Source organism: Chanos chanos, chromosome 2 (genome assembly GCF_902362185.1).
Source record: "Chanos chanos chromosome 2, fChaCha1.1, whole genome shotgun sequence".
Classification (NCBI taxonomy): domain Eukaryota; kingdom Metazoa; phylum Chordata; class Actinopteri; order Gonorynchiformes; family Chanidae; genus Chanos; species Chanos chanos.
Genome location: NC_044496.1, coordinates 55,951,066 through 56,014,736, shown reverse-complemented (window position 1 = coordinate 56,014,736; position 63,671 = coordinate 55,951,066). Strand labels below are relative to the sequence as shown.

Genomic DNA, 63,671 nt, shown 5'->3' with positions numbered 1-63,671 from the left:
CTTTTCTTTCTTTTCTTTTCTTTTCTTTCTTTTTTTTTTTTTTTTTTTTACAAATTACATACCACTGTTCACAGTCTAACGCGGCGCGATTCCTACATTTCCAAACTCATCACGGTTATCGTGTTTGAGTGATCCATTTCAGCTCTATTTTGCGGAAGGATACATTTCTCTACCCTATACCCACACGGTTTCTCCCAACTGTGCTACGGCTCCGTGACGTCACGAATTTTGGCTCCACTCTGTCTGGCTTTTAAAAAGTCTACTGGACAGGCGGCCAATAGACAGTTAGTTACGCTGTGGTGGGAAGAAAAAGACACGAGGCCATTATTTGAATGTAGCTTTAGATTGTTTAAAATGTTTCGTATAAATCCGAAAGCAGTAATACTAATACACAAATTAGCACACACCTGGAGACGAAGTCTTCTTAAAATCAGAGAACATGTACTGTCTTTCATTTGATTCGGGAAAATTAGGTATTGTTATGCTAGGCCTACGGACCCAAGAGGAACCTAATAGCATCCGTTCTATGTTAGAGATGACCAGGAAAGCTCTTCGCTTGATTTACAAACATGCCAAGTTTCGACATGCTGGTTTCATTTCAAATTGTTTTCAAAGATTAAACAAATGAACTATTTATGTCCAACCAAATGAACTTAGCCTGTGTTAGTGTTATATCGTAAATGTAATTGTAAGTATTTTACACAGCTTCTAAAAAATACACAACTCCTTGACCACTTTTATCATTTTGTTCGTATGTGTTAACATATCACTTGTTTTCTTTCACATTGTTGATCTAACCACCCACACCATATGTTCAATCTGAGTGTGTTTTTGTTTTTATGTGTTTGTTTTGGGCTAAGCTGTATCACATACATCAAAAGTGGAACGGGACAACTGGATCAGCATTCTCCGCTATGATTTAATGCTTCGTGGGAGCAATTTGACAGCAGATGCAGATCTGTGTTTGATTAAATCAGCCTCAGAATATCAAAATTTAATCATTCCTCGAAACGAGACGTGTTCATTCTCCGTCAGAGTTTTAACTAATGGCTGTTGGAGAACATTGTCAGAACCCCTCTGCGGTATCATACCGCTGAATGTATCTCGGGATCACACGGATCTGTCAAATTAAGAGATGCTTTCGAAGACACTGCTGGAAGTTTTTTTTTGTTGTTGTTGTTGTTGTTCTAATTGTATATTTTTCCGAAGTGTTTTAATAATGATTTTACCTTCCAGGTTGTGTCTTGTGTGCATTGTGGGTTTTGCAGTTTAATAGATACCATCTGAAGCCTAATTTGGCCACAACGTTTTGCAAAACTTAGGTTTTCATTCAAATGGTTCCATAAATTTTCGATTTGGCAATTTTAGGAAAAAGTATTGGGAACTCTCTCTCTCTCTTTCTCTCTCTCTCTTACTTCTCACTCTCTACATTTCTTGGTATTAGCGGTATGATAACAGCTCTGTCCAGAGCTCTGTTTGTGTGTTAATCTTTGCCCATATTACTCTGTGTTTTAACTTTCTGATGGAGAGGCAAACACATGAGGTCAAAGTTGATCACTGGTATCTTGAACTATAGAAAGAATGAGTAAGTAAATAAGCAAGCATGACTTCTAGGCTAAGTATTAAATGTATATCCAGTATCTTAGATCTTTAATAAGCTATCCTACTGGCAAATTGTGGTGCTCAAATTGTTGTGAATGACTGTCCTTCTGTGTCAAGGCCAGTGTGGCCTTGCTTTCTGCATTCCACTTTATCTCAGATACAGCTATGAATTTATTAAGAAGACTGAGGTCAGGTTATTGTGCTTGTCACTGTACTATTATTTTCAAATTCTTCAAATTCTCATCATGCATTTACAGTCCAGACTTTTTGAAACACCATGTGTAGACTAGCATAAAAATGCTCTTATACAGTGCCTGCATAATTGTTCTGAACTAGTGCAGAACTCAGCAAAGAGCTGATCTTAAATATGTTTCAGTATGCTGTCTGACCATACATAATGGGATACTCAGAGGGGTTCAGAAATGTACCATACATTGGCTGAGTGTATATTTGAAATTTACCCTGTTATATCAGATTTACAGAAAAGTTTACAAGCAGAGATTTATAACCCAAACTAATTTTGCGATTCTGTGCTATACTAAGCCAATCTATGAGCATATATTGCCCTCTAGTGGTAGGATAAATGAAGGCGTTGAACAGTAAATCATTGCAATAATACCTATAATTTCACAGGTAATGAAAACGAATTTAATATATATATATATATATATATATATATATATATGCAGTTGTTTAAACAGATATTCTCATGTCAGATGGTTTTCTATCATACAATGTACATGGTACCAAGTGAATTGTGGGGGTGGGGGGTTTTTTGTTGTTGTTAATGGGATGTAATCTAAAAAATGACCACTAGGTGTCAGCCTCTGCTTTTATAGCTTGTTTGGCTTTGCATTCCCACAGAGAGAAGCCCGTGGTTTGGCAACAGAAAGGGCTGATTCTCAACAATATGTTCACGTACACCTGTTCAGACTCGTTTTGGAGGGCTGTGCCTGTCCTCTGTTCCACTTGTCTCATCGCTCTTCTTGTAAAAGTCTCAAAATCCCATAATTGAGACAGACTCATGGCAGGTCAGACAATGAGCCTTTCAAAGACATCGGTTGAGGCATCCCTACAGGAAATCTTATCATGGGGAGAACACTGGAAAGGTCACTCTTATCAGGCCTCTGGGACTACAAAAGTGTGTGTGTGGGGTTTTTTTTTTTTGGTCCTTTTGGCCTTAAATAAGGACCTCTGCATTTACAATTAGTTTTTCAGTCGTCTGCATGATGAAGTCAGGGTTCAACTGAATGGATCATAAGTAAGAATTGAGATGTGTTGTCTACATTAAGCCATTACAGTGGGTTAAGCAGTTATACTGAGTTCTTCTTTTGGCAAACGGATCTATTCAGAACTGCCCACTGATGATTTCATTACTGAATGTGACCTAAATGCCATTATTGTCATTTCACTGTCTTTCTTCATTAGTGCTTCATGAGGAATTACAATATTATACAAATGTATATATAACCTTCTTCACTGACACTCAGCTATTCTAATAATACTTTTTGCATTAGACACTGTCTGCCTGTTCTCTTAGCTGTCTGTTGTCAGAGTTGGAATGTGTTTATGGTTATAAGCTCATATAATTAATGATATTGTTGTGAAGCATTTTTTTTTGGTTGTCTCGGTAACTGACTTTGTCAGTGACTGTTCCAAAGATCCCAGCTTTCATGATTTACAAGTGTTACAGATAGTAGTTGCCATGGATACAGAATCTGTTTTCTCTCTGGGTGTTCCACTGGTCATATTAGCAGACCGTTGGGGGTCAAGCCCACACAGCGACAGACCAGAGCAAAGGTCAACAGATGGAGCTCAGGTCTTTTTTGGGGTGTGAAGGTTGTCCATTTCGAGACACCTGCTTCTGTCTATAAGATAAAGAGAGAGAGAGACTTTGTCTCCTGTCAGACTTGCTTTCTTTCACCCTTTTACCTCACAGTTTGATACAACTGCGCCGGACTCCTCTGGATCCTGTTACTGTAAATTCCACAGTGAATGAGACGTTATGTAAGAGAAGCTTTGGGAAGATAGAACGGTTGAAGGAGTTTGTGAAATAAGGAATTCATAGCTGAAGATCTGCACAAGCGCCTAATGAAACTGCACAATAGTAGAACTATTGGACGACGTCTTATTTTCAGTGTAAGCATTGTAAAGTAGTGATTTATTAAGGCAATATTCACGCTGCCAATCTTCAAACAAGAGTAAAATCAGGGGACAGGGGTCTGCTTGTGTTAACTTCCGTTGGACAGGGCTCCTTTAAGAGAGAGAGAGAGAGAGAGAGAAAAAAAAGTAAAGAAAAGACATGGTTAGCCCTACTGGAATGGTGGTGAAATCTGACTCATGAGATGTCTAACAGTGCTTTTCAGAGCACTTTTTTGAATAGTCGTGCACAGACTCCGCCGGCTGTTCTGAGTGTGCAAAGTGCAGGTATTTTAGTACTAACCACCGCTAAAATGATGAGACAGCGCACGTCCTTGATGTCCTTGTTTTTCTTTGACTCTAGTAACAACCTGACAACCATTCATTTTAGCCCAATTTGTTCACAATAAACGTTGATTATAATGATTGGTGGAGCAGACAACAATGGAATGGAATAACTTTGTTAACTCTGAGATCAGAAAACACTTCTCTGTTTATTCAGTCTGCTTTGCAAAAAAGACACAAGCTCAAGAGAAAAAAAAATCCATGAAAAGCTTCACTGGCAGAGCCCACAGTGCAACCCGCAATCTTAAATCTAACAAGAAATATAATCGCACCGGGGACATAATTGCATCAGGCTTCTGACTAAATATGTTTGATGGATTTTAACTGGAGTCTGTTATCGTTTAGTGGCGTGCTTCGAAAATATTTGCAGAAAGTGGAATTCCCTCTGGCAACAGAGATCAGAGTGGAGGATGCTCCCCCCACACACACAACCCCCCCCCCCCCCCCCCACCTCCACCCCCCCTCCACACACACACACACACACACACACACACACACACGCCTCACCGGCATTAGCGGCCGGTTTGTGTATACTGTATTTGGTAGTGTTTAGAGTTTGTCAGTGTCGGTTTGGCAGCTTTTGCTGCTCAATAGCTAGCTCTCCTTAAAGCAGGAGCCTTTTGCCCCCTACTGGCTGTGACTCAGTGTGCCAGTGTCTAGCCAAAAGTGAGCAATGCTACTGGAATGTTTCATTTGCTGCTCGGGACAGTTTTGTGCCATGGCTGTTCCTCCTCACAGAGAAAAAAAAAAATGTGGTATTACCCTAAGGGAGTCAGAGTGAAAGTTTCCACCCTTAACTTGTGTTACGTTAACAAGTCTGTCAGGCTTGTTCAGATAAAATGTGAGATTTACAATGAGGATGTTCTGTCTCATGAATTGCTTTGAGGGGAAAAAAAAAAACCCTTTCTTGGACAGAGCTCCAGAAATGAATTACGACAGTTATTATTGCCTTCCATTTAGACGGCTTTGATATGTTTAGTTTAGCAGTCATCTGCATTGTGAAGTCAGAGCATAAAACTGTAAAACTCACTGAGGACTAATTTGAATTGATTGATGACCTGTCCTGCGTTGTCCGTGTGAGAGCTTTGCCATGACAATGGATTTTAAAAATTGCATTTAATGCCTCTTTTGGCAAGTATGACTGTATTATGTTTAGACAAATAGAAACAGAGTAATTTTTCAGGCCTATGCCAACTGTGGCAAAGTGATGATTTCATTACTGAATATGAACTGCAGAACGAATAGGATTGTCCGTCTAAGCTCTTTGTCAAAAACGAAACAGATTTTGATTCAAGGTTTTCAGTTATTAGAAATGACAGCACATTATTTTTAATTGTTTGAGACACAGACAGAGACACACTTTCCTACTGCTGAAGAAAACCTCAGATGCAAAGCAAATCAGAACTCTCTGGCTACAAAATGAACATTTTATTTTGAAATGTGCTGATGCTGTGCTTTGGTTTGACAGTATGGAACTGTTTGTGACTTGTATTCTGAAAACCTTTCATTAACATAAGACAGAGGGCACTTGGAGGACTCGATCAACTTGATCTGCATTGGTATGTGCACAATTAGCAATTTTGTTCCAGCTTAAACCATGCAAACATGCTACAGGTATATCAAAAATAGTTAAACATTTTTCAAAATCCACTTTGGATCTCAATGCAGACATACAGTAAGTTGAGAAACAAAAGACATATATGTGCATATTAAAACTTATTCATGAAGCTACTTATCTAATTCCTCTCCATGATTTATCATACGATTCTTACATCAAAAAACAAAAAAAACCAAAAACAAAAAACCAAAAACTAATGAAAACAAAACAACGCATTGGTTTACACTCAGCTCTTGAACTTTGGCATTTAAAAACAATCATACAGTCTTTAATTGTTAAAATATTTATTTTACCCATCCTTATCTGTTATTTATTTCTTTGGAACTTTGCTTTAATTTTAGACACCGACGAATTCCCTCTGTGTGAATACACTTCAGAAACATTAACATTTGCCATCCAACCTCGGAGATTGACTTTTGGTGCTTTCCTCTTTCACCACAGTTTATTGGAGACGTTTCACTGTCCTGCTTGACCGACTTCTCAAGACTTTCTCAAAGAGTTCCTCTAAACATGGGGAAAAAAAACATCACATGGCATTTTCCAGTTACAAAATCACATATTCTATTTATATTCGGTCTTGACTCTTTGTACAGGACATGGCTGGTTTTAATATGGTTGAGTACAGAGTCAAGGCACACGGATGAACAGTGAAAAATCAGGCAGAAAAGTATTACAAATCAACTGAAAAATGTCTGTACATAATGTGATTTTTTAATATATTTATACAGGATAGTTTAATAATTAAAGATTTTTACCGTTTTTCATAACCTGAGGGCTGGCCTGTGATGACAGAAGAGAGAACAATACATTACTTCATTTGTTCTGTGTTTCATGTTATAATGATATTTCTAAAAAAAACAGAAAATCTTTTTTGAATGGAAAAAAAAAGAGAACTTACCCTCATAGCAGACATGCGCCTCACCCCACCTTCAGGTTGGTCGCTCACGGTCTTGGGAGCTGAAAGAGATTACACCAGGGACAGCATTACAACTGGAGCTATTCACAGTTTTGGAAAGGACGACTTACACTCATAACGGAATAGTTCAGAGGCAAAGAGAGACACCCTTACGTAGCGGCTGTATAATTGAGCCAACAGCATGGACAACTCCATTAGTAGCCATCAGATCTGCCTCGATTGCTGGGACCCTGTTGATGTACATGGTGTAGTTACGCTGAAGAGAAAGAGAGTGCTATCATTTAGGAATCCATACAACACACCTTTACTCAGAGACACACTCACAGTCACTAATAACAGCGTACATACAAATAACCCTGGTAAACGAAAATCTTGTGAGATTCAGTGCGCTGTAAAAAGGGAAAAGTTATGGCGGATAAAAGTGCTCCTGCCTTAATCCCAAAAGGGAAAATATTCTCACTTCAAGATTACCAGAGGAAAGGAAAGACCGCAGACCACCTTAGGCGACTTCTTTTGCTCGTTTATAAGACAAACACAGCCGTGAAGAGATCCTGTTCCTTGGCAGAGGGCAGTGTAACTGGTACTCACCATACCCAGCTCCAGCTTGTCTCCCTGGAGAGTCTTGACTCTGGTATGTGAGGTCACTCCTCCGCTGACCAGGAACTCCTCGCCGATGTGATACTTCAGGACACCGGCCAGCTGCTGGGGGTCTCCTACGCAGAACGAAAGAAAAAAAACGCTGATGCTTTTGGCAGGATTTCCACCAAGATATCGCTCGACCTAAAACGTGATCCAAACATGTCGGGAGGGGGAGAAAATAAAACGGAAGCGGGGGTAACGGGGGATGTTACTCATGAGTCTGCTGCGTTCGGCTGCAGGCATGGCGCTGAAGGCTTCGTTGGTAGGCGCGAAGATGGTGTAGGCCCCTTGCTTATTCAACAGCTCCGTCATTCCGGCTGTCTGAATAGCCCCCACCAACGTGCTGAGGGCCAAAAAGAAGTTTGACAATGCAGATCATTAAAGGAGCATGCTCGTGACACACACACACACACACACACACACACACACACACACACACACACAAAAAAAAGACCTGACATCGTGACTGACAGCACCAGACTCCGCCCAGTCAATCTTAAATTGGAACATGTTAATCTGTGATTAAATAAAGTGTGAAAGAAAAGTGTCAAGCAGTCTTTGAATGTGGGTGGCAAATAACACAGCTGTGTATTCTCTTACAGCTCTTTACTTCACTGTTAAACCCATTAGACTTTTTTGGGAGTGTGTGTGGGGGGGGCTTTTTTTCCTCCTTTTCCTCAGAGTATTTATGGAGCCTTCAAAGTCCTTCAAAGAAATCTACTGAATGCAAACCAGAGTATTTCAACTCAGGCAACACCTGTGAAACATCAGCATTTGAACACCATGGTTATTTCATAACCTTACACTAGCTTTTGAACATGGGGTTTTTTCGTAACGTGACGCTCAATTTCATCTAAAAAAGAAAAAAGAAAAAAGAAAAAAACAACACCTCCTGCCGCCCCTGAGAACTAATTCAGATCTTTCCAGCAGACTGCATTTGCAAAGGATTATGGTCTCCTCACCTGAAACGATAGTCTGCCTTCAGAACATCCATTACCGTACCCATTGGAGGACTCAACACTTTATCAATAGTGAACATGGTTGCGAAACGGCCAGTCTTGTCATGGGCAGCAATGCAAGCGTTCTCAATGCACAGGTTCTGTAAGACAATAGCCCACAAGGTATACGGTTAGAGAGTGAGTGGTTTGCTATTCCTATCAGACATGCCTCTTCTTTTTTTTCTTTTTTCTTTGAGCCCTCCATTTCTCATAAGACGGATGGTGTAGAAGTGGTCTGGGAAAAAAGTTAGGGGGTGCGTTCCGGTGGCCTGTGAAGCCCATTACAAAGCCGAAACATGAGACCACGAGAAACTACGGATACCCCTACCAGCACCAGAATGAACATGGTGGGCAATGTAAGATGTAAAAGAGAGGATGAGAGTTACTGGAAGGACTGGACTATGCTTCTTGGCATGGTAGCCATCTATGTCTATCAGCACATTCATGGACACACACATACATATATACACACATAAATAAATACATATATACATACAAACATACATCCATACAAACATACTTGTGATAAAATGGAAGTTACAGCTGAAATTAAAAAAAACCAAAATGTGCAGCGCATGTCTAGTTTGATAAGATGCTGGGTATTTCATCATTGTTTCCTGTTTACATTGTACTCTATCTCTTTTAAAAGACTCACATTTCTGTACACAAAAACTCTGAGCTTCAAACCACCAAAGGTCTCCAGCTCTTGACCATGGTAAAGGCTCTTGGAGGAAAGTTTTTCCTTAAGAATGTGATTCTTCAGCAGATCCTTCAGGTCAGCTGTCATGACTGGGACGCCATCTGTGCATAAAAAAGAATCGTACAGTTCCAGTAAGTTGACTGCAGAGGAAGCAACATTGCCAAAAATGGGGTTTTTTTTTAAAAATTGTCCCAACCAAAAGTGAGGACTTTGCTAAGCCCATTACCTTTAAAAGCTTCATTCTGGGGAGCCAAGAGAGTGACAGCCTCCGAACCAGAAAGGTGAGCAGAAAGACCAGCCTCGGTAAAGAGTTTTGTTGCTGTCGTCAGAGCAGATCCCTCAGCGAGCTCCAGAAGGGTCTTAGCTTCAAGAGAAGCAAAACATATTAGACTGTTGTAGATGACATGGAATAATGAGAATAAGAATAAGAACAAAGATTCACTGAAGTGATTTGTTTGCTCCTAACAGCAAAGGGTGTGAGAATTTAGAAAGCAGGTACCTGAGTCTGGGATGAGAACCTCATTAATGTAGTGAATGACTCCATTGGTCCCAAGCTGGTCTTTGGATTTAATGATGGCTTTACCATTGAGAGTCATCTCATCTCCTTCACAACCCACCTCCAGCACAGTGCCTTGCAAAGTCTCCAGTGGAGTGCCAGACACAATGGACTCGGAGCAGTGCATGTTCTTCAGGATATGGTAGTTCAGCAGATCTTAGGAGATGAAAGATGAAAATGAATAAATAAATTACAATATTGCATATGACAAATGGACAATACTAATATCACTGAACTACTTTTGAAGTGCTTACCTTTAAGAGCAACGGGATCTCCCAAGATCCTGTTCAGAGTGTCTGGGGGGATCTTCTCAAAGGCCTCATTGGTTGGCGCAAAGATCGTGTAAGAACCTTCACTCTCCAGAAGGTTGGTTAGTCCAGCAGCTGCGATGGCAGTCTATAAATAAAAATGGATAAGTTCTTGTTATTACATTAAATCTATTCAAAGGTTCCTAATTCTGAATTGTGGCTCCATCCAAAGATTCTTCCTATCTTAACCAAAGGGAGTTTTTTAGCCTTGAAAAAGACAACAGGCTGACTAATGTCAGACACAGGCTGGCACGGTAGAGCTTACACGCAGAGTATCCAGATCATCGTCGGTGTCGATGAAGTTGTGGACGGTGTTGGTGATGGCCGTGATGACTCTGTCAACAACATGTACAATTCCATTGGTAGCGTGCTGGTCCGTCTTGACAAGGCGGGCACAGTTTACAGTTACAATCTAAAAAAAAAACAAAACAGAAACATAAAAACTTGAGAAAGAACCCAATTCAGAATATGCTTTTTTCTCCATGAGAGGCAAGAAAACAAGAAAATTCTGGTTGGACAACATGAAAGATGTATCGTTGATCTTCCATTTGTACTAGCCAAGCTACAAATAAGTATTCTAACCAGCACAGCTTTCAAAAGCTGGTGAAAAAAACCATAGCCTCATTTTTTGTGTTTTGTTGTTGAGAAATATGGATAAATCTGTCTAATTTACCGAAGTAAGACAATGGGGAAAATGTGGTTAGACTAAAACAAAAGATTTTAAACGATATCGTGAAACTTACAGTAACATTAGCTAAGCCACAAGTAAGTATGTTAACCACCATAGATCACAAAGAGTACTGAAAAACCACAGCAGACCCAGTTTCTTTCCTTTAGTTACTGGGAAATGTGAATAAATCGGATAAATAAATAAAACCAATGATGCTTACCCCGTTGGGGTAATGGTGAATATGGACGTCAAAGTCTTGGTACATGGAGGGGTAAGAGGAACCGTGCTTGAGGTCATCGGAGGTCAGGCGTCTGTTGACCATGTGGTAATGCAATGCGTTGAGAAGTTCAATGTTCACGTTGCTCACCAGGGCATCCAGGATTTCCTGCAGATTACGCATTATAACAATGGTTATCAAATCAAACAGATACTGCTAAGTAAAGCACCACATCCGTAAGCATGTCTGTTATCTGAGCACCAGTGTAATTTACCGTGGGAAGGGCAGCCCAAGCCTCATTACTGGGAGCAAAAAAGGTGAAGCTGCCAGGGCCTTCAATCTCCTCCTGAAGGTTAGCCCGCTCAGAGTACATCTTAGTGGTAGTGGCTCCGACCACACCCAAAGTGTTATAGATGTTAACCAAGGGCAGAGCTACAAAGAACAGGCAGAATGATCATTACTTATTTTCATATGCTCAAACCCAACAAATGTCCTTCAGAACACACTGTACTGGGCATTTTGTACCATGCACGGCACATGGTATGTTCCTACATAGTAATTACAGGAATAATGTGAATTATGATCACTGGACCATGACGACAGTTCATCAAGTTCACGGAAATGCAAACACACACTGAAAAACTTTTTTTTAAAACTTTTTTTCTTTTTTGAAATAAAGTTTCTCTTACCTGCTGGACAGCCCTTCTCTCCAACAACCTTTTCATAGCCTGGGCAGCACTCATAGCTGACAACTCTGTAAAAAAAAAAGTTTAAAGTCCCTGAGTTTATTGATGGCATAGGAACCACTGTTGACAGTACTGAGTGACCAGCACAGAACACAAACATAGGGTACATCTCCATTCTGTTCTTTTCAGATATTTCCATAATAAATCTGCTTCAGGCCTCAGCTGGTCTTGAAAGATGATAAAAGCCCATTTCCTTGGAGGGCAGAAAAATCCACAGAAACAGAACAGGCCTGGAGTTCTGAGGAAACTCCAGAGGAGAGACTATGGGACCACTACTGAAAAATTTGACTCTTGCCAACACAAACAAGAGAGAAACCTCCGAGGAAAGGTGTACTTTCAATGACCATTGAACATAAATTTCAGGCAGAGAAATAAAATAATCTCTTTTTCCGCAATGAGTTCAATCTTTACAAATGTTACCACATCAGTCTGTCCGTATCCCGGCCATTCAGCCACAAAATGTAGCCTCAAGGAACCATGGGATTGGTATGAATATATTTCCCTGGTTTGCAGACAGCTGGATGTTATGGAGAGATCCTGAGGATTAAAGGATAATCATGCCACATTATTCCGCAAGAGAGACAATAATATTAATAATTATAACGACTCTCTGATTTGGAGTGCAAGCGAATTTTCATTTCTTCCTGGGGAAGAAAAACTAGCTGTGTAGTCCCCCCCCCCCCCTCCTTCCTTTTTTAAATATGTTTTTGTTGTTGGTATTGTCACATATCTGCGACGAAAATGTAGAAAATCAAGATTAAGATTTACTATCTCATCAAACTGTCAAAAAACACTTGAAAAAGTGCCTAGGATAAGTCCCCTTCCAATCCTAGTTTTTGATTACTAATATCAAACCCAGTCTACCTGATTATTGAATAACTTAAATTATTTAAAACTCATGCAAGTCTATTTTCCACATCATGTCCTTTAATGTTCAGAGCATTAGAACAAAAATTATGTAGAATTTCTTTCAAAAGTTACATATTACTTTGTGTGGGCTATAACTAATCCATAATAATATGTGAGAAAAAGACAGAAAATCTGAGGTTAAGAGGTGAAGGCCAAACAAAGAGGACAATCATGACATTCATCATGAGGTAGCCTTGTAAAAGAAGAGAACTGGAAACCAGACTGAACTGATTATCAAAACAGATGGTAACTCAACTCCTATTTGTCTTCTGCCAGCATAAACAAAGATGGTAGCCATGGATTTCTGACAAAATAAACAGCTATGCTGCATACGTGAAGTGACGTGTACGCTTCATTTCCAAGTGGCATAACAAGCTGTCCTCCAGAAGTTCTTCTGAAGAAGCTTTTGACTCAGATGTTCACTCTATGCACTAAATAGATTTATGGGCCACAGAGTGTTTTTCTTTTTAAAAGTATCACCATTTGACAATGGAGTGGATGTCAGAGTTAATGATACAATTCCCAAGGCTAAGTTCAAATAGTCACTTAAGAGCTTCGGAAGCAAAACCAAATAAATGTCAGTGTTCACTTAAACAAGCTGGTTTGGATTTCCTCTGAATGAATGTCAGTATCCTTGAAGAAACCCACAAACATGAGCTTGGGTGACAAAGTCATCTTTCTGGAATTATCCCATGATGCAATGCCTCATCTGCAAGCACTCATTTTCCACACACACACACACACGCACACATGCACACACACGCACACACGCACACACACACACACACACACGCAAAGAAAAGAAGAAATGACTAATGCAACACATTTCTGAAATTAAAGAAAGAAAGAGAGTATGATGAGGGTTTACAGAGGGGTGGGGGTTGGGGTTGGGGTTGGGGTGGGGTGGTGGTGGTAGGGGGGGGGGGGGGTCACCAGTAAAGTGAAGCCTTATTGGTGTCCCCTCAAGTGACCTGGAAACACGCTGTTCCACCGCACTGACCATTATGAGCAGACAGCACAAAGATGGGCATTGTTCTCTAACCCCCCCACCCCACCCCTCCACCCACCCACCCTCCCACCCTCCGACTAGACATTTCTAACCCCCCTTGGAGGTTGTCTGTAAATCAAGTCAAATTCAAGCTGAATTAAGCATAACACTTTGTTTTCATAAGCCAGGTTGTGTCCATTTGGTACAGGTCACTTCATACTTTTTTTTTTTCTTTTTTCCTATTGCATGGAACTCACTGTGGAAAAGTCTTCAGTAACATATGAGTGATTTGCATGTGTTTGGGGATATTAGAACCTCAGCAGGATCCATTAAAGCCATCATTTCCTTCAAAAACATCCAAACACCCATAGCAACTCCGACTTCCTCTTTTACTTTCATGAGATTTGCAGGGAAAGAAACGCTCTTGAGTGAAGACGAAAATGAAAAAAAAAACAAGTCCTCCTCCTCTGTCTTGGACATGTACTATCCTCCCACAGTGCTAATATGCCTCTGTTACTTCAAAACCGGTAACACCGACATTCAGATAGCTCTGTACGCATCTTCTCTACGCGTTCCCCTCTTCACGTTTGCTTTTGTGACCCCAGTGATATAGATGTTTCTGGAATGTTAAACCCAGTAACGAATAACACTTTTCTCCCTGTGGGGACGTTAAAGTGGATGTCAGTCAAAACCAGGCTGCTGTGGTGGAGGTTGTCAATGCATTCTAAGCCTGTCTAGAGAGTCCCTGTGGAACTGCGAAGGCCTTTAAGGCAGGACCAAATAATCTGGGTTCCTGGCTTCCCGCTCAGGAGTCTCTCCGATGGTTAAACAATATAACCCCACAGCACCTTAAGGCTGCCATTAGCAAACACATGGTAGCCATTATTAATGTGGGTTCTCCTTTAGTCTGCTCTTCTCCGACAAACACGTGTTCAGTCAGATATCCGGCTATTGGTATATACAAAGATTTAAAAAGAAAAAGGAATATTAGTATTTTAGCAGTGGTATACAACACATGACATTTCAAAACTGGATTTACAACTGGAACAATCATTTAAACAAACTGTTTCTGTAATGAGAGCACAAAGGAAATCCAGTGAGTCAGTAAGGCGTTTATAGATGTTTGGATTGTGAAAAAAAGAGAGAGAGAGAGAGAGAGAGAGAGAGAGAGAAGAAGAGGAAGAAGAAGGAGAAGGAGAAGGAGAACAAGAAGAAATTGAAAGACTATGAGCCAAGTAGATGTTTTCAATAAATGACGACTATCTATTGAAGCAAGATGTTGTTAAAGCGCTTGAGAATTTTATCTTCGAGGAATAATAATGTTTTAAAATGCAGATCAGATATGGGTCTCTCGGTGGGCTCTCTGGCGAATACACCTGCAAACTATTAATCGCTATTGTTCAATATACTGTAAAGAGAAATCAAAGACACCAGATTACTGTCCTGGGGGTAGTCCACAAGGCAGGATCTCTCAATTAGCCAGATAACGTGGGCCAGAACTGCAGACAGTCCAATAAGAGAATTCCCTAGCTGTTCTACGATTGGTTGGTTTTCACTTTTGGTTTGACTTGCTCAAATTTCTGACTAACTGAAAAAAAACCTGATGTGTAGTCTGTTTTAGCCATAGATGACTCATCTTTAATCCTAATCTTCAAATAGTCTCGTGTATCTGTATTTAGTACAGTCTCAAAATTCAGTGAGGCAGATATTTACTTTTGCAAAGCATATTTGAAGAATAAGTAAATATATAACAGAAGATCAACAAATGTCTCCTCTTTAGGTTTTGAAATTACAGCACTGACATAATTAAAATGATAATAGTTCTATAAAACACGAAACTGCTGGGAAAAATTAAGTAGCTGAGGTGGAGCACTTGTTATGACAAAACTGGCCTCTTTTGAGTTCTGTAAACAGCATACCACATTTTGTGCAAACCTCAAAGTGTTTAACTCATCAACGAGATACTTCTCCAGGATTTTTTTTTTAAGTTTTCATAAGGAAAAAAAACTCATTACTGCAGCTCAGTACCCTACAGGGTATTAGTAAGCGGCATCCCCCGTGAAGAAGAGACAGTTATTTTCAAGACAATTTCTCTATATCAGCTAACTAACCTGCTGTGAGAAGTGATGTTATCAAAGCATGTTAATAATAGTCTTTCTCCACCATAATATTGAAAACAGACCTCTGCCAAAAGTCACTTTTTACAGGAACGAGCAATTATGGTCAGCTACCGTGCTTTTAAACCTGACATTTAGAAATCGTTTAGCTGTGTTCGATGTTATTTTCAAACGTTTACTTCCACCACATACAAGGAGTAGTTTTCTGTTAAAAAAAAAAATTACTAATTCGCAACGATCAGGTACAATACTTAGCTGGCAAAAACTAATAATACATCAAGCAGTAATACTTTCGAGTTCCCCAAAAGCAGCCAGGTCCCACAGCTAACTTGGATATCCTGTGAGCGTTTTCTTACTAGGAGGCATCGGAAAATAAACTGCACTTTACTGAAAAAGGAAATTCCTTATTTACTTGAGACTGCTACAGTGCTTCAGCCTGATTGGGTATACGATTCCGGTCTGCAGCCAGCAGACCTGAATAAAGAAAAGCTGAATTCGTTTTTTTGTTTTTTTTTTTTTGTTTTTTTTTTCAGTGGAATTCTGTCGTGATGTGTGTGCAAGTAAGTGATGTCAGAGGAAACCTAATCCAAAGAACAGGAGAAATATTTTAATACAGTAATAGAGTAATTAACCCTACACAGAACGAAACGTTGACAATGACATCTATCAAGCTGACAAAAGCTGGCGATATTAACACTTAAACGGACTTTAAATGTGTTACTGAACATTTCAATATTTGGAATATGTAAGTTTTAACTCACGTTGGTCGACCGCATATTTTGCGGTGATACCATTGCTTGCAGTTGGTGAAGTACTTCTTGTCAGTACCTTGGATCATCTGCATAGCGCAGACATTGGGGCTAGAGTGGAGAAATCACGGTTAACAAACTTTTTATATGTGTCTACACAAATAAGACAAACCGCTAACTGACATTATGCCACTGCGGAAAGTTATGCAGAAATAAAGGAACAGGCTACTTTATAAATACACAGCTACAGTCTTCAGCAATAACTTGTCCCAATCCGAACAATTGAGAACATACGACAAATTGCATCACATTGCATGCAGCATTGGTAACACAAATCATTTGATCTGTGCTTGTACTTTACTGATTGAAACACTGCGCGAATAAGATAAAAGATGCACTCCACAGTAATCGATGCTTATTAACTTTCAATATCTATTCATCAGTATCATTGACCTTACCCATGTGGTCGTCCTCTTATTCTGCTATGCTGAAGAACTGACTGGTAAGGAGATTTTGCAGCAAAAACTGCCGCAATTAAAGTGATAGCTAATGCCAGCAAAGTTAAGTGCTTCATTTTGATCTTTTCCCGTAAACTACTCCGGCTCTCTTTCACGCTCCACTCAAGATCATCCGAAGTCTTCCCTGGAATAAATACTTAGACTCCTTTCTTCAGGGAGGGGCTTGAAACTTTCTGCTATATGACGTTCTCGTGCGGAATATTTGGACAGCCGTCAGTCCTTGTCCAAGCGCAGCGACATTTTTTATTAAGTACTTTAATAATATCCGTCTAATCCATTTAACATGTCTCATAATCTTTATTTTAAGACAAAAATTGAAATATTAGGGAATATGATACTTCATCCACCCATTCTTGAAGGAGGGACAATGCCATATCACTCTCTTTAAAATTCTGTGTTTTAGGCAGCGGTGAATGTAGAGTGCTTTAGTTCAGAGGCAGGAATGTTATTATAACTGGTGCCCAACCGCCCTCAGTGACGCTCATAAGGATAACACACGGACTAACTAAATGGTTTTATAAGGAGTTGCTCTTAGGATTGATTTTAATCTATGTAGCCTCCACGGGGTAATATATAATTGACTGCGGCCTCTGGCACAGTGTGGTACCTTGCCCCAAACAGCATGTTATTGTTGTGTCCTAGAAACACGATTGTTGGAGTTTTGGGTTGTTGTTATCCAGCCCCTTGGTGCATAGGTGTATCTTAAGTGTCTGAGATCCCAACAGCAGTGAAGGTCATTGAGTCAGCAGTGAATGGTTTGCCCACTCTGAAAAACTCAGCATCCGTCCACCTGATGAAGTTCTGACATGCTGTGTTTTCAGTTTTCGTTTAAAAAACATTGTGGACACAAACAGTGAGATATCATGTCATATGTCTGTGAACAGAGTGTTCTTGCAGGACTGAGAGGGTTAAAGTGTGCATCTCCTGTGGAATGCATTTAAGGTGAGGTGTGTATTATCATGTAGGCTTGAATGGGCTTGAGGACCCAAGAATTTAACCTTTCAGTTCAGGTCCTGGTGTCTTAATTAGTGAATAACTCCGTAAATGGCTTTAAATAACAAGGATCCCAGGGGTCAAATCACATCCCTGAAGCCTGTTTCTCAGCTAAGAGAATGAAACCTTGAAAAGGACAACCCTACTGTTAATAATCTGTAAACAAGTCCATTACTTTCTCTCAAGGAAAATGTAGTCCTTACGTAACATTCATTTCTCAACAAAATTTAATTCCTGCCAAAGAAGTCAATGCTTCTGCTTTCATATTCAACTGAAGGACACATTTCTCAATATTAACATATTGCATATTGTTCTGAGCATCTTGCAATGTCTCTTTTGGTCTTAAGGGCACAAAAAATATATATATTTTAGCTCTGTATGGTAGCAAGATCATGAATAAATAAACAGATGTCAGGGAGAACGGTTTGCAGCTGTGGTGTATAGCATGTTTTAGCTACAGTCAACTTGTCTCTCAATTTCTAATCCAAACAATTCATACTGGTCAAAATATGTTCCATCGCAACGGTAGAAAATATTCATTTCTTCCTCGTACAACTGTAATCATCAACAACTCAATAAGCTGATGACACATTTGTGAAAATTTGTAAAAACTCCATTACCCAAGAGTCTACCAATGTTTGTAATGTATTTTTATGGCCTCCAGAATATTTGGCACGCTCTCCTTAAACCTTGCTCTTTTTAAGGATCTGTTGCTGCATAGCATATCTGTGTAACTATGGAGCTGTCATAGTAACAATGACTGAAAATTTAAAACGTTAATAAGCTTAGAATAAAGCTTAAATCCCAAACTCATACATTTTCATAGGCATTTGTAGACAAGGCTAGCTTTGGTAGCTAGTCGCGGTTACGACAATCTAGCGATGCGTGATAATATTCTTATCTAATGAGACTGAACAAATACCAGATCACGTACTGAATTTGTTCCAGAGTAATGTTCTTGAATTAACTATGTAGAGTCCTGTGCAGAAGAAACGCATACTGCCGAATAAATGGGTTGTAAAATGTCAGAATGAATTGAAAAAGCATTTTTTTTATTTTAGATGACTCACTGTACAGCGTAACTATCACATTATGCAGCAAAAGAAGGAAACTGTTCTCTTCTTGACCTCAGTACAGAACTCTGTGCCAGACTGTAGTCATAGACTTGGAACACCAACATTCTCTCAGTCAAAGGCCTCCTTTTATTGTCAGAACATCTGGAACTCCTACATAATTAAGTTCGGTCATATTAAAATAGTTATCTAGTGTCAAGTTTGGTGAAAGTATGTATGTGTGTATTGCACATGCATTTAATACTGGCCACTGGTTTAAAAAAAAAAGAAAAAGAAAAAAAAAACCCTTAAGCCACATACATAAAGGATGGAATGTCTCCTTTATGTTTTCATGTCACCAGCTGAGATGTGAGATTACTTTAACAGATCCATAACTCCTTCACCTCCCTCCCCAACCTCCCGTTCTCCCTTTCCCACCTCCACTCCATTCTGCTCCACAGCAATTGCATAAAGAGGTCCTTGTTGTCCGGATCCGTGCGTGGAGAGCATTCAAACAAAATATCCACTTTTGGTTTTTAACAAATTGTAATTACGATGTTTGTAACATTATGTCATAGTATGGTTTTAGAAGAAACATCATTCGAAAGATTCAAGTAAAAGTTGCACTGGAATTAAATATGAACAGTTTTCTAACTATGAAACCTTATAACACTATACTTTATGTGTCTCTTTCAATCACTTCTAGATCTAACATATGCCAAAGACTAAAATAATAAGTATTAAATGATTTATCATCAAAATGCCATGCTTGGTTTTTAGAACATCTCTCTGGTCTGTGTTTCATTACACAGCAAAGACGTCTGGTTTCAAAGCCTGTCAGATATGAGGAATTGGAGAAAGAAGCATTGCTTGAAGTTTCTCTCAGACACGGTCTGTGTTTCAATGCCACCTAGGATACTGTTACACAGTGAGGGCTTCTTACTTTCAACGGAACCCACCAAGCCACACCAGTGGGAACTCATATCTACGCTACTGCCTGTACAGTCTTGCGCAAAGACATCATATCTGTTCATTAAATTGTTATTTTAGTCTACTGTCAGGTATTTATCTCCAGAGCGGGTCTTGCCAAAGCAACCAGAAGACGGATTGAGATGGAAAATGAGAGATTGGAACTACACATTTAGTTAAACAAGGTTTTTTTTTTCTTCTTCTTCTTCTTCTTCGGGAATAATTTCCACAGAGCCCGACCCAGTGTCAGGTTTGGGGGGGGGGGGGGGGGGGGGGGGGGGGGGGGGGGGGGGGGCTATAAATCTGCAGTAACAGCAGCTAAAAGCCTTGCTTGTTCCCCTCTACGCTGCCATAATGGACCATTGGCCGTATGGTATTTTGTTGCTGTTTGCTTCTTCTGTGACAGTGAAGTTCAGAAGACACTGCGCAGAAATGGCAGCCATGTCTATTTTAAAGTTTTAGCTTTTTCTTTTACCCTTTCTGTAAAGTTCATCAAAGTCTCATGGCGTTCCTTCGGTAGCTGATGCACATGCTACGGTTCCATGCTGCATAACATGTTGACATATGAGTATGAGGACCAGGGACTTGATGAAGCTCTAATTATCCCCTAACCCCTGCCTGGATCTCTGGAGAAACCATAAAAAAAGCCCAGTAGGGATACAGGATGCTGTATGTTGTGGTAGACTACAGAGATAGACATATCTGCCACGTCAACAACAATAACATACATTAATGCACACGTGGTCACAACATTCCTTCCATCTCTTTCTGAGGTCCCCGCTGAACTCTGAAACTTACCAGAGGGATTTAAGACCGTGGCAGTTAGAACTGTGTTTCTCAGATAATAATCAAAGAGTATCTTTCTCGCTCCCTTCTGTCAAAGGCTTAAATTAAGCCTTCCCATATGAAAATATTTAAGGTTTAATACCTTACTTCCACATGGTGTGTATAAACTTTGGCCATTTTTTTTTCACGGCAGGCAAGATATGGGTAAGAAGGTAGGCTTAGCAAAACACCATGAGTCACCAGATTGAATTCTTTTTGAAGGTCACTCTCGAAGGTCAAAACAGTATTTAGCCAAAGACTGTTGCTGTGCCCCAGAGGAAAACTAAACATATGTTTTAAGTACTTTAACACCCATGAGTCCAATTGCTTTACTATATCTTTACTCAAAACAAGCATGCAACAGCATGAAGACATACAAAAACGACAAGAATTCCTTTCCCCCTTAGATCCAGATCCAGAACACATCATTTCAAATAATAATGAAAAAAAAAAAAGTAATTTTATACCTGGTTTGTTTTATGATGTTATGGTTCATCTACCTTTGAACAATTTTGGAATAAGTTTAGAGTGAGATCCTTTTCACAGACATGGCAGCTTCTAATTCTAAAACAACAGACGTCAAGATCGCAGTCAACGCCAGAGCAATTGCAGCCTTGGTCACAAATAATCACAAAAGCAAAGAGCAAAATAAATCAATTTTAAACAGGCAAATTTTTATTGAAAATGTTTTTGGGGTTTTTTTTTCGTATTTTTCTATTGTCAGTCCAACTGTGAGTGATTCTTTCATATTCCCAGTTATTTAGAGGGCTGGGTAAATATTATGAGTGGAGTTGGGCCAGTTTCATAAAATATCCGCAATCCAGTAAGGTTAAGGGAAAGATTCATTTAATATTATAGGGTGATTATTAATCGTTCTCCTACTGTGTGTGTGACTACATGCATACCAAAGAGGTTCCAGTTTTCACAAGGAAAAAATAAATAAAAGTGAACAACATAAATGAAATATAAGATTTACTCCCCACAAACTGAAACAAGCCATAGAATTGACAATATCATCTAATTGGCAAAGCTGTCTTTTGTATTTACTATTGAGAGTTAAAGATGAAATATGGCATGTTACCTTGTCGAGGTCTGTTTCTTCTATTACTTTTTATGGCCATGTCCAACAGGAGCTGCTATGGGGCCTTGTGTTTAATGTTTAACTCTGGTCCAGCCAGGGAAGCACACATTCCTCTGCACCAGGTCCTCCTACCGCCAGGACACAGTGACAGTTCCTTTGAGTATTTATGCATATCAACACCTCATAATTATGTGTAAAAGCCCATAAACATTATAATGTGATTCTGTTTTCATTAAAGAAAGATTTTTTTTTTGTTTTATCTTTGTGTGCCTTTCCCCCTTACAGCTACTCAGAAATATCAACCAATTTAGATCACATAATGTAGGCCTGCCTCTATTTCTTTCTTTATTTTTTCTTTCTCTCTTTCTTTCTTATAACCTCCCTTGATTGCCCTTGCAAATTAGGAAGCTGGCGTTTCAGTTTGTATTCAAACATCCTCTGTCACATGTGGGCTTTTCCATATCAAGCCACAAGGTTCAAGGAATGGGTTACCTTCAGGGGAAACAATTAAGTGTGTTTTTTCCATTTTCCTCAGGAGCACCAGAGGTCTCCTCACTGTCTGGCATTACTTCCTGCTTCCATGTTCAGGTTAACTGCAGTTAGAAAACAATTTGCGTTTCCAGGGATACAGCATTAGTTCTAGACAAAATAAAACCTACGGAACCACGCCTCATTCGTTTGCTTTAGTTACAATACACAACATGATTAAGAACTCTGTTTCCAGAGCCAAAATACTTAGAAAGATGAACTTATTTCTGTAAGAGGCCCAGTAATGTTCATTATTAGGCCATAAGTTGGCTGTTTGAACAGTTGTAAAACAGGTGGCTTTGTTTACAAGAGTAAATTCATGTGGTTGTTGAATAAGTTGAGCGGAATCCTTCAGATAAACAACCACGGAACATTCCTCCTGTCCTGAAGCTCAAGTGAATCTCCTGGAGCCGTTGAAAAAATGGACATTACGCATAAAACCGGACGTCGGTTAATCCAACACAGTGGCCTTGTTGTTATTTCCTCGCATTTTTTCATCCAATAGCTGATTCCTCTTACTGTCTGTGTTTATTCAAGACCTTAGCGTTTGGAATTTGTGTGAGAGAGTTGCCTCATCCATTACGACTGCGAACAGTGTCCAAGAACATATTTTTGGGTGAGTTCAGCATCATCACTGCTGCATCATATACAGATAATCATAATTAATACAACTACTGCTATTACTACTGCTACTGCTATTACTACATCCGCTAAGAAGAAAAAGAGGAAGAAGAAGAAGAAGAAGGAGAAGAAAAAGAGGAAGAAGGAGAAGAAAAAGAAGAAGGAGAAGAGGAAGAAGAATTGAAGAAGAAGAAGAAGAAGAAGAAGAAGAAGAAGAAGTAGAAGAAGAAGAAGAAGAAGGTTCCCTGAGTCTACCATGATCATTTTCACTAAGTCAGTTTGCTGTATGGATCTTGAATAAATGGAACTGATGGGAATGCCTTTGTGAAATGGTGGAAAGGGGCGGTTCCAATGGTGATGCTTTGTCACTGACATCAGATCTGGTTACTAGGGCAGATGTCTCAAGGTCAAAGAGGTCAACAAGCCTGAAGAGATGCATTATGAGGTCTATTATTCTAAGTTTCCAATATAACATCCCTGTGGTAACTGCATGGCAAAGTTCAAAGTGTCCCACTATATTTCACTGGACAGAGACAGAGCCGCCATTCAGTGCTTCTCGCTATTGAAGACATTCGCGGCGAAGACCTCATCATAGTCGTAGCGTCACAAACTGGTGGTGACGCAGATTTGTATATCCTTCATGCATATCCGTCTTATGCATGTCCCGCGGTGACTTTTGCTAGCATGTACCTCCTCTCAATGGTGAAATCTTTTGTTAGTCCACTGCACACATTTTAAAGAAGGAGAATGAGAAAGCAGCAGGCAGCCAGGCAGGAAAGCTAAGGCAGGCAAGGCATGCTTTTATGCTCCTCACACATGGTTAGGAGAGACTGGGGTTGTGTCAAGATGACATTCCAATGTGGCGTATGCCCACTCTAGGGTAACACAACACAGACAACTGTCTGCATAGAAGATGACATCAGTTGCAGCAACCAGGAGATTGTGAATGAAAAAAAAAAACAAAACAAAACAACTGCCTTAGGAGAAGGAGATGGAAATCATAAAACACTGTGTCAGCAGATGGAAATCATTATTTATATTTTCTATGATAGCATATGTAGCACAACACCCCAATCGTAGATAGGATTAAGTGTTGATTAGTTGTTTTACTTGTTTTTTTAAAAAAAACAATAGATGTATTGGCAATGAACATTTTACAAGACACTTTCAGTATAAATTCACAAGACACATGGAGTAAAGAGAACATTTTTTAAGATGTTTTATTTCATAACTGTTCTTACATTAAAACTGTGACAGTAAACATGGAATAATGTCACCTTTGTTAAAATACATACTGAAGTTTAACATACTTTAATACAGCTTGAAATCATCTGTGTTTTGTCTGCACTTTCTGACTGTAATACAACTACTAAAGGACTTTTTTTCAACTCCTGTCAAGCCTAAAGAGATGTTTCACAAAATATCACAGGTGGGTGAGTTCTAAAGATCGATATGGGTCCTCTTAAGGGTCCTCGAAACTGGCTTTTTCCACTTTTAGAGGATTTCATCTCTGTTACTATTATGTAGTAACAGCATCTGCAACAGTCTGTGCTGACATGCAAAGTTGCTTTATTCATGAAACTCTCGAGAATAAACTTTGATCTTTCTTTAATACAAATAAGCCATTTGCTCCTCATTGAAATTTTCCATAAACAATGGAAAAACAACAACAACAACAACAACAACAACAACAACAATATTCCCTAGGTTTTGCCTGAGACATTTTCACAATGCCATATTATTGTAATTTCACTTCTGTGCAAGCCTCCCGCTCAAATCGATATGTCACAGCACAAACTAATGGCTTATAATCGTTCATGACTTATATTAGTTAGTCCCATTAATATGAATTCTTTTGTTAAACGAGCTTCCGTTAAAACCAGTTTGGCCGCTATACAGACATCAAAGAGCTAACAGTAACCTTCATAATAGCGTAAATATTGTTAAAGTTGTGGATTCTGTATGAGACATCCTTTAAACGTATGTGTGGGCCTATAGGATCTACGGATGGACCTCTCCCTGGAAAGGATGCGGGCAAAACCGACGCACGAGCCACAGGAGTATCACGGATCAGCTGACCACAATAAAGATGGCTTACATAACAGCAGGCTGGATGAAAGAAAAGTAGTATGACGCCGACAGAAGGTGGAGGAGCAGAACTGGAGAGTCACGGAGAAATCGGAGATGCTCTGTTGAATTCCACCCACCCCGCATGGTCTGAATAAAATAGCCAAAGAGGGGGAAAAAAGCGCCGTGCGTCGGACAAACATGACACTTGATCCTCTGGTACATCAGCGAGTCTGACTAAATGAACTCGTGCAGACTGCCCCACTTGAAAAGCGGGATGTCGGTAACTTGATGCCTTACCTATATAATGCTCTCTCATCAGTGTGACGAGTGATACTGAGCCCATTAACAGATGCCGGTTATACACCTGCTACATCCTACATCAGGTAACTGTTAATCCAACTGAAATTTTGAAAAAGAGAGAGAAAAAGTAAGGGTAAATGCTACTTGACACCATTAAAACACTTTTTTTCATCACCTGTCAAGCTTAAAGAGCAATCAAAGGGAATAATTATCGACAGCAACGTGAGAAAAACGAACTTATGCGAGGTGGGAGTTTAGCACTTTCCCGTTGATCTACACGATACCCGGCACAAGAGGGCAAGATGCCAGTTCAGATCCCGGACGATAGCGATTTCGCCTCTTTCAAAGAACAATGTGAAAACCACGATGGATGGATAGCCCGCTACAACAAAGGAGGCGTGACGGTGTGGTGCCGTGACGAGGAGAGCAAAACAGTGCAGAAACTTAAGGCAAGTGCGGTTTATGTGTTTCTGGCTTTATAGCCCAAAATAATCCTGCATTGCGGAAACTGACCAGACCTTTATGGCATAGTCACCGTGCTCTTCCAAACAGTTTTTTTTTGTTTGTTTGTTTGATTTTGTTTTTGTGCAGCTTATTTATGTTGTTTTAATGCAAAGAATGGTTATATTCTGTAAATATAATATACAAGATGAGACTACTTCTTCGCGGTCTATGACGGTGAAAGGACGAGCAGAGTTAGCGCACATATTTGACAATGTCATGAGATGCAATCTCGAAAAATGGAAACGTAATAATGGTAAGCCTTTTTGGTTCATAAAGTTTAATTTAGTTGTTTTTTTGTTTTTGTTTGGTTTTTTTGCAAGCGGTTGCCTGAGAAGTGTGACATCAAATCCATTGCCTTACTAATAGTTCAGTAAGCAGAAAAAAAATAATAATGAAACCAATGAATGAAATAACCTCCCATATGTGCTGATGACCAATCAGGATGGTTCTAAAGTAACAACGATCTTAACTGAGCTATAAACGGAGATACAGAGCCCTCACAGGACTGACACCACAAGCAATATCATTGTATCTGCAGTCCCTCAGTTGAATGAGCAGTGGCTACGGCTACACCGCAGGGTACCATGTGTTCCTTTGCAGTGCTTGCAAGTCCTCAGTAGCCGCCTACAGCCTACTGCGCACTTTTCAGCTTTCTGCTCACCACGCACTCTGGGGGCTAAAAAAAATTGCTGAAGTATATAGTAATGCTTTATTGGAATAGTATAAGTTGTAAATGTACTGTGTGACAGATTCAGGGCCTCAGGATCTCACCACAGCCTCACAATGGACCACAGCACATTATGTCAAGTAAGTGTGGGAGAAAGAAAGGAAAAAGAAGAAAAAAAAACCAAACCCAAACCAAGGTGTAACGCTGCAATAGTACTGGAACAGCTATCGGGAAATGTTACATAAGGTTTAGCTCCTTAGAGACGGGAAGTCAATCTTTCAAGTCACTTATTTCATTTCAGGGTTTTTTTTTTTGTTTTCCCTTTAAATCTGCATGCCTTAAATCTGAAACTTGGTGTTTTGACGTGTGCTACGCCTCAGTTTTTAGGAGTATAAAGTTTTAGTTTAAAGCGTATGAACCAGTAGTTGCCGCGCACCCCCCACCCCCCCCCCCCCCCCCCCCCCCCCCCCCCCCCCGTTCCATCCCACACGCCCACCTCCCACACCCCCCTGCCTCCCTCTGAATAAACAAAACGCGGCCTGTGCCACATCAGCTTCATATAGAGAGCGCAAAAAAAAAAAAAGTCTGGCCCCATTTGGAAGGATCTTAGAAAAACAAACACGAATAAGGTTATGTTCTGTCTCCGAGTGAAGGAAAAGACCGTGCAGTAAGGGCCTAACCGGGCCGGGCCAGGTCCGACTGGACCGCCAGAACTTCACGCTCCGCAGTCTCAGAGAGATGAAAGGCTAGTCCCCAAGGTAGGCTGCACTCCCTTGAGACGTGCTGAAAAATTAAGAGCGGAAAACCGTGGTAACGGTGAGCTCGGATGAGGAAACCCGAGTCTCTCCCACTGGCTCGTGAAAGGGAGGGGATGTATATTTGTTTGAGAAACACTACGGTTGACCCCTCTAACGCTGACCAAAGTTTGCTCCTAGGAGCGGAGCCATATGCAGAGGTTTTTTTTTTTGTTTTTTGTTTTTTTTAGGATGGTTGGCTTCATGGTCAAGCCTGAGAACGGTTCAGACCACCGGGCTTTTTATCCACAGGAAAGAAAGAAAAAAGAGAAAAAGAAGGAAAAATAAAACAAGTTGATAGATCCCCTTCAATAATTCAGGTAACGTTCTGGGCTAACGATGCGCCTCTCTCTCTCTCCATGAATAATTGAGTGTTTGCAAACCTTTGACGAAATTCCATTCATAGGAACCAAACTAGAATAGGTGCCATGGAACCCAGTGGAAATGAGGTGCAACTGTTCAGGCTTGGGGTTGAGCAGTGGGTTGTCGAATGAATTATTTACCTGACGTCGGAGGCAGGGACGATTGGGTTACACGCGTGTTTGTGGCTGTCATCCCGTACAATATCTGATCACATTGCAGCTAATGTACGGAATCTTTCTTGAGTCACAGATCCGTGCAAGAGGTCTTAACAGATAAGAGCTAAGAGTGGAAAATAACCCAGAAGGTTCCACCTGTTCCACATGCTTTTTTACGTGGGCCTTCGTCTCAATTAGATATCGTAATCTTTCCCTTGTGGACCGGAATCATGTAATATTTCATCGACTGATGAAAACTACTTTAAAACATATGTTTTAAAAAAAAACCCAGATAGATTCATTGGATGTGAAAATTGAATGGCATCTGGTATTCATCATTGCTATGGTCATATGGCTCCTCTCTGCATCTGTATAATAGCAGTCTGCCTCCAAAACCTGTAAAACCTACATCTCATAAGCACACCAGCAGGACCGGAAAGCTCCAGAGAACCATCATCACTGTTTTATACGAAACCTAAAGTTTGGATTTTGGATCACTGTGAAAGACCTATAAAATGAAATAAACCTAATTTAAACGAATTGGTCTTTTGTTTTTTGTTTTTTTTTTGGTCTTTTGTTCCTTTTCAGATGAAAATCGTGTGCAAGGACGTGACGGCGGAAACGCTCTACGATGTCCTGCACGATACGAGCTACCGGAAGAAATGGGACACAAACATGATTGACACCTTTGACATTGGGAGACTGACTGTAAATGCAGACGTGGGATATTATTCCTGTGAGTCACATACACTCAAATCTACCCCACAGAATAACTTCTCTCACACTCACCTCAAACTGAACTTTAAAGCTCAGCATTTAGTCTGCTGAGCCTTTAATGAAAGAGAGGAGAAGATATTGATGCGTGAATCATATAATGTATTTTAGCGTATTAGCCAGCAGAGGAGTCAATACAGGTAACTGCTTGTGAATATCACCTCTTTGCAGGCAGCTTTCTGGTCAATTACATCATGTCTGTGACTCTGTAGTCAGCAGTACATGAGCCTTACAGAGTGTGAGGAAAGTGGACCATGATTATATTTCAGTCAGAGTTAACTAGAGTAGTGCTAGTAACAGTTTCATGATAGCAATATGAAGACTACTTACCTCAGCACCATACTGGCAGTGTTTTAAAGATTTCAAAGTCATGTGCGTGCATGGTTCAGAAATCATCTGCATTTTTGTCTTTGAAAGCAGTGGAACCTGTTTTTACTTAGAGATGAGAGTTTGGAACAGTTCAGCTGGGAGCTTAACAGTGTGTCACTGTTCAGCGGAACTCGTGTGTTGTTTTGTTTTCATTTCTCTTTTTTGCGTTGTCAGGGAAATGTCCCAGTCCTCTGAAGAACAGAGACTTTGTCACCATGCGCTCATGGCTTCCGCTGGGGAAGGACTATCTGATCATTAACTACTCTGTCAAACACCCGGTACGTCTGTGCTAACACTCCACCACTGTGAGACGTTAAAAGGCTTTCTGGGTCTTCTTGTTGGCAGGGCCGGGTTTTACAGGGCCAGATCTGTGTAAGTAGGCAAGTGGGCCAGCTTTCTCAGAAACTGCAGCTGGTTTAAAGGAGAAGACGCTCAGAGACGGTGGCAAAAGTCTGGCTGGGGTATCAGGTTTGGCGCAGGGAGATTCAATCCTCATGTCGTAATGAATAATTACATGTCCTGAGTCAAGGAAATTTATTCTCACTGGCTTTCTCTCTCTCCTTCCCTCTCTCTCTCTCTCTCTCTCTCTCTCTCTTTCCCTCTCTCTCTCTCTTAATTCTTATGTCATTGGGGAGTGTTTCAGCATTACTTTCCTATAACCAACCCACCTCATTTTGGAACATAATGGTTGAGTTAATATGGGATCAGAACCAGTGTGTGCAGCTGCATGTCATGTTTCCCCAGTGCAAGACATGCAATTAAAAAGAAAAAGAAAAGAAAACTCCTTTTTTTTCCCCCTCCAGCAATATCCACCAAAGAAGGACTATGTAAGGGCTGTGTCGTTACTCACAGGATACCTGATCCAGTCCAGTGGAGCAAACGGCTCTACTCTGTACTACTTAACTCAAGTCGACCCAAGAGGTGAGCTCTTTATATCTATATGGCTCTGCATATTCAAACTATACAAGGAGCAAATACTGTCTGTCAAACATTTTCTGAAATATGGTTGCATTAAAGCTTTGATGTCTATTTGGAAAACCTTATATAAAGTGGAAAAGCAGATTACTGTTCATTAAGAGGAGAAAGCCTATATTCCAACTGTTTACACATCACTTACACTGCTCAAAGCCCCAGTCACTTAGGAAATACTGCAATGTACACAAATATATGCCTGAAACGGAGTCCTGGGGAGATGTTTGCCCAAGTATGTTTTCTTTAAAGGCTACAATCCCTCACTCTGCAGTCCTTAGACTGAGAGAGAGAGAGAGAGACAGAGAAAGAGAGAGAGAGAGAGAGAGATGGAGAGACAGAGAAAGAGAGAGAGAGATGGAGAGAAAGAGAGAGATGGAGAGACAGCGAAAGAGAGAGAGAGAGAGAGAGAGAGAGAGAGAGAGAGAGAGAGAGAGGAAGAGATAAAGAGGGAGAGAGATGGAGACAGAAAGAGAGATGGAGAGACAGAGAAAGAGAGAGAGAGAGAGATGGAGAGACAGAGAGAGAGACAGATGGAGAGAGAGATGGAGAGAGAGAGAAATGGAGAGACAGAGAAAGAGAGAGAGCGCTTTTTCGATGCTGTGCTTTGAGTATAACTGCAGCATTTTTTCTCTCTTAGCATTCTTCCTCTGTAGACCTCTTTTTTTTTTTTCTTAGTCATAATCCACTGATCCCACTGTAGACTTGTGAGGGGGCAGAAACGGCTTTGATTCCCTTAAATAAACGCTAGCCTGAGACATAATTTATTTCTTTGCTGATGTCATCTTTTCCTTGTTGCCTGGAGCCATCCCTTTGATTATTAATGTCTTCCGTTGCTATGACTCACCAGCTGTTTGTAACCGGTGGGACAGTGACTGTCCACACAGTCTTACTGTAGGCTTCATGTATCTCCTAAAAGACTGACACAAAGGAACTGCTCAGTGTCACGCAGTTTTCAGAAAAAAATAAAACAGACTTTATTTGATCACTTAGTAGTCAGAGTAACTCCAATATATTATTTGAATGTTGCACCACACACACACACACACACACACACACACACATATATATATATATATATATATATATATATGTGTGTGTGTGTGTGTTTGTGTGTGTGAGTGTGAGTGAGTGTATGTGTGTGTGTGTGTGTACCATTTAATAGATATATCATTTTGTCCATGTCCACAGGTTCTTTACCCAAATGGGTGGTGAATAGAGTCTCCCAGTTTGTTGCTCCAAAGGTAAGATTTCTTGCGGGCTGTGAAAATGTGTAGTTTTTTGTCTTTACTTTTATTTATTTCTTTATTTATTTTTGGTTGTGAAAATGGTGTGTCCTTAACTACGCCAGGACTTTTTCATGTTGGGAATTCACATAGATCAGAGTCAAAATTAAGAACACTTTTTTTAAGGGGTTAAACCAAGGCATTCACACATACCTAGCAGTTCCATTCATAAGGGGATTTCTAGAAAGCTCAGAGGTGCAGAGCACGATTTAAATGCAAGATGTTCCCATAAATTGCTTGGTTTTGCTACCACCTAGTGGTCAAACAGAGTAATTACCAAACAAAGTTGTCTCACGTGGCAAGACATTGCATTGTGCTCCACCTCTCAATCACACACTCTGCTGTACACACTTTGTTGTACTTGGTGGCGTTAACAATGGACAATTGGTGATTCAGAAAAATTGGGACAATGAGTCTAGTTTTTGTTTTGGATCCCCTCTCCTCTTTTCAGTGATTCATCTCCAGCTCTATCAATACATTTTCTTAATCACTCCTAAATATGAAATTGTATCCTCTACAAAATACAGACAGACATTAATAATTCAACATCTGGATATGTGAGACAACAAATAAAGTTGCTCTTTATGTTTTCTGTTTGTTGATCATCTTATGTAACATTGAATAGTCTTCCTGGGGGGGGGGGGGGGGGGGGGGGGGGGGTGTCGCAGAAAGCAGGTTTAGTGAAAACTCAGAGTTAGTTAACTCAGAGAAAGTAGTAAACCTCCTAATAGAAGAGCCCTATAGCTTCATTCTCCTAGCAAAACAAAGCCATAGGGCTCTTCTATTAGGAGGTTTCCTACCTGCTGTGAGTTCACTAACTCAGAGTTTTCACTAAACCTGCTTTCTGGAATACCTCCCAGAACTCTTCAGTGTTGCATTAACTGTTTACACTGTCCTACACTCTTAGCTGCCTCCAGTCAACAGTGAACCTCTAGATTTAACAAGCACTTGCTACCTTTTCATCCACAGGCCATGAAGAAGATCTACAAAGCCTGCCTGAAGTACCCGGAGTGGAAGCGGAAACACAACCCTAACCTGAAGCCGTGGATGTACCCGGAGCAGAACACGCTGCCCTGCATTAACGTGGCCGACCTGAGCGTACAGAGGGCGGACTCACTGGAGAATATTGACGAGAGTGGTCTGACTGAGGAGAAAACGCAAAACAACAGTGATGATGAGGAGACCTAAATTCACACCACTCAGTGACTCTCTGTGACAGCATCTGTGTGTGTGTGTGTGTGTGTATGGGTGTGTGTGTGTGTGTATGGGTGTATGTTTGCGTGTTAATGTAAGTGTGTAACAAAAAAAAAAAATTATACATGCACATGTTCTGATGAGTATGGCTCGTTTGGTTTTATGTTGTTTTTCTTTGTTTTTCTTAGAATCCTCTGTACTGTACTTTTCTCTTTTGATGAAAATGCAATATTTTTTAGAGATTTCCTCTAAATGTTTTGCATGCAAACTTAAACATCCTCGCTATCTCTACATTATCCACACGCGGCAACATGTAAATGTTATGCAAAACAGAAATATTGACTTAATCAGCTCGTAGTTTTTAATTCTGTTTACACACTTTGGCTCTGTGTTTAGACTCAGAGTACACTCATGTTGTTTTCTTTTGGTGTGTCTTTGATATTTATCTTCCTCAAAGTGCTGCTACTGTACCATTCTCTCTGTTCATATTTTTTGGCATGTTTCATACAGGAGAATAATGACAGGAACATTGACTACATTGATAACAACAGATCCTGAACACATATCAGTCTTGGCTCTTTACTTGGAAAAAGGTGTGTTTGTTTATTTATTTATTTATTTAGGGATAGAAATATCAAGCAGTATAACTAACTAACACTCATTCAGTGGCTGTCCTGGACTGATGATGAGCAGGCAGAGAGAGAGAGTTTCATAGAGTGCAAAGTTCTTTGACACCCGGGAACTTCTGCTACTAACGAGGACACCCTGCAGATGGATTGCAGTGCTAACAGACCTCAGGGGTTGTACAAATCTGATCTGCTGTCTTTCACTACACTACATCCCCATGTGTCTTTTTTTTTTTTTTTTCCGAGTGCAAGTTACTGTGTGGAGTCATCCAACAAGTTTTGTTTCCCCATTATAAATAAATTCATCGTAAATGAAATGCTTTCAGGATTTCACTTCTGCTTTAATAGCATACCCAAGAACTGCCCTGCGTCACGAGAGCGTAAACATCGCTAAAGATGATGTCTCATTTTGCATAAGTACACATGTTAAAATCCTAAAATATGTAACAGAGTGGTACTCCAACCATAATCACTTCGGTAAAAACTCAAGTCAGTCCAGTGTTGATGTCCCCTGACTGTTCTCTGGTGGGACATTTCTGACTTTCAGCTCAAACGACTGTCTGAGAACAGGGCTCTGTTCTCCCTTAATTTAGTTTAAACTGCGCATAGAGAAGAAAAAAGGCCTCTACTTCACACCGTTTAAATTCCTGCTGCCCAACTGAAAATGCGTTGGTCGTCTCAGTCACTTCATCTAGAGTTTTCTTTACTACAGCCCACACTGATACCCTTATGAACAAATAATGTTCTCTCTATGTTAACTACATTTAAAAAAAATGGAAACCAGAGGGGGGACACTCCTCAAAATCTCTATTGTCTCAGACACTTCCTGCTTCCCATTTGGAGCGCTTCCTGTCTACATCAGTAGATTGTTCTTTTGGGAAGGAAAGGAAACTCCACACGTTTGTTTCTCCAATTTCTCACAGGAGAGTCATATTGCTCTTGCAGCAAAGTATAATGGTTTCTGGTTTCCTCTAAGTTCGCCATTTTACGTCTGTTTTTATTCCACTTCGAGTATTTATGTGATGATTTAATTTAACGTTTCCAAGTAAGTTTTAACTTATGTAATACATGCTCTTAAGACATCCCCATACACTATCAAAAATTATAAGACATCAAGACTGAATTATAGCTTTTTCTTACAATAACTACACTTTTCAAATTCAAGCTGCAGGTGTTTACAGCTTAAATGTTTTGTAGACAATATGTCTGATGATTTGCTTCTCATAAGTTCAGGTTTGAGTTTTGCAAACACTTTGTTTACTTGAACACTTGTACAAAACAGTGGTATCATAAACAATTTAGACATTACCTAAATTTTTAGCTTGACCTGGCTTGATGGAGTACACGCTGGGCGACAGCTAATAAGATTACTTGCCACAAGTGGTGTCCCACGGCCGAACGCGACTCAGCGTGACGACTGAGTAAAACGTCGGCAGAGGATAACTAACGCCCTTCCCCTCAGATCTCAGACCACAGTTTTCGGAGTTACAGCAAGCGGTGCAATTACACTCTTTCTGCAGTTTCCTGTGACATAGGGACGATTCTGGGCGAAATTCATCCATCATAAGAGCAAAGGATTTATTCATTCTTTCAAACAAGTTAACTACAGAGAAATGTGAAGCGCCAAATGTTAAGGTAACGATACAATTTAAGTGTAGTTACGATTCAGGATTCTGCCAGACATGTCAGTCAAGCTTTGACGAAAACAGCGAAAAGGCTACTTCAAAATATCTGGTCATGATAAGTACTATTTTCTTAAGAGAGACATTACATGTAATTAAGCATCGCTATAATGAGACTTTCTGTGCTGGCCGTGCAGCGGACTACCAGGGAACCTGTGATCTTCCTCATCTCGCTTTAATCTGCTGAGGCGGTTGTATATTAAAAGGCGTCTGTTTTACCCACTGTCGTATTAGCATTCGTCTTTCAAATGTCGAAGAGTTTTAAGGAGAGTAAAGGGTAACTGCTCTCTCTCTCAAGACTGCTGTGATAAAATGTGTCAACCACAAGAAGTCTTGAAGGTACATGAAAAATTAGAGAGGGTTTCCATGTAGTAGCCTACTTGTCAGAGCTGGTTGAACAACAACAATAATAATATACTGGCAATGAAAAATTTACAGTTGAGTGAAAACAAACAAACAAAAAAAACCCCTCATAAAATCAGAATTACTGTTGCACTTCTGAATCGTATGCTAATCGTTACAGGTTAAATCAGCATTCGTTTTAAAATCGTGTGTTTTGTTGCACTGTAAGGTTCTTCCGTTGCGTTGGTTTTAGGTTTTTAAGAGTCTGACAGTACTTTTGAATGCCATGTGGCTGGTACACAAGAGGATTACGGGAACATTTCCAGCGAACAGACCCACTGCTGCAGCAATTTATAAGAGTGACTGTCACAATGTAATTTTGACTCAGTTTTGACAATGCCTGCCGCCCAACATACTGAAAAGCGTCAGTGGAATCTGCAGAGTGGCCCGTGTTGCTGATCTTGCGTTTAGTGACCTGGTTGAATAATTGCCAGAACACAACGCGGGCACAGTTGACATGGTACATTGGTATGTTGCTTGTGATAATCTGTAGTTACATAATCTGACCTGCATCTCAGCGGTGTACTGTGCAGTTGTTGAAGACTGGGGGATATCTCCTCATCCAGTCAACAATTGGCTCTCGCATATTTATTTATTTATTTATTTATTTATTTATTTATTTATTTTTGGCATGAAAAGAGGTTTAGACTCTTTAGGATTTATGGTTGCATCGGGGCTGCACAAGAGAATAGAATTGTGACCTAAACAAACACAAAAATATACATTCACTCTATTACCCAATATATGTCCATTCAATATGATTCACACGGACCTGCAGCTCATATGGAAATGTTGTGAAACGATTCTGTGATATAATCTTTTAATTCAGTATCTTTATAATAATAAAAGTCCAGCAGTATTTCAGATATAAGATTACAAAGAATCAACATCATTATAGTGGCTTTGGCACATTTTCTCAATATCTTTTTTTAAAACTTCTGTACAAAACATATTAACTTACTTCAAAATGACTTTTTCTCAATATGTGATTGTTCAAATGATAAATTGATGTCTTTTGGGACTTGGCGATATAGATGAGGCTATCTCAGCTGTGAATCTTAACTGAAACATTGACTTCTCAAAGTGAAACTGTGGGTTTCTCCCAAACAGAGTGTTTTCAGTTCACTTCAGGGATCAGAGTGCAGAAAACGCGTCTGAGCAAGGGGCCGGAATTTCTAACACACAAGTGTGTTCTGTCATCTCAGCAGCTCGGCCTTGGCCAGCCCCAGAACAATGACATATTGTGTCATACAATAGTGCCTCACTGTTATTTATATACACCCCCAGCACCCTGCATCCCAGATGCCTCCTTGATTCCTTCACAAATTGCTTTTGACTCGACAGCTTCCACTAATTGTTCACTGAGGAAGACTAGGGAAGTTTGAGTAGGATGCACATTTGGAAGACGTTAAAGGATAGTTGTGGAGAACATTGCTTTAACCTTATTTTGAATCTCCTCTGTGTATTTCACACAGGGAAAAATAAGTAACAAGTGCAATGTTCATGCTCAGCTTGAACGAGTCACTGGACGCGCACATGAGTGTGCATAACTGTCGGTTAATTCTGTGCCTTGGCACCTGATGTATTTGACGGATTTGTCATGGTCTGTGTCATTGTCTGACATATTTTTGTATGGCCTGCATTATTGTAGTACTGCACATAGTGTTATTGAAGTGCCACAGATTCCTTTGCGACTGTGTCCTTCCTTCACTGTGCAGCCTGGGTTGCAACCCTTGGTGAAAAAAACGTATTGGAATGGGTGGGTCCTGTACCATGGATCCTGGATCCTTGTCTTCCGGTAAAGATACTAGAATTCTTACATGACGGAACAAAACAGACATCGTGTGAATGCCTTCCAGAAACTTAATCGGTTTCCTTTAAGTGATCAAGCACAATCAGTGGACAAGAAAGTGAGGTCACCAGGAAGTGGTACATTGGAGAAAATTGGGACAGGAACGGTTGAGCCAAACACAGCAGAAACCTGCTTGTTCCTCCTGTTGCCATATCTTTAGGTGCTTTGAAGTCTAAGCACCAAATAAAATAGAGACAAATGATTTGTGGAAGATGGCCCTCAGAAAACTAGTTCTTCGACACAGTTTTTGTTTCAAAATGTAATAGATATGAATCTGTTTTAAGGTTTGACGTGCTTTGTGTTAAGATCTTCAGCACTGCAGCATTCCTGCAACATAACATAGTTCTACGTCACACTGCAGTGACCAAACTCCAAGTAATTGAAGCTAGATAACAGTTGAACCTGCGCACAATAATAGTTATGACAGTAGTTGCTAGAATTTAAAAACTGTCAGGTTTGAGAGATATGTTACAAGCGTTATAAATAGCACATAAATCTTTGATCGTGTCTGGATAAGATTAGCACTGCATCTGCTGACTTGTGTTCCCCAATCCAGCCCCAAATTAAGGGTGATCTGCCTTTCTTTTCCCTGTCAGAGGATGATGATTGTCTCTGATTTATCTGTGCACCAGGGAGCCCGATGAGCCATCCTCTGGAACAGAAGAGGAGAGGGAGGGAGGGAGGGGGTGGGTTTGTTTTTGCTCTGCCAAGTTTGAGAGACAGCTGTATCCTGTGTTTTCAGTAGCTCTGACAAAACCCAGATAGGACATCAAGATAAATCTGGGTGTGTGGGGGGGGGTGAGGGGTGTGTAAACCAATGACCCCTCCTGTGCCCCCCCCCCCCTCCCCCCTCAACACCCCCCGACTCCCAAAGATAATTATCGAATGTTGTTTGAGATTATGGCCATTTTGTTGAATGTGTCAGCTCCCCGGTGAAATCAGTGAGGGCGTGGTGACAAGCCTTCTGGTTGAAAGATTTGTGCCTTTTGGAGGGGTTGTTTCTGTGACCATTCCTTAGTCTCAGCCATTAACTCTACTGTCTCCATGCCCTCAACTTGCATTCAGCGAGTCCAAGAATGTCTTCTACTTTCTCAAAGTCTTTATCTCCAGATGTATCAACCTCCCACCTTCCTCTGAGCCCAGAGGGGGAAGAGAATGCAGTCATCAAACCAGCGAGATCCAAGCTGGTTTCAGAAATATTCTCTACTGCCTTGATCGAAAGTCCTGCCCAAGAGCTTCTCAAGGCCCAGTGCTAGCCAAACCATTAGCAGGAAGCTAATTCAGCAACGTGGAAAGTTGGAAGTAAACAAACATGTTTTCTTAATGTTGTCCATTCATGTACATTGAAAACAAGCCCTCGTGCTGAATGTGTGTTTTTTCGTGCGTACAATGTGTTTATCCTGTTTTGGGTGTACTTGGTGGCGTGTAGGTGGTGCGGGGCTTAATTATACTGTATTCCACTGTTGCGGCTGTGAGTCTAAATCTTGGAGTTGCAAGCAGCTGTGTTGGTTGTTACAAAGAACTCAGCTGGAGGGTTACAGGGAGGATCAACCAGATATAGTATGCTACGCATCATCTCATATCAAGCGGTGTGTTACTATGGAGATGCTTGTTAATACACACAAAAAAACCCAAAACAAAACAAACAAAAACACAAACCAGCAGGTGAACGGGGGGGGGGGACTTATTTCACTTGTACTGAAAGATTCTTGCCTTAGTCCTCACCCTCCTGGATTGGTGAAAGGGTTCTGACACGACAAGGGTTACAGTTAATTGGACGATTAATTGGACGTTACAAAAAAAAAAGAGATGAAAAAACATGGGCTGAAAACAATGGTGTGAAACACCCACCCCCTCCCCCTCCCCCAAAAGGTTCTTCCACCAAAAGGGTTTTTGGTTTTCCGTTCTGTCTGGTGAGCCCCTGTTAGTTAGGTAACTGCTCACCCTCACTGAGTGGCCGGAGGAGAAGTTGTGGGTTTTTTGGGTCATTGTCATTGTCATACGTTCCCCATTATGAGGGTGGCGTGTCTCATTAAGCCTCAGTTCCATTTCCCTCTGTGCCTGGAGCTTCACTTGTTCTATGCAAGGGTATAGACAGTCACTCTTGGGTTTTATCTTTGCTTCCCGTGTAGACAGTTAGCCTTTGACAAGAGTTGAGTTGAGTTGAGTTGCAGTGGGCGATTGATTCCTATTGTTCGGTCAGGGGATGGGAGTCACAAGACACTGAATGTGGTTAGACATTCTCAGGACCCCAAGCCACCTTTTTTTTTTTTGTAGTTAAACTGTTAAATACTTAATAATTGAAGTTGTACAATATTGTGAAATGAACAATGAAGACTACACGTGTGTTCTAGGTGCCTTGTAAAATTAGAAAAGAGGAAAGAGATTCCTCTCTTTCAGGGATTGTAGGTGTTTCACAGTTTCGCTGCAAGCTTGTTTCCTTCGTGTGAATATGGTGTTACGGTCACTCTTTTCCTTTTTGTTAAGGACAATTAAGGCCGCTCCCTCATGACTTGTGACATCAGATAAGTGGTTTAGATTTAGCTCTCACAGGATTGCTGCAGGGTTAGTTGTGTCCAGTGCTGGTCACAGCAGAAAGAAAAGACAACACCCTGACTGGGTTTTTTTTTTCTCTCCCATGACTATCCTCAGGTCACACTTTATCAGCTTCTCTCACGGGCTTCCTGCCTTCTCTCTCACTGCAGAATCCGGTGTATCAGTGTGCAGGAGCCAGAGGTTAGCCTCCACCACAAAGACATAGGAAAAGAGGGACGTGACTCATAACACTTTTTGACAGTCTCTCAACGTCTGCCTTCCAACTCACCCTCGCTGGGATTTTTTTTTTCTTTCCTACTCTTTTTTTTTTTTTTTTTTTTTTTGGTTGTTTCAGAGAAAGACATGTAATGAAGTCATCCACTTTTCCTGTCTTTTTTTTTTTTTTGCTAATTCGGTAGTTTTTTCAATTCTTGGTATTTGTGGCCACCGTTTTAGAGGAGATAAGTTTAGTCTCTGTTGTGAGTGTTGAAACTGAGACAGAAGATTGGAGAATGAATGAATGAATGAAAAGTGTTTAGAACTGCTGATGTTTGGAGGTCTTTTGTCAGTTATAACTGTCTAGTCTGTAACATCATGTGACGTGCGATACAGAATGTTTCTCCTAAGCTTGTGATTCAGGAAGCTTCCATTTGGATGCACAGCAAAAACTGTATCACAAAACCGTTGTCTGCTGGTGTGACACATGGAGAGTGGGGGGCATATAAGGTCTCCACCCTTTGATGAAAGAAAGATGGTCTACCATGTGGAGACACCACCTCCTCTTTGCTGTAATGGAATGTTGTAGCAGTTCAGTGCTCCTCCCCTGGTTAGGAGTTGGCAGGCTGCCTTTGAGATTCTCTTCAACGCTGTGTTCTCAAGCATGGTTACCCTTCGGGACACACAAGTCAGGAAAATATGTCTCCTAGTTCTGAACAAACTCTGAACGTTTACAGGAAGTGTCCGCATAGGGGTCTTCCAGAGTCACGCCTCCCAGCTAGGAGCCTGGTCTCACCCTGGCTCTTATAGGAGCCCTTTATTCCAAATAGCTCAAATGTGGTTAATGATTCATGAACAGGATAGAAAGGTGTTTGTTTTTTTTGGTGGCTTTGAAGTAGTAGTTAACAAAGTTCTCTGTCTCTCCCTCATCTGTGGTTGTAATTGCATTCAATCTCAAAAGCATGTCCTTGTATTCTAATGCTGTAAAGTAGGAACTCGTAAATTCTTAGAAACTGAGATGTCGCAGTTTATTGAAATTACCACTCTTTCCTCTTTCCTAGAGGCAAGGTCTTTGACCTCATATTGATTTGATCTGTGTTTCTGTCATATATTCCTGTGTTCATTCTTTAAAAGGAACAAAGGTGTGACTTTTGTGTGGGCTGTGACATCACTCTATGTTTTAAACCAGTGATTCTAAGAGGCTACAGGGAGGTTATCACCACCCCTGGAAATGTTGCATTCTGTCCATAAGGATCTGTTTTCAACATGTGCAATTAGAGGAAGAGATCAACAATTCAATTGTTTACGGTCTAAAAATGTTAGATGTTCCGTAGGCTAATGATTAAATGATCAGATTTTGAATACTTTGATGAAAAATGCTGAAAGTGTGTTGTTAGCATATTACATGAAACTCAATTTCAGGTCACAATTTTGACAGCGTTCTTGCTCAAGCAGATGATGTCTTATGTTATGTGCTTGGTTTGTATGCTGCCACTTTTGGAAGTTGCTTGGGGGAAAAGCATCTGCTAAATGGCTGAATGTAAATGTAAAAGAGTAAGAATGGAATTCCCTTTTTTATTTATCTTTTTAGATGAAGAGCCAACACCCTCATCCTCTCCTCTTGTCTACTGTTGCACTGACTGCTTTGCATATGGGCTAATTCTATAGCCCATGTACATAATGGCAACATTCGATGCTGGCACAGATGCGGAGGACTTGTTGGCGTCTATCCACCTTGAGCGGTATCTCGACCGCTTCAGACAGGCGGGCTTTCTCTTGGCCGGGGACTTCTGCCACATCGATAACGCGGCGCTCAACAGGCTGGGCGTGAACGCCACTGGGCACAGGAAACGTATCCTCAAACTGGTGGAGAACATCCAGCAGGTCTGCCAGCGTCCATCGAAGGAACCCCATTTGGACCAGTGTCAGTCAGAGGTGGCCGTTCACAAAGCGACATCAGAGGAGCCGCGATCTCCCTCTGCGCCTGGTAATGCTGACCTCTCTTTTGAAGCCGTCCCCGACAGCTCCCAGTTCCCAGACTCCTCTGCCCTTGTAAAGCCTCCGAACTTGCAAACGCGAAGCAATGCTGTGGTAAAGCCAGTGCCAAAACCCAGAACGGTCTTCAACAAACAAAGAACGGAGCTCCAGCCTGCCTCCCCAGTGCAAGATGTTCAGATCTGCAAGAAACCCTCACAGGATTCCCTCAGTCAGACAAGTATGGACGACTCTTCGGGAGAACTGATGCTTGACTCTTCAGTAGATGCCTCAGTGGACCAATCAGAGAGCTTAAGCCAGCGGAGGTTGAGCAACTCCTCCTCGACCTTAGACCCCAGCGGCCCGTTACCCCCGGTGCCCCCAAGACTAAATCGTGGGGCACCACCTTCCACATTTAGAGGAGCACCTGACCAGGACTTGCTAAGCACTCCACCTTTGTCCTCCAACCTGGACTTTCCCTTTAGCTATCAGTGTTCTCCATTCACCTCCAAGACTGGTTCTCCATGCACCAGCTTAGAGATGGTCTCTAACGAAATTTACTGCGGCGGTTCTCCTCCGTCTCACTGGGCTCGGATGATACCTGCCCCACCTCCACGCCAAGAGTTTAACACGTCCTCTCACAACAATAGGTAGTCCTTCTTTAAACACATGATATTAAGACAGTTGTAATACCAGTAGAGGTAGTGGCAGCTGCAGCATGTTGGAAGTTCTCCCAAGTGGAATTTTCTCCATTTCCCCATCACGAACACCTCGAATGCCCACTAAAGTTTTTTTTAATTCTGCAGTCTGTTCAGCGGAAATATTCATCGTTCTTGTGCATATCATGGTTCTCGTGATAAAATATGAAACATTGTAGGGAAACATAAACAGTGCAACGTATATTCAAATCTATTGGAAAAGATGTTTGGCTCCAACAGCATATTTTGTGATTATTGTCTCTACAGCACTTTAAATAACAGTTCACCTGAACCACCCAAGAGAATGTTGGGTAAGTTTATCATATTGGCTCAATTATGTTAAAAGAAAGCATATGATGATTAAAACAAATACATTCGATGGAATCTATTTGTGCAGGTTTTAGGGAACATTGATGGTTTGCTCTACAGAACGTTAATAATAATAACTTAGTAACATATAACTTATATTAGCCAAATAATGTAGCACTGAAACTCTGTTTACTTCTTGTAATATAGTCTCCTCTGAAGACCAAGATGAAATGATCAATCCATACTGTGAAACAGTCTTCCAAAGCAAGAGGCAGTATCAGCACTTTGAGGTGAGACTATGAGAAAAGTAACTCCTTAAATGAAATGAACTTTGTGTTACTTTGTGGGAGGAGATCTTATAATAGTCTCTTTTTTTTTCTTTCTTACTCTAAGGTCGAGAGACCCAAAAGTGAAGAAGGAACTGGAGCTCTGAAAAGAGATGAAAAGAAAGAGGATAAGCGTAGAGATAGCCACGGGTAAGTGTGTTATCACCAAGAACGTACACAAATCTGATTTTTAAACGTAAACACAAGCACTTTTACAAAATTAGCTAATTGTTTTGGATTGCTTTTCCCCTGCTTGGCTGCCATTTCCTGGTCCTGTTTGACCCTGACCTTACAGATTGGCAAGTTACACACACACCGATGGGCTCCTTTTGGTATTCCGCGGTTTGGCTTTACTTCTGACTCTTCCGTTCCAGGCTTCAGAACCAGACCTGGCTGCAGCGGCTGTCCCAGGCCATCCAGGGGGATTCCCAGGGATACTGTACGGTTGGGGAGTCCTCTCCCCGTTCTTTGTCCTTGCCACACGACAGCCTGTACCCCTGCGAGCAGGACGAAGACCAGATCATCTCACCCTACGCCAGCTTCACCTCGCTGTCGGAAACGGTGGCGCCGATCCTGTGTGGCTGGCTGGACAAGCTCTCTCCGCAAGGGTATGACCTGATGGGGATACTGTTCTCCTCCTGTCTCTGCACCTCCTCTTCTCCTCTGAGGGACTGTCTCTGCCTCCTTTCTCTCCGGTGTGTGCTCGGCTCCTCTCTGTGTCTCAGAAAAAATAAAAAAAAATTTAATAAAAACCCTTCGATTTCCTGTTTTCCACACTAGATGCTTTTCCCTTCCCTTTCCTCCTCTCCTCTTTAATGTGCTGATTGTGGCCTCAAGTTGCTGATGTTTGAATGTGTCAGTTTCTTGTTAAAAGGTCATGTGTAGAGATACAGAAGTTCATAATGTGTCAGTCAACAGCTTAACTGATAAATGTGCTGGGTTTTTTCTTTATACACTGCCCATGGAATAACCAGAATGTCTTTTTTTTTTTTTTTTTTTTTAGAAATTATGTGTTCCAGAAACGCTATGTGAAGTTCGATGGCAAAAATCTCATGTACTATGGCAGTGAGAAGGTATAATAATATATTGAAACTTCTAAATAATAATAATAATAATAATAATGGGAAAAAAATGGAAAACCAAAACACAGCTGTTAATCAGGTACAGACACAGACACTGAAGGAGGTCATCCAGTCAGGATTGAGATGGATGCAGAATAGCTCTTTTAAGACATGTTTAATTAAAATCCTTCTGCATCACAGTGTTGAGCATGGAAAAGTTAGAGCGTCCACTATCACTGCTTTACACAAATGGCCTCTCTTCCAGGATTCTTATCCGAAAGGTGTGATTCCGTTAGCTGCCATTCAGATGGCTCGTGCTGCCAAGGACAATAAATTTGAAGTTGTTACAAGCCACAGGACTTTTGTCTTCCGAGCTGACAATGAAGGTAAAAACATTACATTCTCGGAGCTGACACGTTTTTTTGGGGGGGGGTTTTTCCCCAAAGCTGCCCTCATAGTCAGTTGAAGTGGATTTAAACAGAAAGTCTCTACCTCACTAAATCGTTTGGAATATTGAGATGTTGAATAGAATGTTATTTAACAAAATCCTCAAAACTGAAAATGTATCTTCCACAGACAACACATTGAAAAGGTTCCGTATTAAAAAAAAAAAAAAGAAAGCACTAAACACACATTCTTTTTTTTAATGACATTTACCCTGGTGTTACTCACAGGCTTGTTTTTGTGTATTCTTTCTCAAGGCTGGCCAGATTTCTCACTCGCTCAGCGGTGAGCAATTTATACTCTTTTCTTTTTGTTTTCCCCTGCAGTCCAGAGGAGCAAATGGTGCAGCACCCTTCAGGAACGAGTCAAGGAACAGCTGGTTTTCGGCCGCCCACGCTACGGCCCCGGTAGCCACTGCCAAAAGAGTGGCTTCCTGGAGCTGAAAGGGACCAAGTCTAAGGTCTATGCTGCCATTTACACCGACCAGGTTTGGCTGTATAAGAATGAGCAGGTGATTAGGCATTCACTACACACACACACACACACACACACACAGCACGGCTATAAAGCACACTGACTCTGTAAAGGTCAGAATAACCCCCACAGATTTCTTCTGGTTCTACCATCTCCCTCCTCCACATTAATGTTAATAACTAATTTGTGGCGTCTTTATCCATCACGGATTTAATGAGTGTATAGCACATACACGCATGTGCTATAAACATGTGATCGCGTATTAAACATAGTTGCCTTATCAGAATTTTCCACATGTTCCTGCTACTGCTACTTCTGAAGTAACCTATGAAGCCCAGTTTTGAACTGTCTTGAACTGTCTGTGTTTGTTGTGTCTCCTCCTGCAGTGCTTTAAGAATGGTATCGCAATCACTTTAATAGAGTCGAGGGGAGCCACTATCCGCGACAACAAGAACAAAAGTTTTGACCTTATAACTCCTTACAAAACTTTCAAGTAAGCGTTTTCTACCGCGTGTCTCCTTCTCTACTACTGTAAAAAGGCTCACCTTCATAGAACGTGTGTGTGTGTGTAGAATTTATCATACTAATAAGAACAAAGGTATTTTGTTTATTCCTTTTTGCACTGCACTGGTGATGCAGTAATTTATCAGTATTGCAGTGGTACAGTAGAATCCAAAAAAACTAAATGTTTATGTTGTACTCATCCATAAATGAACATGCGAAATGAAGTAAGTTTGGTGTTTATTGTCAACCCCACAAGCTTCACGGCTGAGTCAGAGCGGGAGAAGAGAGACTGGATGGAGGCCCTGCAGGAGTCGATAGCAGAGACGCTCTCTGATTACGAGGTGGCTGAAAAGATCTGGTCCAACAGGTCTAACAAGATATGTGCCGATTGCAAAGCCATTAATCCTGACTGGGCCTCAATCAACCTGTGTGTAGTCATCTGCAAGAACTGTGCAGGTGTGTGTGTGTGTGTCTGTATGTGTGCGTGTGTCTGTGTGCATTTGTGCGTGTGTCTGTGTGTGTGTTCGTGCATGTGTCTGTTTGTGAGTGTCTGTATGTGTGTGTGTGTGTTTGAGTGTATATGTGTGTGTGATAGGATTCCTCTCAAGGCCAGGCGTCTTGTCAGTCAGTTTTAATAGTGAATTTGGTAGTGCACATCAAGAAATGCTTGTCAATTTTTGTGAAACACCTCTGTTTCGTCATTATTTCCCCTCCTGTGATGTGCAAGTGTTTTGCAACTTCACACATGTATGTCGGTAAAGAGGATGCTTCTTCCTTTGTGGTCACTCCACTTAGACCGTTTCAAAACTTTTTTTTTTTACTGCCAGTATGTGCAATTGTACTGCAATAGTATGATGTAGCTATTTTTGTTGTTGTTGTTGTTGTTTTGTTTTTTTTTGGAAGGCTTTTATCACATTATCTCTATGCAAGGCACCGCAGATAAAACATTGTTTGGAGGCGCCATCTCAGTGAGCCACTGGAGGGAAAAAAAAAAAGAACTCTGTGAAAAAGATGGAGAGCGATTTTTTTTTTTCTGTGTCTTTTGTTGTTTTTGTCTGCAGGCCAACACAGAGGTCTGGGCACAATGATTTCCAAAGTGCAGAGTTTGAAACTAGACACCAGTGTGTGGAGCAATGAGATTGTTCAGGTGGGTGACTCACTCACAAGACTCTCCAGGCACAATTCATTTCAACAAGCGTGTCCCTTTCCGTTTTTTTTTTTGTTTTTTTTTTGTTTTTTGAGGGGAGGAGGAGGAGGTCAGGACCTTTTAAGTACTTTTTTTTTTTCAGTATGTTTTATGATTTGGTTTGATCCGTAAGTTTTGTGGGTTGCCTATTTTGCTTTTTGAAGAAAGCAGCAAAATGTTTCACATACCAGATACTCAATGTTTTGATAAAAAAAAAAAAAGGAAAGTATTCATTACAGAATATTCAACACCACACATCTCATAGTATTACAAAATATACGTTACAGACATTACACAGCCGACATGGCATAGTATTGCTATACATTGTAGAGTATTGTGTGGTGTACGTTATGGGGGTGTTGTCTGAGAAGACGTTGCTCTCATGTGTGTGTGTGTGTGTTGTAGCTGTTCATTATGCTGGGGAATGACAGAGCCAATGAGTTCTGGGCCGCCAGGCTTACCGCGTCGGAGGAGCTGGATTGTGACGCAACCCCGGAGCAGCGGAGGGAGTTTATCACGCAAAAATATCGCGAAGGCCGTTACCGCAGTCCTCACCCCGGGTTCAGCACACAGGAGGATCTACTGAAGGTGCCATTAAAACAACAAAAAAAAAAAACCAAAACTTGTTAACACCTCAGAAAATGTTCTGAGAGCACACAAGTACTACATTTTTTTTCTCTTTTGCAGTATGCTGCAAAACACCAGTGTTAAGTACACCCTGTGAGTGTTTATGTTGCACAGATTCGGCACAGACCAGGACAGTATAAACACTCCTTGAGTTAATTTAACTGGTGAATTTACAGTGTTTATTTGAAAATTGTATTCGAAAAATCTGTAAGATGCATCCTTTCATTAACGTAAGGGTTTAATGCGTTATATACATTATCATATATAATATCAGATGTCTCTCTGTATGCCAGTTTTGAAGAGGATACTGAGAACCTTCGCCTGCTTAAAATAGACAGAGCCGTGCCAACATTATGCCAGTGGGCACAGGCATGCTGGCGCTTTATTCTTCTCTTGGACTTTTAGCAAAACCGTCACTGACGTTTCCAGGCGCCCAGTCAGACTGTTCCACCTTGAGAATGTAAGAGGATGGATGTGCTCTGAATGGGCAATAATGGAGACAGCTGATTAGAAAGGCACAGAGTGAATAGAGTTATTTAGAAATGGGCCCTAAATGTCCTGTGGCTGAATGTGCTTTTAGTGCTATATTTGACGTGTATTTGTGTGTGTGTGTGTGTGTGTGTGTGTGTGTCTGTTTGTGTGTGTGTGTGTGTGTGTGTCTGTGTGTGTGTGTGTCTGTTTGTGTGTGTGTGTGTGTCTGTGTGTGTCTGTGTGTCTGCATGTGTGTGTGTGTCTGTGTGTGTGTCTGTGTGTGTGTCTGCGTGTGTGTCTGTGTGTGTCTGTGTGTGTGTGTGTTTGTGTGTGTGTGTCTGTGTGTCTGCATGTGTCTGCGCGTGTGTGTCTGCGTGTGCGTGTCTGTGCGTGTCTGCGTGTGTGTGTGTCTGTGTGTCTGTGTGTCTGCGTGTGTGTGTCTGTGCGTGTCTGTGCGTGTCTGTGTGTGTCTGTGTGTGTGTGTGTGTGTGTGTGTGTGTGTGTGTGCCTGTGTGTCTGCGTGTGTGTGTGTGTGTGTGTGTGTGTGTGTGTGTGTGTGTGTGTGTGTGTCTGCGTGTGTGTCTGTGTGTGTGTGTTATTCCGCAGGCGCTGTGCACGGCGGTGACCGAGCAGAACCTGCTGAAGACGGTCACTCAGATTTTCGCGGAGGCTGAGGCCGCCCGTCTCACTGACACTAATGGACACGAGAAGCATTTGTCCCTGCATTACTCACACGCACAGGTCACCTCGGGTACGACTGACACGACGCCCTCACGACCTCTTCTCTGTCTCATTTAGCATCCACTTCACAACACAGAATGACAAAGTATTACTGTAGCCAGCCAGCACTGATCAACAGCATTCAGCTATTGACTAATTGACTATAGCTTTCGATACTGCACGTGATAAAGGATACCCAAAAGGTATTCTAAATTATTTTACCCTAATCCTCTTCTGTCCTGTTTGAGAGCTGAACTGTTAGATGTTGGAGGCTATGTGTAGCCTGTGTCTGATACTGTTTTTAGTAGGAGTGTGAAACATCGTTTTAAAGGAGCAAACCTCTGAGTTAGTTTTCATTTGAACAAAACTGTAACAGTTTCCCTGATCTGTCATTGTGGTCTGTTGCTGTTTTTTTTGGGGTTTTTTGTGACAGATCCTGGAGTGTATGATGAAATCATGCAGCCAGTGCTGTACTCTGGGTACCTCTACAAGTCATGCTCCTCAAACAAAGGCACATTGTCTCGCAGGACCAGAGAAGGTAAGCCGTTATTGTATTCCAAACAAAGCCCCTGGAGAATGTCCCTCTTCAGGACAAAGCAGTGTGTTTGGACCTTCGTGCAAAGACACACTTCTCCAAAAAAAACACACTGCATGTGATATCTTGTTATCCGCTGGTGATTGTGTTAAATGATAGCATGAATAGGTTTTTCATTTCAGTGCACTTTCATTTTGAGGATCATCTCTGGAGTCTACTTTTTTTCTTGTCTGAAGTTTAATATGTGCCTTGGACATTGTGACCCCAAAACAATAATCGGACTGAAATTAATCTGAACAAGCGCCCCCCCCCCCCCCCCCCCCCCCCCCTCCTCAAAGCCAAGGTTACATGCTGGACTTTCTGTTTTCAGATTTTCAGAAGTACTGGTGTTCAGTGGAGAAGTCTCTTCTCTTCTACGAGTCTGACAGATGCCATGAGCCCAGTCTGAAGATTGATGTGAAAGATATTATGTGTTTGGGAGTCAGTAGACCAGACTCAAGCAGCAACAACGGCTTCATAGACAGGTTTGCCATTCCCTTTCATCTATGAAATTTGACCGTGCATGACTGCAGATGTAGAACATGAAGACGAAATGTTGTTGTTGTTTTGTTTGTTTGTTTTTTTAATTTGTTCCTTTATTGATTCAGGTTTCGGTACACGTTTGAACTGTACTTATCGTCTGAGAAGCTTGTTCAGTTCGGCCTGGAGACCCCAGATGCTTTGCACTGTTGGGCTCGAGCAATAGGAAAGGTAAAGCTGAGTACACCCACACGGGCACCGGATCTGGGTCAAATAGTTTTGAAGCTCTCTGATGACTTGATCTTGTCCTGATTCTCCTTGCTTCTTTCTCATTTCTTGTGGCCTTTCTTTCTTAATTAACAAGATAACTGGCAGTTTTGGTGAACACTCAGAAAGGCACTTGTGTGATTTTTGGTCGCGCCTAAATACACTAATTACAACCAGAATTTTAGTAACCTTGGTACAAAAGAATACAACATGAATGAGACATGAACGAGTATCTGGACAACGTCCAGTCATTTCAAATAGCTCAGGACGTCCTTTCTCTCTCTGTCTCTCTCTCTCTCTCTATCTATCTCTCTCTCTCCCTCTCTCTCTCTCTCTCTCTCTCAGGCCACCACTCCTCTGAGTTGCCACTGTTTGTTGACGCGGGAGTTTGAGCGGGTGGGCATGCTGCGTTATAAGGCGATGCTGGACCCCCAGCAGTGGAAAGAGGGTTATTTTGTCCTGCAGAAGTCCAACCTGTTCATCTGTCCTGGAAACGACGGCGCAGCGGAGGACATCATCAACCTCAAACGCTTGCAGGAGCTCAGTGAGTTTCGTTGAAAGGATGCTGTTAAAACAGTGCCGTTTCTAGGAAAGCTTTAAAGCGGTCATCATTGTCTTTGTCAAAAAGTCTCTATAAAGATATTGTAAGGTATTATATGATATGACCACTCGCGGTTCACTGTGCTGTTGATATCAGACATACAGTAAGCACACAAAGCACAGTGATTCAACCACTTCAGGACTTTCATCGCAAACTAGCTGTGATATTCTTGTTATTATGTGATAATTAACCCTGTTACTCCTCACTCCTCCTTGTTTAACCTCTTACTTTATTTGTTTGGTGTAACGGGAACATGATACTTTGCTTGTGTGTATGTGTTTGTTTTTTGAAGGTATTGTTTCGGAGATGGACGGTCATGAAAAGAAGGATACTCTGGTTCTGGTCGAGAAGGGAAGGTTAGTGGACAGAGACCGATTGATACGGTTCGGTTGTGACAACGACATTTCCTCGAGTTCTACAGAATCCATATGGTGTTTTTTTTCTTTTTTTTTCGTAACATTCACATACCCAGAATTACATTATCCATCTCCCCTTTGAAGACCTCACCGATTTGAGGTCATTTTTCACTTGGGAAAACATCCGTGTTTGCGACCCGTGGTGAGCAGCAGTAGAGGCTTCCGTGTAAAGGCCTTTCATTAACAGTAACACGCTTGTGTGGTCTCCCAGGACGCTGCACCTGCAAGGAATGGGCAGGACGGATTTCTCTCTGTGGTACGCAGACATCCAGAAAGCAGCCGGAGGACGAGGAAACACTCTGAGAGACCAGCAGCTCAGCAGGAATGATATCCCCATCATTGTAGACAGCTGTATCGCCTTCATCACTCAGTATGGTGAGCAGACAGTGAACTGGAGTGCCACCAAGGCCCCAGTTCACTACAGAGTGACCTGCTCTTTGTAGTCTTGACCCATTAGCACTGTTTTTACTGGTATCTCTCTGTAGGTCACTGTCTTACTTCCTTCGACTATACTTTCACTTCTGTCTGAGCTAACACTGGATCTTGTGAGAGCACTTAGGTCACAGACAGCTGCCTAATGACTATAGGCTTGGTTGCTTTGGATAAGACCATCTGCTAAATGAATACGTGTAAATGTAACTGGCCCTGAGAGATACAGGGTGCTATAACATGGTGCTATTCCAAACCCTATGCATAGTATGTTATGGCTTGTGCTTTCTGATAGTTTGTCCTTTGCTATTCTAATGTGTGAAGGACTGTAGTACACTCCTACTATGGATTGAATAAATTCTTATCCGCATTCGTCTGAAGTAGAACTGAGCTTACCTGTGGTTATGCTCAATGACTCAGGATTAGGACATGAGGGAATATACCGGAAAAACGGAGCGAAGTCTAGAATTAAACTGCTGATGGAGGAGTTCCGTAAGGACGCCCGGAATGTGAAACTGCGTATCGGTGACAACTTCATCGAGGATGTGACGGACGTACTGAAGAGGTTCTTCCGCGAGATCGATGATCCCATATTCATGGCGGACCTGCACCCTTTCTGGAAGGAGGCTGCCAGTTAGTGTCTCCCAGAATCACTGCTCTGTCTTAAGTTACAAGCTGAAGAAATGTCACGTTAATATTTTTTCAGCATTTTTTGATGAGGAAGTGTAGCTTTGGTCTACACTGTATTTTTAGAAACAGGGTTTATTTTATGTTCGCTGGTTTGTTTATTTATGTTTCGTTTGTTTAATCCTGTCATTTGCTGGTACCATTGATATGCTCTTCCCTCTCTGTAGAGATATCCAATAAGATGCAACGTTTGGACAGATATAAGGAGCTGATTCGTGGTTTGCCCCGCGTCAACAGGACGACCTTAGCTGCCCTCATCGGTCACCTTTACAGGTCAGTACGTCCCAGTTGTTTTATCATTCACAGTGCGGTTGAATAACTTTCATTCGGTTGAATAACTTTCATACGTGTATCTCCATATACACTCACTTTGTGTTCTCCTCTCTCTCTCTCTCTCTCTCTCTCTCTCTCTCTCTCTCTCATTTTCTCTCTCTGGGTCTTAGGGTGCAGAAATGTGCTGACCTTAACCAGATGTGCACCAAGAACCTGTCTCTGCTCTTTGCCCCTAGTCTGTTCCAAACAGATGGCAAAGGGGAGCATGAAGTTAAAATCATCGAGGACCTCATCGACAACTACTTGTATGTTTTTGATGTGAGTAGACACAAGACAATAACGCCACTGAGTTTCCCCATGAGTCACTGAGAAAGAGGCTACCACTAAGAGAGGAAGAAGGGCAGGCCGTAGAGGGGAAAAAAAAAAACTTGATTGTGAGGCTCGTTCTGAGGTCATGCATAATTTAAGGAGTTTCTGTCGTGCAACCAACATCCTTTGTCTCTTCTGCACATGTTCAGATTGATGAAGAGCATCAAACTCAGATCGAACTTGAAATTAGTCTCATCACCACGTGGAAGGACACTCAGGTGAGGCTTTTTACCGCTCGTTTGCCGGTCCTTGTGAGACAACTGGAACATCTGGAGGTAATATCAGTAATATCCACAGAGCTAGGCTAATGACTGTTATTTCCTCCTGTTTTATAAACAGCTCTCCCAGGCAGGAGACTTGATCATTGAGGTGTATCTGGAGCACAAGATACCAGACTGCTGCATAACACTCAAAGTAAGGATGGATTTTTTTTCCAATGATACGGCCCAGCCCCCCTCCACAAAAAAAGAAAGAAAAAAAACCCCAAACTGACTCATATTCTCAGAAATAAGAGAACTAGAGGTGCTGTTGCACATTTTCACCACAGGGTGGCATACATTGTCCATTTACCTGAAGGTACACAGTTACTCAGTAAGTGATTGTTTGGCCTTCCTTCCTATAGGTATCTCCCACTATGTGCGCTGAGGAGTTGACGAACCAGGTGCTGTACATGAGAAATGTACCTGCTGGAGAAAAGGATGTGTGGATGACCTTTGAGGCCATAGAAGATGGAGAACTTGGTAAATTCACAACTAGTCGTTAACCACCAGCAGACGCAGTTCCATTTAGCCGCCTCGCACAACATCCTGAATTTCAGTCCTATCTGAACTGAAAAAAGGAAGCATGCCGAAAAAAAAAAAAAAAAAAAAAAAAGAAACCCCATACATGAGGTTTTTCCTAAGGACGTTCGCTCTCAGGGTCTGAGGATTTTTCCTTGATGCAACAGTGAGGTGCTTTGCTCAAATGCTTTGTCCGTGATGACGTTTTTTTTTTTTTGATGTCTTTATTCCCAGAACGACCTCTTCACCCCAAAGAGAAGGTTCTAGAACAAGCCCTGCAGTGGTGCAAAATGGCTGACCCTAGCTCTGCTTACCTGGTCGTTAAGAAGGTGCCCAGAGGAGAAGCTATCGACATTTTTACAGGTGAACCCCTTATGTCTGTGAATAAGGCTGCTCCTGGATTGCCTTTAAATATATCAGAATATTCAAAACCTCTGTATTATGCTATGTAAATTCAAATGTCCCCGGATGTCTTGTCCCCATTAACCCATATAAGCATATAACCTGACTCTGTGAGCAGCATGTAACACCAGTACTCTTGTGCCTCTTGCATTTCTGTGTGGGTTTTTTTTTTTTTTTTTTTTTCGGTTGCCTTGAGTACAGCGTACAAGAGTGAGATTGTGAAGTGTGGCGTTTTGAAGTGCCGAGAGGAGCCTCCCAAACTTCTTCAGGGAAACAAATTTCAGGAGCGGACATTCCAGATCCGAGAACACAAATTGCTTCTAATGAAGGACAAGAAGGTGCCTCTGCTTCTTGCCAGACGTTTCTGTTTGTTCACATACCAACACGAACGCACCAATTAGAGGACTTAGGACCTATTTATCTTGATATTTTTTCTTTTTTTTTTTTTTTTTTTGCTGTTTTGAAACTTATTTCAGTATGTCTCCTCACCGTTACAGTGCACAAAACCGGAAAAGGAATGGCAACTGAAAACCATGAAGATTTATATTGGAATAAGGAAAAAGCTGAAAGCTCCCACAAAGTAAGCAGTGCACGGTAAAACACTGAACTTCCAACTCGCAGTGGTAGGGAACTGGTTTATATGAATGTGATATCGTTTTTTAGTTACGTTAACGATTGACATGTGACTTTTTTTTCAGATGGGGTTTCACTGTGATGTTAGATAAACAACAGATGTAAGTTCTGCAGATAATTTAGGTCAACCTGACCTGTTATCAGCTCTGATGTTATTATACAGGAAGAGGAGTATTATGAATTGTTTGATATGATGTCATTAACCATAGTAATGAAAGTTTGTAATGGTCCTCTAAGGTACCTCAGTTGTTCCAGTGAGACAGAACTATGGGACTGGATGACCAACCTACTAAAAGCACAGGTGCCAAAAACATTCACAAGCTCTGCTCAGACGCTCTCACCTGTGGTCCCAGTAACAGCCTTACAGAATGAGCCTCATGCAGCTCTTTAACAATACTTAATACTAACACATTGCACAGCTTATATGTGCTTTTTGGCTCTGGGTTTGTGTCATTTAGGGTTCTGTAATGTATCCTTTTGGATTCTCTAATCACCTTTTAGGATTCTGTGATCTACCCTGTTGGATTCTCTAATACATTCTTTAGGCTTCTATAATGTATCCTACAGGATTCTCCAATGCACTGATACATCCTTTAGGATTCCAAAATGTATCCTTTAGAATTCTCTAATACATCCTTTAGGATTCTCTTATACATCCTAAGGATTCTCTGATACATCCTTTAGAATTCTCTAATACATCTTTTAGGATTCTATAATGTATCCTTTAGAATTCTCTAATACATCTTTTAGGATTCTATAATGTATCCTTTAGAATTCTCTAATACATCCTTTAGGATTCTGACACATTCTAAGGATTTTCTAATACATCCTTTGGGATTCTCTGACACATTCTTTAGGATTCTATGATGTATCCTTCAGGATTCTATAATGTATCCTTTAGGGTTCTGTTATGTATCCTTTTAGGATTCTGTAACCATGCATGCATTTTCTGTTTGTTGATCATTGCTATTGCAGTTTGCTTCATGTTTGGCAAACATTTCTTGTTTTGTAATTGTATTGTCTCGTATGCCACTGTTTGTGTCGGTCGCTTCCTCAGAACGATGATTTGCGTCCCCCAGTGCTTCGACGGCACTCTTCCTCTGACATCTCCAAACAGAGGTTTGGCACCATGCCACTTGTGCCCATTAGAGGAGAGGAGAGTAACACCAACTCCACCATGCTCTCTGCCAATCAGACTCTGGTATGCACGCTGTTGCTTCTGGTGCCGCTCTGACATGTCTGGTTGAGCTGCAATCAGAAATATTCTTTTCAGATTACTCCTCTGTCATAATCTTAATGTTAAACCTGTGACACACTCTTTTCTCGAGTCTTCAGAACGACAATAAGCATTTATGCACTATGACCTAGTTTTTGTGCTTTTTTTTTTTTTTTAGCTTAATGTCTTTCTGAAGTTTTAAAAACTTGAATCCAAATGCTTTATTTGCTGCATTGTCACAACAAAAAAAGCTTAAAGAGGAAACGTTTGTTTTTACACTGTCTCAGCTATCCGTTGTTTTGGCGACCTCTAGTGGCTTGCTGTATTTAACACTGCTTCCGCTGTAATTCTGTGGCTTATAACTTGGCTCGATGTTGTGTTTTTCCAGCGAAAACTACATGCACGAAGGACCCTCTCAATGTTCTTTGTAAGTATTTTACACACGTTTACTTTCTGAGTGGTTCAGATATATTTTCATCTCATTTATTGAGCAATGTTAGATTATCTCCTCATCACTATAAAGTCATTTCTTCATCCAATCTATTATCCATAGCGGGGCTTATTATTGTCGGGGCTTATTATTGTTTGGTTTAATTTCATTCTGCAGAACTTCTGTCGTGAGGTGAGGTCGAGCTGTTTATAAATGTGTGTGTGTGTGTGTGTGTGTGTGTGTGATATTTTTATCGAGGATTACACAAAATTGCTTCTCACTTATTAAGGAATTTCCTCCGCTTTCCTTCGCCCCTGTCGTTTCTGTTGGGAAGTCTCTGTTTCCTGATTTGACACCATCAGGATGTTAACTTGAGTGTTTGATGTGTAGACAACAGGATGCAGAGGAGAGGAAAAACTGTTCCACAGTATTGTTGTGGAAGCATTGGCTTGAGGGAAGGTTGGGGGGTGAGGGGGTGGGTGGGTGGGGAGGGTTAGCTGTGCTGTGTTGTGTTTGGGGAAGATGGTGTGGCTATGGGTGTATCCCAGCCCTAAAGCGTTTTCAAGCAAATCAGTGGTTGTCATTTTTCTTTTGTCCTCAGCGTATTCACTAATTATCTTGAGGTTGTCAAAGCGATACTAAAACAATGGATTAAACTCAGAGAAGGAAGTCTCTTGTTTTGAATGTCGTTTAAGGGTGAATGTCCCACAGCCCAAACATCTCCTTTGTCCCTGTAACGGCTGTTGATCTCTCAGATAGAAACCTGTTCTGAAAATTAGGCAAGATCAGCTATAATTCTGTTATGAAAAAAATGCAGTGTGAATTATGCAGTTGTTTACTTTCTGGTGCCAGCTTTATTATTATTATTGAAGTAAAAGCTCATGAGACATCTAAACATAGGTATGTTCACACACACTACTCCTTTTCCTGTCTCTCTCCTGTGCACTCAGCCCATGAAGATGCAGCAGGATTCGTTTGAGGAGAGACCGGAGAGCCCCGAGCCGCTCTACGAGGAGGTCGGTGACTTTGGCCTGCAGGTGCTCAAGTCCCTGGAGACAAGCTTCCTGTCCAGCGCTCACGCGGAGACGCAGGAGGTGCCCGGGCGAACGGTGAGCCTGGGCCCCAGGAAGACAGCTTCGCTGGATCGCATGATTGGGCCCAACCCCGTCCACTCCGTCGGAGAAGAGGGGGTTCTCCCTCCCGCCGCCTCCCTGGATACCCTGGTTCAGGAGGAGCCCCAAAACTCCCAGCAGTTCCTCAGCTGGTCCAGGCAGAGGAGAACCTGTAACCCGTCGCAGGAGCTGCTGTTGCAGGAGCTCTCCTCAGTATTCACCAAGAAGCCGGAGTCAGAGGGAGAGCAGAGTATCGAGAATCCCAGCGAACGAGACAGCGGTTCCTCGTAATGATACCGACGGCTGGACTCTTGGCCAGCCCTGTGGGAGGCTGGGGCATTCTCAGACTAATCCACGCAGCATGTGTCCGGCCTGTGGACTGTCACACAGTTGTTATTCAGCTGTTACACGACAGAGTCGCCGCTTCACTGTTACATACCAAAACTGGAATGACTTTAACCAATGTTGTACAGGTGGGGTAACCCACACTTAGGAGAATACAGTGCCAGTACTGTGCCAAAGCTGTCACTATACCTAACACTTGCCACCTGACCCCAGGCTACCCATTCTGAATGTTTAGAATATGTGCAGTACTGGGCTATATTTAGTTCACGTCCAAAACCACACACACAACACTCCTCTGCTTTGAATCAAACCACTGTTTCTGCTCCTTTGGATCTGTATGACTGGGAGTTCAGTTCTGTCAGACTGTAGTTTTTGATTCTGGTTCTTCTTATTGGGAGTGCATCTTTTTTTTAATTTTTTTTTTTTTTATCCTTTTTTAAGATTTGTTTCCAAACTGTAAGACTTCAGTCCACAGTGCGTCAGACTTCTGTCCACAATATTCATCAAGTAAAACTTAGATCAGAGTTTCCCTAAATCCAGACCTGAATGGCTAAAAATCATATCACTCAACCTCTCTGGCCACAGACTCACTAGTTACACCCTTGATTTCTTGATCAAAATCAGGCTTTAATTAAGACGTGAGAGCAGCATTGGGAAACCCTGGTTAGATGATAACACTGTTCAGATTTCTGTAAGCTGGGAAAGATGTCCTGTTATGCACGTCAAGACCATTTTGCTCTTCACATTATCTGCTGAGATCCGATCATTTCACGGTGCTTTGTTTTCAAGTCAACCAAGACACACGTAGGACTGCAAAGACTCACTGCTGACATCAATAGGCATCAAATACCCAGTCAAAAAAAAAATTCGCTCGTCTGAAGTCTTGGCCTGAAATTGTTGCGTGTACACAGTCTCTTGTATTTAACTTAACTTATTTATAGAATATATACTGGACTCTGAAAAGTTACACACCTTTTAGATACACTGTGAATAAAAGAGATGGGTGAACACTCAGGAATTTCTGCAGGCTTGACTTTTGAACAGTAGAGGGCAGTGTAGATGCAGCAGATACTTGACGTGAACAAGTTGTATTCCGTTCCTTCATTTCACAAGTTGTGCCACTCCTCATCCTAAACCAACTAATGAAAGCCAACGCAAGTAACACAGAACTTATTAGCTACAAACACGAGCCTCTCAGCTTGTTTGTCTGTTACACTGTCTTTGTTTAGCCCTGAGTTACTGGAATCATTCTATGTTAATGTAAGCCTTGTTAACAGAGTGAAATCAGTTATAAATGCAAGCATTTCAGTTTTGGCACCTTTGTGCCCTGTACATTTTGTGATGTTAGACTGTGTAAATGAAGCAGGACTGTGTAATGTCTACTGCTTTCTGTAGCCTACACTGTACTTGATGTTTTCCTCATGGTGTTGAGTTGGGTTCAGTGGTATACTGTAATGTACATAATGTGTATTCCTTCAGTATTCTTTATTTCACGTCCTCCTGATGCCTTGCAAAAAAGACAAAACAAACAAACAGTGAGTTATCATGTGATATCAAGTGAGAATATGTTTTAAATATATAAGTACATTTGTAACAGGTCTCTTTGTATGTAATTATTCACTTTCTGTTTTTAAGAGCAGTTTTATCATTCATCGTTTTATCCTTTTGCGCCTTGCATGCATTTTATAGCAAAAAAAAAAAAAGTGAACTCCTCTCAAGAGAAATCTTGCACATTGTAAAGAGGCTATTTTAGGCCATTTTCTTCATTGTTCCTAATGAAGTTTTATAATATTTACAGAGAGAGAGGGGGAAAAAGGCCAGTAACCCTGAGAGATACAGAATGAAACAGACATTAATTCTGTGTATCAGTGAGCATCCTACAAAGGGACAGTGCACTTAACTAAAAACATTAGATTCCGGGTGTTTGGAAATTAACGTGTGATAGTTCCAGTTGCCTTTGTCTGGAGTTTTGTTTGCACATGCTCATGGTCCACCTGCGATGTTGATTAGGATTGTATCAGGAATATGAACGAAAATGGAGCACTCAGATCTGATTCAGGCAGATTTTGGGTCAGAACATGTGACAAATGAGAATCTAGAGCAGCTTTTGTGTTTGGTCCGTTCTCATTTCTGGTCTCTTATTGTCCTTCTTATGAATGGAACCCATTTAGTCATTTTGAACGTTTTCTTCAAATCGGGGTTTTTTTTGTTTGTTTTTTTGGTTGGTTTTTTTTTTAATTATCTGAGTGGTGACTACAGACTAAGATTGACAAAACAAAAATAGTTCTGTAGCATTAGAACCTCGAAAAAGAAATCAGGGAAGACTTTTGTTTATGTGTTCGAAAAACTGAAAGAAACTTAAAGGCAAGTTCCCCATCTGTTGTGTGCTGGAAGATATTAAACAACGAACAGTTCTAAAAACTAAAAAGCAAAATGGAATTCCTAAGTATCTGTGGAAAAGAGGATTATTTCTTGGGATAAGACCAGGCATTTGCCTAAACATATGGAGGATCAGTCAATCAAAAGTAACTTCTGTGAAGAATTACCTTTAAGAGTAATCTCATTATCCTAGCTTTTAACAGGACACCTTTAAAGTAGCCCCATCACTAAAGTGCTGCCCATCCTTCAGGTGAAACCTCCCCTTTGGGTAAAAGCAGTCATAAATCTGTAACGTTTAAGTGTCTCTTGCGGTAGATCAGTTCACCTTTAAAGACGGAGAAAAATGGCACTTGATTTAGTCGAGACGGTCTTCACCTGTTGATGCGTCCATGCTGAGTCTTTAAAGAGGCTATGTTACAACTAGTCATGGAGCAAGAAGTGACGTTTGACTTGTGCAGAGATTTAATACTTTATTTTATTGTGCCTCAGCTATTTCAAATTCACTGTAAAAATGTTAGCGGCGATCAAGGAATGCTGATGAAGGTTATCATAACATTATTTTAACATATAAATAACATTTATACTGTCATTCACAGCAAGGGAGCATGGATATTTTCGTAATGAATGTTACAGGAAAAGATATCTCTCAGTGGAGAAACTGAAGAACTCTTTGACATGATAACATGTCACCAGTGTAGTTTTCCAGTTCTGTTCTTTAACAGACACTCCGATCCAGAATGAATGACAAAAACTGCACTCACATTGAGAGGGGAGATCTCTAAGAACCATCATGCCACCATCTAGTACAGAACATGACAAAGTGTCCCTTCCCAGTATGACAAGCAAAGTATGAATTGACACAGTGCTGTATTAATGTAAAAAATTCAAATAACACACACTGTATTGTGTTGATGTAAAAATCCAATGACACACACACACACACACAAAATGAATCATTAAGGCACATGGACTTTGTGTGGAGCTCTGGAGGATCATCTCAGAGATAGTAATTGCTTCTTTCCTAATCTACTGCAACAAGCCATGGAAAAACTCAAATGAAAGACACTTGAGTTCTTATTTAAAAAAAAAAAAAAAGACGCATTTAGCTCGACAGTAATACCTGTTTGAAAACCTTGCCTAAACCAAAAAGTAATTTAAAAAAAAAAAACACATGGTTCTTGGCACCCATCTTAGGAAGCACTCGGATACTGAATGTTCAGCTCTTGCCTGTGAGGTCTTAGCACACTCTTAGTGTAGGAGCTCTCATTCTGTTGGCTTTGTGCAACTCCAGTCTCTCTCTCTCTCTCTCTCTCTCTCTCTCTCCCCCTCTTTTTTTTTTTTTGAGGAGGGAGGGAGAGCAAAGACAAGCCCCAACAAGAGCTTAGGGGATTAAGTTCATTCTCACTGCCAGTTCGTCACCTTCGTGGTGCCCTCTGCCAGTGGTCCCGGTGTTCCGCAGAGTTTTGTGATGGCTGATTCACTCCAGTGAACAATTATAAGAACCACCAGCTCCTCCGAAAGCAGCAGGCAGAATACCCCCAGGGTGGTAGTCCCCTCACTGAGAATAAGGAGAGGGAGGTTGGGGGAAAAAAAAAAGAAAAGAAAGAAAGAAAGAAAAAAAAAAGAAGCTAAATCAGGTTTTGTGCTCGCTCCCTGGGCCTCAGTTCAAATATATGTGATTCCTCTTTGCAAAGATGGTCAGTCTGAAGATGAGGTCTGTCTTTTATTGTAAGATTATCAAAAATGAATTTACCTCAGAATCGTGAAATGTTTAGAGGAGAGGATTTGGTGCAGCCTGTAAATATTTAACGTGTGCCGCGTAATATTTGAGAAAAGCTTGAATCGTCATAATCCACACTGATTTTATATGCCCTCAGACTTTTTCTGTGCATTCTAAAGCCGAATTCAGTTGAAGCAACGGTTTGAAATAATTTCATTTTCAGTTTCGGGGTTTCCAAAGATGGCTTTTCTTTTCTGTGATTGACTCTGTGACACAAATTCAAAGGCGCACATCGAGATGACTGACTGTTGTCAAGTGATGTTACACAATACTGGGTTTTCACACACTAGACACCCCTCGCGTGAGCAAACACTTCTTGTTAAGTCTGTCTGTGTATGAGGGTCCCACTCTGAAAGGATTCATTGAGTGTCTGGCTGAGTGACCAGTGTCTTCTCAGAGCTGGTCATGGTACTCCTCAAAGGGATTCACTAGTGTCTTTGAAATCAGCCTTCTTCAGGGGTGGATTCATTGGGGAGCCTTACACACCCTTTAACTGGAGTCAGTCTCACACGTTTTGGTGGTGGTGTTGGTGTTGGTGTTGGGGTGGGGTGGGGTGGGGGTGGAGGGGTTGTCTTGGAAAGACAGGGACATCTGAAAAGGTGAGGAAACCACAGGATTAGCACGAACCACGATCTCGTTTCAATCTTCTCCTCTTCAGCCTCTTTTCTCCGTGCCCCCACGACAATTGGGAGTAATTGGGAGTTTTTTTGTTTTGTTTTGTTTTGTCTTGTCTGAGTAGCATTTCTTCAACGAGCACTCTCGTATAACCTCCATTATGGCTGTCCTTTGGCCTGGCAATTAAGAATCCTACTGGGCAGCCACAAAAACCGCAGTTCTCTTTGAGCCCCGTCTTTATCTGACCCCTGTGTAAAAGCTTTGACTGGCATGGGAGAGAAGGAATAATAATGTGAACGTGTGAACTCTAAAATCTCTGACATTTACGCTTTAAAAACCATCCCGTTTTGCTCTTATTTCATCAGAACCAAGAGCGAGTATTCATTGGACTGCCATTTTGGACTAGTTGTGTTCTTTGTTTTCACAGCATCGAGAATATTAAAACAAAACAACACAATAATGCTATGCATTCTCACTTGCAACAACCCCCCGCCCCCCCCAAAAGGTTTAGTTATTCTGTCCTTTATGTCCTCTGTGTGTATGTGTGTAATGAGAGTATGATTTGTAACCAGCTCTCAGTCCAAAGAGAAAAGCCCCCCCAGTGACGCAACAATTGCATCCTGTTAGTTGCCCCAATTATTTAAAACAACTCGAGCCTGTTTTGATTAGACCGAGTTATGCAAATCTGCAAACGGGCACTGCATTGTTGCACACATATCCCTGGAGAGACAAGCCTGTAAACAGCAGAGCTGCATTCTTCCTCTGTCCCAGATGTCCCCACAGCACCCAATCAATAAATAAAAGCTATGTTAAAGGGGTTTAATCCTAAGGATGACCTCGCTTTGTCACGTCACTGAAACTGAAACTGAAGGGGGGGGGGGCTACAAATACACACAAATACACACACACACGCAGACACGCACACACACGCACACACACACACACACACACAAACACACGTACACACACACACACACACACACGGACGCACACACACAAATGGGGCAAAATGCTTCATGTTAAATCTACAACAGTGTATGCAAGTCTGAGCTGACATCTCTGTGAATGACCTCAGGAGTCAAATGGGGGAAGATGGGACACACACACACACCCACCCACCCACACACACACGCACACACCCACACACATACACACACACACACACACACACACACACACACACACACAAACACACTTTATAACCCCTTACTCTTGCCTGATCAAATGCTGGCCCCTCCTCCTATTTTGGCTGCATAGAGTGTTGTTGCTAGCTTCTCTCGTACATTAATCTTCAACACCCCCTAGCTGCACCCCCCCCCCCCCCCCACCCCATCCCACCCCACCCCACCCCCCGCTCCTCCTGGATGGCTCCCCCTATTGTAACCAGGCTCATTGTAATGTGAGCCTGACTTCATCTCTATGCACCGGCAGGCAAGACTGTCTTTTCCTCCCACCCACTCCCCCAAACCCCGCCACCTCCATCACCTCCACCACCTCCACCCTCCCATTCCCCTGCCTTAATTGCCTC

At 41.3% G+C, this 63,671-nt stretch overlaps 3 protein-coding genes across 3 annotated transcripts; 2 read left to right on the top strand and 1 right to left on the bottom strand.

Annotated features, from left to right (window-relative positions):
* Nucleotides 1–5,959: 5,959 nt before the first annotated feature.
* On the bottom strand, nucleotides 5,960–16,791 carry tgfbi (transforming growth factor, beta-induced). The gene is made up of 17 exons (XM_030764963.1): nucleotides 16,676–16,791; nucleotides 16,230–16,328; nucleotides 11,398–11,462; nucleotides 10,983–11,140; nucleotides 10,712–10,876; nucleotides 10,087–10,233; nucleotides 9,768–9,909; nucleotides 9,457–9,669; nucleotides 9,184–9,321; nucleotides 8,913–9,058; nucleotides 8,222–8,358; nucleotides 7,472–7,602; nucleotides 7,209–7,333; nucleotides 6,774–6,876; nucleotides 6,603–6,661; nucleotides 6,460–6,484; nucleotides 5,960–6,208 (listed from the first exon to the last, which is right to left on the bottom strand). The coding sequence occupies exons 1-17, from the start codon at nucleotides 16,789–16,791 to the stop codon at nucleotides 6,147–6,149; spliced, it is 2,031 nt and encodes a 676-aa protein (XP_030620823.1). The 3' UTR covers nucleotides 5,960–6,146.
* Nucleotides 16,792–25,476: 8,685 nt separating this feature from the next.
* Nucleotides 25,477–32,243, top strand: stard15 (StAR-related lipid transfer (START) domain containing 15). The gene is made up of 6 exons (XM_030766476.1): nucleotides 25,477–25,623; nucleotides 28,246–28,393; nucleotides 28,975–29,078; nucleotides 29,604–29,721; nucleotides 30,961–31,013; nucleotides 32,025–32,243. Exons 1-6 carry the CDS (start codon nucleotides 25,477–25,479, stop codon nucleotides 32,241–32,243), a joined length of 789 nt encoding a protein of 262 aa, XP_030622336.1.
* A 2,239-nt stretch (nucleotides 32,244–34,482) lies between these two features.
* On the top strand, nucleotides 34,483–58,851 carry arap3 (ArfGAP with RhoGAP domain, ankyrin repeat and PH domain 3). Its single transcript, XM_030765769.1, has 34 exons — nucleotides 34,483–34,510; nucleotides 41,154–42,186; nucleotides 42,502–42,545; nucleotides 42,751–42,833; nucleotides 42,937–43,019; nucleotides 43,244–43,477; nucleotides 43,873–43,942; nucleotides 44,196–44,316; nucleotides 44,701–44,885; nucleotides 45,235–45,341; nucleotides 45,609–45,808; nucleotides 46,414–46,499; nucleotides 46,944–47,126; nucleotides 48,243–48,387; nucleotides 48,790–48,894; nucleotides 49,262–49,415; nucleotides 49,539–49,641; nucleotides 50,023–50,221; nucleotides 50,571–50,634; nucleotides 50,906–51,069; nucleotides 51,544–51,756; nucleotides 51,978–52,083; nucleotides 52,254–52,401; nucleotides 52,602–52,670; nucleotides 52,792–52,866; nucleotides 53,075–53,192; nucleotides 53,466–53,594; nucleotides 53,835–53,971; nucleotides 54,131–54,213; nucleotides 54,332–54,367; nucleotides 54,504–54,567; nucleotides 55,324–55,467; nucleotides 55,871–55,909; nucleotides 56,863–58,851. The coding sequence occupies exons 2-34, from the start codon at nucleotides 41,234–41,236 to the stop codon at nucleotides 57,313–57,315; spliced, it is 5,097 nt and encodes a 1,698-aa protein (XP_030621629.1). The 5' UTR covers nucleotides 34,483–34,510; nucleotides 41,154–41,233; the 3' UTR covers nucleotides 57,316–58,851.
* Nucleotides 58,852–63,671: the final 4,820 nt, after the last annotated feature.

What these genes read in the sequence shown, in the direction of transcription:
- arap3 (XM_030765769.1), top strand. Translation starts at nt 41,234, where the DNA reads ATGTACATAATGGCAACATTCGATGCTGGCACAGATGCGGAGGACTTG. An exon ending in ACCACCCAAGAGAATGTTGG is followed by an intron (nt 42,546 to 42,750) that starts GTAAGTTTATCA and finishes CTTGTAATATAG; the next exon opens with TCTCCTCTGAAGACCAAGAT. An exon ending in CTTCCGAGCTGACAATGAAG is followed by an intron (nt 44,317 to 44,700) that starts GTAAAAACATTA and finishes TTTCCCCTGCAG; the next exon opens with TCCAGAGGAGCAAATGGTGC.
- stard15 (XM_030766476.1), top strand. Translation starts at nt 25,477, where the DNA reads ATGCCAGTTCAGATCCCGGACGATAGCGATTTCGCCTCTTTCAAAGAA. An exon ending in AGACGTGGGATATTATTCCT is followed by an intron (nt 28,394 to 28,974) that starts GTGAGTCACATA and finishes TTGCGTTGTCAG; the next exon opens with GGAAATGTCCCAGTCCTCTG. An exon ending in AACTCAAGTCGACCCAAGAG is followed by an intron (nt 29,722 to 30,960) that starts GTGAGCTCTTTA and finishes CCATGTCCACAG; the next exon opens with GTTCTTTACCCAAATGGGTG.
- tgfbi (XM_030764963.1), bottom strand. Translation starts at nt 16,791, where the DNA reads ATGAAGCACTTAACTTTGCTGGCATTAGCTATCACTTTAATTGCGGCA. An exon ending in AGATCCCGTTGCTCTTAAAG is followed by an intron (nt 9,670 to 9,767) that starts GTAAGCACTTCA and finishes TCATCTCCTAAG; the next exon opens with ATCTGCTGAACTACCATATC. An exon ending in ACAAGCTGGAGCTGGGTATG is followed by an intron (nt 6,877 to 7,208) that starts GTGAGTACCAGT and finishes CTTTCTCTTCAG; the next exon opens with CGTAACTACACCATGTACAT.